Below are 59960 nucleotides of genomic sequence, written 5' to 3' on the forward strand. Positions count from 1 at the left end.
TTGGAAGGTAGACGTAGGCGGATCTCTATGAGTTCGTGGTCACAGCCTGATCTATACAGCAAGTTCTAGGCTTTCCAGAACTACACAGGGAGACTGTCTCAAACAGAACAAAAATCCCTAAGAGGACTCTACCAAATAAACTGGAGTCAGTCATATGAACTACAAGCAGAAGCTTCTCTCACTGGTTTTTCTTTTCCTTTTAGCAAGATTTCATATAGCCAAGCTGGCTCTGACATCAGTACCTCCTGAGTGCTGTGATTATGGGCATGTGCCACCAGCCCTGCTCACTCTTGTTATTTTGTGTACTACAGATAGGCACTGGGGGCTTTATCACATAGCTGTCTTCTCTTTCTCTGAAAACAGATGGTGGCTCACAACAGTGATTCTAGTTCTAGGGGGATCTGATCTGTAGGCTTTCTGTTTCTGCTGGCAACAGGCTTGAACATTAGGTACAAACACGAACTTAGAACGCTCACATATATACACATGCATTTTTGGTTTTCAATATTATTTTTATGTATGGGTGTTTTGCCTGCATGTATGTTTGTGTACCACCTGTGAGCAGTGGCTGAGATGTCCAGAAGAGGGAGTCACGATCCTATGGAATAGGAGTGACACAGTTGCTAGTTGATATGTGGATGCCAGGTCCCCTGGAAGAGCAGCCAGTGCCCTTAACTGCTGAGCCATCTCTCCAGCCCTTTCTCTTGAATGCTTTTTTTGGGTATTACAGACATTTAGTTTTTCTTCTATTTTGCAGGTCTAGAGATGGATTCAAGGAAGTTAGTTGTATGTGTCAGGCAGAACCTCTATCACTGATCTGTATTCTCAGCTCAGACATTTGCTCCCTAATCTGTCATGGTCTATTGACTTGTACCATCCAGCATATGAGTTTGTCTTGGTAGTCTCTGAATTCCTAGATAACCCAAATCTTCTAAATTTTCTTCTACATGTTTTCAGATTTTTTTCTACATCATTTATTTATTTATTTATTTATTTTGTTTTCCGAGACAGGGTTTCCCTGTAGTTTCTAGAGCCTGTCCTGGAGCTAGCTCTTGTAGACCAGGCTGGCCTCGAACTCAGAGATCCGCCTGCCTCTGCCTCCCGAGTGCTGGGATTAAAGGCGTGCGCCACCACTGCCCGGCCTACATCATTTATTTTTTAAATTATATTTGTCTTATGTGTATGGGTGCTTTGCCTGCATGTCAGTCTGTGAGGCCAGAAGAGAGCTTTGGGTTCCCTAGGACTGAAGATACAGACGGTTGCGAGTCACCATGTGGGTGCTGGGAACTGAGCCGCGGTCCCTGAAAGAGCAGCCAGTGGTCCTATCTGCTGAGCCACCTCTCCAGCCCTTCTCCATCATGTATTAAACATCTTTTTCTCTGCTGGGTTGAAGTAATTGGCTTTGTGAGAATGCTATTCCTGTTTATCTGGCATGAACCTTGTTTTGTTGCTCTTGTTTCCCCATGGGAAGGCATGTCTGGCCTCGGTGTCAGTTACCATTTCCCCACCATTTTCATGCTTCACAGTAACGTAATCAAATTCCCAGCACACTGAGATTTCAATGCAAGTGCACACTTGGAAACTCACTTTTGAATTGACTGTGTGTGGTTTTTTCATCCTAAGAATGCCTGTGAGCTCCTGATTTTCCTTTGCAAGAGTTGGGATTAGAGGCATGAGCCACTAAGCCTGGATTTTTTTTTTTCATTTTTGTTGGAGATAGATATACTGCACCTCAGTCCAGTATCAAACTCTTGGCAGCTCTCCTGTGTCAGCCGCTCAAATACTCAGATGACAGGCCATACTTTGGTTACCTTGTTTGTCTGTCTGTCTGTCTTTCTTTCTGCCTCCCTCCCTCACTCACTCCCTTCCTCCCTCCTTTCTTTCTTTCTTTTTTATAGTACTTGGACTTGTTTTATTGAGACAGGTTTTTTTTGTTTTGTTTTGGTTTTTCAAGGCAAGGTTTCTCTGTGAAGCTTTGGAGCCTGTCCTGGAACTCAATCTGTAGACCAGACAGACTGACCTCGAACTCACGGAGATCTGCCTGACTCTGCGGTGTCCTGAGTGCTGAGATTAAAGGCGTGCGCCACCATCGCCCGCCTTGTCTTTCATCTGATGTTATATGCTATTCCATCACTTCAAATCTTGATTTTTTTTTTTTTTTTTTTTTTTTTGAGACAGGGTTTCTCTATGCAGCCCTGGCTGTCCTGGAACTCACTCTGTAGACCAGGCTGATCTCGAACTCACAGAAATACGCCAGCCTCTGCCTCCCTAGTGCTAGGATTAAAAGTGTGCACCACTATGCCCGGCATAAAATAAAAATCTTAAAAAAAAACAAAAAACAAAAAACAAAAAAACCCATAGCCCTATTTAAAGCTATTCCGTAACACTTTAATTTTTTTTTTTTTTTTTTTTTTTTTTGAAGAAAACAGGAAGCGCTTCTCTACCAGCGCCGACGACGCCTCCGGTTCGTTCACTCGACCCGCCCCTTCCCCGCGGTTCCTGGGTTACCTCTGGCACAATGACCAACGTCACTTAGGAGCTTCCGCTCCGGCCCCTCCGGCGAACGGCTTGAGGCCGCTGGAACTCACTACGCATGCGCACCTCCTGCCCCCATCTTCGTTCGGGCTTCTCCTCCGGGCTTTTCCGATACCCGAGCAACTCGTTCCTAGGGGGAGGGGAGACGTTTCAACCAATCCGGTGGCTTTACGACGCCGAGGCGCTTGACTCCATCACCTTCAGCCAATGAGCGAGTCGTTCGCACTACGTCATAGACTTTGTCCCTTCTCAACCCCCGCCTCTCCGGCCTGGGAGCTCAGTCCGCGCAGTAACAAATGAAGTGCGCGCTGCGACACCTCCCAGCTCTCCCGGCCCCGCCGCCATTTCGTCGCCTGGCCTAACGGTTCGGCCAATCCCGACACGTATCGGAAAGGACTAGCGCTCCACCAATCGGAGGCCGCTGACTCCGAGCTCACCTCGGGCCGGCCCAATCCAGACTCCGGTCCCGCCGCCACTAGCCCGCCCCCGCCGCATCCTCTCTCCTCCCTCTTTGTGCGTCTGGCGCCGCCGCCGCCCGCCGCGTGAGAGGACTGGCTCCCCGCGCTCCTCGGCAGCGTAGTCGGGTCCCCTCCCCCCCGGAAGGTTCGCGAAGGAGAAGCCGCCGCCGAGGACGAGAAACCGCTGGTGCCGGTCCCCTGGGGCGCCATGGCGACCGGAGCGAACGCCACGCCGCTGGGTAAGCTGGGCCTGCCAGGCCTTTCCCCCGCTTCCTGGGCCCAAAGGCGGCTTCGAGCCGGGCCTGCTGGCGCTCGGGCGACCGCCGCCGGTGGATCGCTGAGGGGGGCCCTGATGGCGGCTTTCTCCTTGGCGGCGGCTCCTCCGCCCCCAGCCACGAACCCGCCACAGTACCCGCCTCCGCGCGGCCGCTTTTCCAGCGAGTGTCGCCTCCGCGCCAGGACCAGCAGCCGGGCCCGCGCGGCGGCGGCGGCGGAGTCGAGTCGGGCCGATAAAGCGCGAGAGGCGGCGCGCGAACCGGCCCGGCCCGGCCGGCGGAGGGGCACGCGATCGCGGTTTTAGGCGGCAAGGACGCGCGCGCGTGCACGGCAGGTTCTGGCGGACGCGCCCCGGGTACGCGCGGCCTGGTTTGAGAGACTTCGAGTGCGCACGCGCGCCGCGAGAGGAAGAAGGGCGGGAGGGAGCGTCCTTTGCGCAGACGCAGTGAGGCGTTCAGGCTTCGTGGCGCAATTGTGATAGCTTGACGAGGCCACCTGTTGCCCCCTGAGCTGGTGTGGACAGGAGAGTAGAAAGGTGCACGTAACGATGTGAGGTGGTTGGCCCCCTGTACGATTTTAGGAACCTGAAACGGGAACCAGTCCCGTGATAAGAGTATCTCCTTGTTTGCAATAAGGCCAGTTTGGAAGGCTTATAGTGATGTTTGGGTCCATTTCTTTTCAAGGCTGTTTATCTCCTTTTGTTTTCTAGAAGGTTCTCACAGTGACCAGCTTTCCCCGTGCTGTTTTAAAAAGCTTTTCCCCTGGCTTGTAACCCTGAGAAGTAGAAAACCTGTGGTAAACGTAGGGAAGAATTGGATACGTCAGTGCTCTGATGACAAATGTTCACTGATCAGGAAAACTGAATGTTGATCGTCCCACGTGTGAGAATAGTCCTTCAGATGGGACCTTTCCCTTAGTGATACGGAGCCAGAGCTTTGGTTGTGACCTCTTCCAGTTAGTCTCCTGCTGCTCCTTAGACAGGATTTTCCAGAATTGATGATGTGCATCTGTTTAGCTCTTGCAGTTTAGGATCCTACCAAAGTTGGAAGCAAGGATGAAGTGGCCCTTGCCTTTAATCCCAGCATGTGTAGACAGAAGGCAGGTGGGTTGAGGCCAGCCTGGTCTACATTGTTCCAAGAAGGCCAGGACTGTGTAGAGAGACTCTGTCTCAAACCAAACAGAAGAAAAAGAGAAAAAGAATGGGTGTGCTTCAGTCTAGCATTTGCAGTGACCTGGGTGTTGCCAACACCACAAGAGAAAGTTTGGTCCTCGTATTTACGTTCTCTAGCAAGTTTATCCAGGAAAAATGAATGTAGATGTGAAGTGTCCTTAACTTTCCTGACAGGACCAGATACCTTTTAACGGCTGTTAATTTTCTTCTCTGATCTCTGAAATTTTTCTCCTTTTAAATTTTAGGTGGATTTCAATTTCAGTCTTAATAATCCTGTATTCCCTGTTGGTAGTCACTCTCATGGTTCATATTTCTGCCTGATGGGCTCTTGTCTGTCTTCAGACTTCCCAAGTAAGAAGAGGAAGAGGAGCCGTTGGAACCAAGACACAATGGAACAGAAGACAGTGATTCCAGGAATGCCCACAGTTATCCCCCCTGGACTGACACGGGAACAAGAAAGAGCTTACATAGGTAAATACACGTTCTGCATCCAGGTGCATCTTCAGGTTGTTACTGCTTATTCTGAGTGACAAATCTGTTGAAAGTCTGAGATTTTAGTCTTGGGACAAGGTGGTGTGATCAGGTGTGCTTTTATAGCTTTGGCATAAACTGTGGTTTGCTTGACCAGTCCTGCATCTGTAGCTTCTTGTTTGGGCCTGCTCTCAGCAGCACATAGTCCTTACTAAGCAGCCCACTTCTCAGCTGCTCTTGCTCATTGATGAGGTGTATGCTGTCTACCTCTGGACAGGCCCCAGAGGAGAACACTGCAGGTATTGTAAATCAGGTGCCTGGTTTGTAGTATGGCCTTTCACCATAATGTCATGGTTCCCTTTCCCTAAAATGTGATTTTGCTTTTTATATATATATATAGGTTTACAAAACAGTTCAAACAAAAAGTGGCTCTGAAAGTATTTACAGTTCACCCATTTTTACCTTTTTTTGTTGAATTTAATCTTCCCTTCAGCATCTTTTCTTGTTTGATCTTTTAGAGAGCTTTCTTAAAAATGAAGGCTCTTGTAGTTTACCACTAAAGGACTCTGCTGGGAAGGGTTTACTGTTTGATTTGAAATGAGGTGGTGGCAGGATTTCAAAAAATTAAGTTACTATCCACAGTTGAGTTGAAATTGAACCTCAAAATTACTCAGAAACCAAGGTCACTAATACAAGTTGTGTGTTTCTGTCCAGTTGTCTCAAAGTGCACTTGATAAACATTTTCAACTAACCAAATAAACATCCTCTTTGGGCAGAAACCTAGTGGTCTTCACATGCACAGCTCCAAGGCCGATGTGGTCTAAATCTGGAGGTCTTCATTTCCTGGGTTTTAGATGGCTGAGAGTTTTGAGGCGTTGGAGTTGTCTGCTTCTCATAATACTAACACTACTTTCTCTCACTGTTGCTGGTTTACCCAACCTTTAGGTGTCATTAGACCAGTGTTGGACCTTCCAACCTTGTAGAATGCCCCCTAGTGGTGTCATAGCCCAAGAACACAAAATCTGAGAAACACTTAATACTTTACAATGCTCTTTCTCTTCCTCTGAGGGCCTAGTTAATGCACTAAGCCCTTAAAGACTGTTTATATCTTACATCAAAGTAGACAGAAGAGGCTAGTATAGGTTCTTTGCATTATGAGAGATAACAGCCTTTCTGGTTTATATAGTTCTGGATATTCAAGTTAGATCCCGCAATTAAGAGGCAGCCCTATGGTAGTTACTTTTATCTGAACTTCTTGAGTCTACTGTCTGACTGTAAAGCTAGAACTTGTTGGAGTGAAGGAGCTTGGATAGCAACTGTGTCCCGTGGCATACATTTTGTCCAGATGGCCTCAGTATCCTCTCACTGTTAAATTAGTCACTGTTTTTAGGGTGGAGATGTTGTGTATATAACCCTGTGAGACAATTATCAGCCAGGTGGTAGTGGCACACACCTTTAATCCCAGCACTCAGGATGCAGGGGCAGGTGAATCTGAAACCAGAGAGTTCCAAGATAGCCAAAACTACAAAGAGAAATCCTGTTTTGAAAAGCTGGGGGGTGGTGGTGTGCGCCTTTAATCCCATCTCTTGGGAGGAAGAGGCAGGCAGATCTCTGAGGTTGAGGCCAACCTGGTCTTCAAAGCGAGTTCCAGGGCAGGCTCCAGAGCTACACAGAAACCCTGTCTCTAGTCCCCCCCCCCCCCCCCGCCCTCCAAAAAATCTGTACTTAGGTGTGCATTAATTATTCATTGTAAGTAAGCCATGCCCTTCCTACCTGCTCAGAAACCTGGCGCATGATAAAGATCAGGAGGAGTAGTTTGCACCGTATTGAAGAAGCTGCTCTAGGTCTGCTATACCACTGCTGTGTTACATTTCCCCTGAGATACTGGAAGCTTTTAGTGAAATCCTCATCTCTTGTCATTTCAAACTTTAGGGCCACATGCATTCTTCTTTACCTTCACTTTCCATCTTTAACACCCCTGCCACATGAGTAGGTGGTCTGAAAATAAACTCATGGACAGGTGTGGTAGTGCATACCTTTTATCCAATCACTGGGGAGACGGGCAGATAATCTGAGTTCTAGACCAACCAACCTGGTCTACATAGTGAGTTCCAAGATATCCAGGGTTGTCTTTGAGACCTTGCTTCAAAAAAACAAGCCTGACAGTGGTGGTGCACACCTTTAATCCCAGCACTCTAGAGGCAGAGGCAGATGGGTCTCCTGAGTTGGAGGGTAGCCTGCCTGGTCTACAGATCAAGTTACAGGACAGCCAGGGTTACACAGAGATCCTGTCTCAAAAAAACAAAAAAACAAAACAAAAAGCCAAAAGCAAAAGAAAGCAAAGTAAAAAATAAAAAAAATAAGCTTACAGAACCTTACTTAGACCCACTGGTTTATAAAAAGAAAGGTATGTGGTTTGTTCAATATTTGAGTGAAAGTTACAGGTATTTGGGGACTCTTAGTACAGGTCTGGTTGTATAGAAAGTGTATGTACAAATTTGTAAGATGTTGAATTCATTATTAAATGTCTTACCTAAAAAGTTTTAAACCTGGTCTTAATGAAAATGGACTTTACTCAACTGCTATTTTTTATTATCCCATGTTAATTGAGTAATTTTGGGCTGTGTTTAAAATTCATTGAAGAAATAGAAACTTAAGTCTTGCCCTGAGTTTGGTGGGAACCAGGTTCTGGTGATCTTAAATGGTGTTGGTTCAGGGTGCCAATTGTAAGCAAGTGTTGGTGGGGAAGGGAAGAGGTTGACTACCTCCTGATAATTGACATTGTAAGCTGTAGTGAACAGTCTTAACTGCTAACCCCTCTTCCAACAAACTGTTTGCTTCCTAAGTGATAACCATTTTGAAGTGAAAATTAGCTGTAGATGTAAATGGACTCCTGCTGCTAGGTGGTTGGGGGTTTTTGCCTCAGTGTGTCACTGATCAGTCATCCCTTTCAAAGTCTCCGAGTTCTTCATGCTTGTTACTGAGATTTGAGATGTTTTTTGGTAACATTGTCTTTTTTCCATCCTTTTTTTTTCTTTCCTAACCTGGTTTCTTCCAGTGCAACTACAGATAGAAGACCTGACTCGTAAACTGCGCACAGGAGACCTGGGCATCCCCCCTAACCCTGAGGACAGGTTGGGAAACAGTTTTAACCAGCTGACAGTAACGCTTTTACCTTTTTCTCAATATGTTTTTACTGGTGGCAACATATTGTGTCAGTTCAATAAAATCCTAGTTAAGACGACTGGTATTCTGACCAGGGTTTATTTAGCAGAATGTGAATGTTCAGTCAACAGTTAGAAAAGTTGGAATGGAATTTAATGAGAGAATGAGTTAAAGGAAATGAATAACTGGTTTCTAATTGATAAGCATGTAGATTTTAACCTGAAAATTTACCCACCCCTAGGGACAGTGGGGGGTAGCCATTAACCTGCCTTTTACTGGCTGCTTTGGCTGAAAGCACAGGGGGGCAGTTTTTCTCATGGTAATTATGCAGGGATTTGAGAGTATTTTTAATCATCACTGAATTTGAGCAGGCCAAGCTTGTTAAAGTCTTACCTGCTTGTGGTTTTGGGATTGTTTTAAAATCAGGAGATTTCTAACCAACTTCCTTCATTGCCAATTAATTTTCAGGCTTGGCCATTGCCTGCGGGTTTTGGGAGGGAAAGGCAAACAACCAACCCCTAAATTACTTTTTCTTTTTTAAAGGGAACGTGGGCCTCAAACAGCTGTGGTCATATCATTTCAGTTTACAGTTTCTCTGTCTCTGAAAAGTTAAAAGTTCATGTGAGAGAGAGGAACTTTCTTTCTAAGTGGTATTTTATTGGCTGATCTTTGAACAGCTAAAGTCTGGTCATTTAATTGACAATAAGCGTCCATTGAAATCTTAGTGCATGTAGTATAGTTGAAAAGATTTGCTTGGAAAGTGTTTCTGGCTTTTGTTATTCTGGTAATGGCTTTAGAAGTTACACACAGTTCTGCTGCCCCTTGCCATGAAACAAATGAACTTAATGATTTCTCCATATTGACCTTGTTTTGTTTATCAAGTTTGTTATTTTTTTACATACAGATTTTGATTGGAAAGTTATGTTTTATATTTCTTTTTTAATTTGAAGATTTTTATTTTTAATTTTTTTTTAAGATTTACATTGTAGGTTATAGACCACAACTGTTTAGTGCCTTTTTGGCCTTTTCCCCTTTTAATGGTATGTCTACAGGTTACCAGGCAATTCCTCCAAAGGTTGAGTTTTTAACAAACCTTGTTTGCTTCCTGGAGAACTGGGATTAGAGTGCAGTTGATGTCTCTGATGCCTCTTCTAGGTGAAGAAGTCCGACCAGTCTAACCTCTAGATTGCTAGCTTTTGCTTTTTACTTCCACAGTTTGGGAAGAGGTTAAATGGGTATGGAGTTATGAAGCCTTTAAAAGGCCGATTTGGTTCTGGTACAATTTGGTATTTAGCCAGAAACATTCAATTATAGAGAGCAATGGGGTGGGCATGCTAGAAATGAGTAAAACCAGAGCAGGGTTTTTCCTCCTTGTATATGCTCAAATTTGAAAGAGGCAATAATGCCTGATTGCTTTTGCTTTTAAGCCCAGGTTGGAGGGAAATATATGAGTTTCTTACCTTACTAAGATGATTTCTTAAGAAGGTGTATTTCAAAATTAAGCCACTTTCTGCTATTTTGATGTTGCTTTACTTGGAAAATTAAAATGTTTTAAAGCCTGTTGTAGACTTAAATGTGTAAGATGACAGTCTAATGAGTTGGGGATGTTTGCTTGTGTTCACTATGATTGGATTGTGCTAACAGTTCATACAGATGCTAGAAACGGAGGTGTCATTTAGCCGTCATTAGCCACGAACAAACCTGACCTTTTATTCCATCGTGTGTGTAACCTGGTATGACATGGTTCCCTTTAGGCTGAAGACAGTGGGAGCAGCCGAGTTCAGTTCTTGCTCTCCAACTAGGCACAATTCTCTCAACTAAACCAAGGGTGTAGGAGTCGGGACTACTTTTCAGGATGTTTTTTAAAATAACCTGATCCACATGGTCTCTTCCCTTCTTGCAGCTACTACTAAATTTTCATATAGAGTATCAAGCTATGGTCCTTTTTGTAATCTTAACTCAGAATTCTAGGAGTATAACTTCTCTTTTTTTGTTACCGCAAAATCTAGCTGTGGTAAAGTGACCACTTTATCATTACTATATATATATATATATATATATATATATATATATATATATAATATATTATTTTTTGCTCGTAGCATCAGCATTTTACTCCTTAAAAATGAGAGAGAAATTTATGCTTTCTGGACTTCTAAACTCTGGCGGAGAATTATAGTTCCCCCTTGCTGTTGGCAGGTTCAGACCCTAGACAAGTGTTTGACTAAATCTGCATTTGCAGCCTCTTGCAGAAGCTGCGTTAGCACTTTAACGGTTTTCTCTACCCAGACTCCCCACCTCGAACAGCCAGCCAGGCCATTGAAGGAAAAGCAGAGACGAAGCCTTGCACCCATTTCTCTCCATTGTGGGGGCCAAGTAGTTACAGTAGCTTGAGTCCCAGCTGCTTTGGGTGAACAAGTTTGTGTTCACTGTGTGGCAGGGGTACAGGTGCTCTTCCTAATAGACACAGTTCACCTAAACTTGGGTTTCTGTGGTTCATCAAGTTGGGTTATTAAAAATTTTTTTAAATGAAAGCATCATTTGGCAAGAAGCCTCCAGAGGATGATACTGTTCTTGCCACTTGTGGTCCAAAGATTTCCCTTTACTGGACCCTTCCTCGGTCACTTTTAGAATTAAAGACTTTTTCCCTTTCTCACATATACCCCACATTGCTTGATGTTAAGTCAGATTTTATCTCCCCATTCCACACGATCTTGAATAGCACACGTTATGGTCGGTTCCTCCGAAGAGTATTGTTAGGATCTGAGAGGCAGAGGGGCTGGGGAGACTTGTAAATAGTCCATATGGGAGCAAGGGGAGTGGGGGGCCAAGCAGTAATGGGGCTCTGTCTCCCGCAGGTCCCCTTCCCCTGAGCCAATCTACAACAGTGAGGGGAAGCGGCTTAATACTCGAGAGTTCCGTACCCGCAAAAAGCTTGAAGAGGAGCGACACACACTTATCACAGAGATGGTTGCTCTCAACCCGGACTTTAAACCACCTGCAGATTACAAGTAAGCAAGCAGAGTCAGGTAGTTTGGGACAAGGGCACATTCAGAACATATGTGACCTGCTTGGACAATTCTGGTTTACTACTTACTTTTTGGCCCAAATTGTCCTTAATTCCCGTGTGGTATATACTTGATTGTAGAAGAGCTTTGGTTATGTGTTCTATCTCCCAGAAATAGAGATGCTGATGGTCTTTCCTTCCTTTAGGCCTCCAGCAACACGTGTGAGTGATAAAGTAATGATCCCCCAAGATGAGTATCCAGAAATCAATTTTGTGGGTCTCTTAATTGGGCCTAGGTGAGTAATTACTAGTCTATGGTACCCATTGACTTACCTTCAGAGTTTTAGATTTTGTGTTTGGGTCTTGGTATGGTGTTTTGAATCATGCCTTAAATTCGATAAACAGACCTCCATTTTTCTATGAAAATTAAAATTCTGAGATGCTGTTTCTGACCTTAATGTAGAATTCTCAGTATCAGTAGTCCTTGGTAGAGGGGTCTTGGTGCTATGCGTTTTGCAGTTTCTCACCAATGACTATTTAGCTCAGTGTTTTTACTCTGAAATAATAATTTGCATTGAATAAATATATATATATGCCCTGTCTTTTCTGCCTTTTGATAGAGGGAACACTCTGAAGAACATTGAGAAGGAATGCAATGCCAAGATCATGATACGGGGGAAAGGATCTGTGAAAGAGGGGAAAGTTGGGCGCAAAGATGGTCAAATGTTGCCAGGAGAGGATGAACCCCTTCATGCTTTAGTCACTGCCAATACAATGGAGAATGTAAAAAAGGCAGTAGAACAGGTGTGTGGTAAGCCCAGAAGGAGACTTCTTGCTGGAAACCTAGGGGATGGCCCTAGGCACTTTGGACAGCTAACTGTTGATGTGTCTTAATAGATCAGAAACATCCTGAAGCAGGGTATTGAGACCCCAGAGGACCAGAATGATCTACGGAAGATGCAGCTTCGGGAGTTGGCTCGTTTGAATGGCACTCTACGAGAAGATGATAACAGGTCAGTGGTAATGTTGAGAAGACTGCATAGGAACCTGAAGAACATTTTGAAGTGGAAAGGTGGTTTCTATAGGTCTTTAAATTGATTTCTCTTCCTCAACAGGATCTTAAGACCCTGGCAGAGCTCAGAGACACGCAGCATTACCAATACTACCGTGTGTACCAAGTGTGGAGGGGCTGGCCACATTGCCTCCGATTGCAAATTTCAGAGGTGAGGCCTGGCTGCTGTTGGAAGTTGGCTCCCTTGCAGCCCACTGGTCTTCAGGATCCTCCTTCCGCTACTGGCTTGTGGTTCATCTTGTGTACTGGAGCGGCATCCTTCCTGTGGGTGTGGTTGGGTGGTGTGTTTTAAACTTGAGGACTAGAAACGTGTAGAGCTTACTATTGTCTACACTGTGGCTATAAATGTTTCCATTGGGTGAATATTAATTCATGTTCACTGCTTAAGATTTGTTAAGACTAGGGGGTTTCAGCTGGACGTTAGTGGTGCATGAGTTTAATCCCAGCACTAGGGAGGCAGAAGCAGGTGGATCTCTGTGAGCCTGGTCTACAAAGCGAGTTCCAGGATAGGTTCTAAAGCTACACAGAAAAACCTGTTTTTGAAAAACATACAACTCCACCCCCCAAAAAAATACCTTAAGGGGTTTCATTTTCATATGATCCTTTTTAGGGGAGGTGTACATGTAATTTCTCTATATCTTGTATAAATTCCCTTCTCTTAAACAAGGAAGATGGAAGTAGAATTTTTTTGTCGTTTTTGATTTGAGTTTTTTCCTGCATGTATGTGTATACTGTGTGAGTGCCTTAGTGCCTGCGGAGATTAGAAGAGGGTTTTAGATCCCTAGATCTGAAGTGGTGGGCAGTTGAGAACTGTCATGTGGGTGCTGGGAATTGAACCCAGGTTCTTTGCAAGAACAATAAATGCTCTTAACTGCTCAACCATCTCTCCAGTGCCTTAGAAGTAGGATTTGATAAAGCGTGAGAGGTGAGGGTCTGGTATGGTGATGGGTCAGTTCTATCCCAGGGCCTCTACTGTGGCTGGCAGTGATAACAGAATGGATATTGGAGAACCATTTCCAATAAAGGGCTAGAAGGGGGGGGGGTAACTGAATTAGAGCTTTCTATTTTCTCCTTCCTTTGTGTTTCCAATCCTACTTAAGGCCTGGTGACCCTCAGTCGGCTCAGGATAAAGCACGGATGGATAAAGAATATTTGTCCCTTATGGCTGAGCTAGGGGAAGCTCCTGTCCCTGCATCTGTGGGCTCTACCTCTGGACCTGCCACCACTCCCTTGGCCAGTGCACCAAGACCTGCTGCTCCTGCCAGCAACCCACCACCACCGGTGAGCCCTGGGACAATTCTTTGGTCTAGCTCCCCCATTCTCTTCTGTAGAGAGACCAGGAGCTATGTATGGCTAAGATAAAACTTAGAGGTGGATATAGCTGGCAACATTGTTCTTCTGGAATGTCTGGCCATTGTGGAAGGAACCTGTCCTTGTGTTCTGGTCTTCTGACATAATCAGAAGAACAATGTTGCCACCAGGGGGAGCAGGCACGGACATTAGCAGGAAATGCTCTCATGTAGTCTCTCATGTCTACAACACAGAGTCGCCCACCCTGGATGAATTCTGGCCCTTCAGAGAATCGGCCCTATCATGGCATGCATGGAGGTGGTCCTGGTGGGCCTGGAGGTGGCCCCCACAGTTTCCCACACCCATTACCCAGTCTGACAGGTGGGCATGGTGGACATCCCATGCAGCACAACCCAAATGGACCACCACCACCTTGGATGCAGCCACCACCCCCACCGATGAACCAGGGCCCCCACCCACCTGGGCATCATGGCCCTCCTCCAATGGGTAAGTAAGTGTCAGACCAGAAACCTTGGGGTTTGTGGGGGTGGATAGGTTCATACCAAGTGATTCTGAGCTGTAAGCAGTACTAAATGGCTAGCCAGTGGTCTGAATCTTGCTGAGACCTAGACCGAGTACCTTCTGTGTGGAGAGGTCCATCTGCTGTTAGGGCTGAACTTTTGGGAGGTTAATGACTCAGACAGCTGTATGACTGAGAAAGCTATTGGAGATGTCTTGCCTGACCAGTTCAAATGTCCTGCTAAGTCCCTGCTCTTTCCTTCCATCAAGATCAGTACCTGGGAAGTACGCCTGTGGGCTCTGGGGTCTATCGCCTGCATCAAGGAAAAGGTAATGTACTCTCAGGATTTCTGTCTAGGGTCGTGAAAGCTAGTGGGAGCACTAGCCTGGGTCTCCCATTCTCAAAAGCCTAATTCTTTGTTTTCCTGCAGGTATGATGCCGCCACCGCCTATGGGCATGATGCCGCCGCCTCCGCCACCTCCCAGTGGGCAGCCCCCGCCTCCTCCCTCTGGTCCTCTTCCTCCATGGCAGCAGCAGCAGCAGCAGCCTCCGCCACCCCCTCCGCCCAGCAGCAGTATGGCTTCCAGCACCCCCTTGCCATGGCAGCAAAGTGAGTGGAATATTTTGGGCTTGTGGGGGTGGGTGGGATGTGGGCTGGGGCTGAGATGAAAGAGAACCTCATATCTCACATGGGCTGGAGAGACACCTTGGGTGAGGAGACTTTGGTCTCAGCAAGGGCAATGGGGTTGAAAGCCAGGCTGTCTGGCCCAAAGGAATGTCTTGGGGAGGAGAGCTGATGTTTGGTGTGGTTGTGTTTGGGAGAGACTTGGGAGGTCTGGAGGGGAGCCTGCCATTGTAGATAGAGCACCAGAAGTCCAGGCTAAGCTGCTGAATGAGCTGCTGGTTTGGCCGTGCCTTGTGCGCGGAATCAAGAGTGGGATGGTGCATGCATGTTCTGGAGGGGGTTGTGATTGGGCCTGAGAGACTGCAGAGATAAGGAAGGGAAGGGGTCAGTGGGGAGAGAGCAGCTGTGGGTTTGAGGCTGAATGTGCCGTTCGGTGGTGGCGGCGGCTGGGCGGAGGGACGTCAAAGCCGGTTCTTGTGTCTGGTACTTTCCCCTTAGCCCCTTCAGGGGCATTGGTGACAAAGGGCTTACTTTGTGAAGCCCAGAGACCATGAGGCTGACCCCAGGGTAGTCCTGCCCACCCCTCCACTCCCATCACCAGGACAGCCCTGCCCGCCCGCCCCCCACCACCGTACCGCATGCCAAGGAAGGAGCAGGCGCCCCTCGACCCCCATCCCAAGGCAGCAGCCGCAGAGAGCCGCGGTGTACCCCCAGCGCGTGTGACCTTGGGCTTCTTTACTACCCCAGATACGACGACTACCACCACGAGCGCTGGCACAGGGTCCATCCCGCCATGGCAACAGCAGCAGGCGGCTGCCGCAGCTTCTCCAGGAGCCCCTCAGATGCAAGGCAACCCCACTATGGTGCCCCTGCCCCCCGGGGTCCAGCCGCCTCTGCCGCCCGGGGCCCCTCCCCCTCCGCCGCCTCCGCCACCTGGTTCCGCCGGCATGATGTATGCCCCACCCCCTCCTCCTCCGCCTCCCATGGACCCTTCTAACTTTGTCACCATGATGGGCATGGGGGTGGCGGGCATGCCGCCCTTCGGGATGCCTCCAGCTCCCCCACCGCCTCCACCACAGAACTAGACTTGTTTTTTTTTTTAAGAAAATATATATTATATACATAGAGAGTTGGTCTCGTTTAAACACACGCCGAACCTCACCATATGGAGCCAGACATTGGGGTGCACGCATGTGATTGTGTGTGCACGCATGTGTGTGTGTGCACGCACTGGGCTGGGCCAAGTGACTGTGGACTCGCTTGGGAATGGGCAGGTGGTAGTAAGGGCGCCAGCTTGGGCTCTCCTGGCGCCCTGTAGCATCGAGTGTCTTCTTTGTCTTCTTCTCTCCTCACCCAACTCCCTTTGCCTCTCCCCAAACCGGGCCGCCAGGATCCCTCCCCGCGGCAGCGATGGCCCGAGCCATGAGAGTGAGGACTTTCCGCGCCCATTGGTGACCCTTCCAGGCAGACAGCCTCAGCAGCGCCCTTGGTGGACAGGATGGTTCGGCAAAGCAGCCTGAGTTATTTTTGTGGACGGAATCGGAACACGCTGGCTCCATATCGTGAAATTTTTATTAATTTTTATCTTTTTCCTTTGTTATTTCCTTATCTTTTCCTTTCTTCAGACTCCGTCCAAGGAGATGCTCTCCCCGGTCTTCTGCTGCAGATAGAATCCTTTCCCTTGTCTCCATTCCTCTCTCCCCAAGGAGAGAGGAGCAAATGGTTAGGCACAGACTTTGGCCATTAATGTCAAGCTTGGTTGTGAGGGTGGGTCCTGTGTGGTTTATCTTTGCCACCTTTTAAAGCATCTTGAGAATTTAGATGTTGCTAGATAGGGTTAATCCAGCCCTGGGATTCATAGCTTCCTGTACTCCTGCCAGCAGTAAGTGGGACAGCCCAAGCCACTATAGACCTGCCTGCCAGCCTGGAGTCTTCCATGCTCCTGATCACCTAAACTGCCTCAGATGCCATTTGCTTCTCTTCTTCCTGGAAAGCTTCCCTTTATGTTTTATTTTGACCCCAGATGTCCAGATGTTTTGCAGTATCTGGGGCTTGTGCCCCTTGTTCTTCGTTCAGCTTCTTTGCCCCCTTGCCTCTACATGGAGTGATTATGTTGACAATAATGTGTAATGCGCATTCTTTTCACTGGTTTATCTACAGAAATTTCTCTGGGTTTTTTTTTTTTGTTTTGTTTTTGTTTGTTTTGTTTTGGTGTTTGATTCAACACTGCACTAAAGGGGGGAATGTTCCATTGAATAAAAGAGCAGTGTGGTTTTCCGGGTCTGTTTCTTTTCTTTCTAAACTTCCATTTCCCTACCAACGGTACCAAAGTTTCCCTTACCTACCTGTTTTAACACCTGGCTTTAACCCCCTACCCTGTTTCTCCTTGATGTAACTGAGAACCATGCTCACTCCATATCTCAGTGATCTGTCATTTTGAAGGCCTTTTCTTGGGGCTCTAACCTCCATATTTGAGCTCTAGTTAAGATTTGTGTCTACTGGCTGCCACCTGACTTAAGGACCTGGGCCTGGGGAGTCATCAACACTAAAGGTCAGACCAACTAATCCTGCTTGTCAGGCACAGAGCGGCTAAAATTAAAACCGCCAAGTTGCCTTTTTCTTTCTCTGCTGGTGACACTCAGCCTGCCAATGCTGCAGGCTTGAGGGAGAGTGCTGGGGGTGAAATGCAATGCCCTTGTGCAAAGTGGGCACCTCTGTGTAGGGTCTTCTGCAGTCTGTTCTATTTTGGGTAGTAGATAATACTTAGATGGTACCCAAAAATTTCCCCCTTCCTGCCTTTGTGAGAGCCAGGTTTTTGGGCAACTCCTGCAGCTGTTACTGGGCAGAACTTTCTTGCTGGTCTGTCCAGTATCCCACCTCAGGTGTTACATCCTACCCTTAGAAGTTCCCTAACCAAGCCCTAACCTAAAGGTTTTTCCCTTTGTCCTTAACCTTACATAGTGGGGGCTGGGCCTGGCCACCCCTCTTCGACCTTGGCTTCACCTCATTGCTTCCCTCACAATCTTGGTTTCCCTGGTGGGCTCGTTGGGCGGTTAATTAGCTCTTTTGAAGCTCTGGAAGCAGCAAAGTGGCGCTATGTGGGTTTTAGAAATAAAATCAATAAATGACTTAACCACGGCTCAGCTATCCTCGTCTCCCCGCCCCTTTCCCCAGGGGAGGTTAGTATGCTCCTGTGGCTCCCCTCTCTCACCCTGCTGCCAGCCTTTGTTACAGTTTCAGAGAGCACTTATCCATGCTGACAGTATTTAGGAGGTGGGAAACACCCACTTGGTCTATGGCATCTTAGGAAAATCTCACTTGATGCCAGTTTCTAATGATGGCAGGCAGTACCCCCACCCTCTTAGTGTTGGACTAGGAATGAATGTAACAGGGTCAGCATGAAGTCTCTGTTTATTCCTGAGACTTAAGACAAGTGCTTTGCAGAAACATAACATTGGTTCAGAGAGGAGGGCCAGGTTTCTAGTTAGACTTAGTCTGGCGTAAACAACTTCAAGTTAGTCTGGGGTAGATGTGTTTTCAGGGTTCTGGGAAGTAAGCTACCCATGACCCTGAGTAAGGGTGAGAGAGAAAAGATAGACAAAAATTGTTTGAGATTGCAGGTCTTATGCTAGGAATATGGGATGTAGGATTAAAGGAGGAAGCCCTACTGTGGTGGTCCCAGAAAGACCCTGGAGGAAGTCTGGCAAGCATGCATGGCCTTTAGATTTGACAGGGCTGTCCAACCTTTTGGCCATGTAATATGATGTGGTCTGCAAGTGCATTGGACTGTGTTCGTTGCTGTGCTGTGGGTTGGATTAGAAAGGGAGTGTGAGGGTAGGGACTGGCTTGGTAGCAGAGGAAGAATCGGGCCTGAGGACCTGTACCAGTGAACAGCAGGTCAGATGGGCTATGCTTGATGGCTGAGGTGTTTTGCAACAAGACAATGAGACTTGGAGAAAACACAAAGGTTTCTATGGCCCCAGCATGTTGGCCACAATTGAGGTGTGAGTTGGTAGTATGGATAACAAGCTATGGCTTTTGAGGGTGACTCTGCCAAGGAAGCTAACTCTGGCCCATGTAACCTTCCAGGGGGTGGTGTAGTGAAAACGTAGGCTGGAAATCAAGAAATGGTGATGTTCCTTGCTCAAATGCTGCCAACTGTTAAGGGCCTGTTTGATTCTCAGAACCTATGTGAAGATGCCAAGTGGACCCTTTAATTCTAGCATTTTGAAGGCCGTCAGGAAAGTCTCTGAATTTGAGGCCATCTTCGAGTTTTAGGCCAGCCAGGGTTACATAATGAGACCTACCAAGTGTGTATGGGTTGTATAAATAGTCAGTGGTGCCTTAGACACCATGACTGGCAACTCTTACAAGGAAAATGTTTATTTGGGGGTGACTTAGAGTTGAGAGGTTCAGTCCATTATGGTGGGGAGCATGGCAGCAGTTGTGCTGAGAGTCTTACAGGAAGTGAACTGAGGCACTGGGCTTAGGAAACCTCAAAGCCCCATAATGACACTTCCTCCAATCAATAAGGCCACTCCCTGTGAGATTATGGGGCCAATTACATTTCAGACTACCATAGTAGGTTATTTTTTGGGGGGTGGAGGGTTAGGTTTTGGGTTTCTCTCCAGGACAGGCTCCAAACTTACAGAGAAACTCTGTCTCGAAAAACAACAAAATACAGGGTTTCTCGGTGTAACAGTCCTGACTGCCCTGGAACTTGCTTTGTAGACCAGGCACATTATGTTTTTATAAAAGAAAAGAGCCACAAAATTGGGTGAATGAACATGGATATAAGATGAAAACATGAGAATTTCAAGAACTGATAAATTGCTGGATAGTGGCACACGCCTTTAATCCCTGTCTGCAGAGACAGGCAGATATCTGAGTTTGAGGCCAGCCTGGCCTACAGATCGAGATCCAGGACAGGCTCTAAAACTACACAGAAACCCTGTCTCAAAAAAACAAAATCTTAATAAATCCAGGTGTGGTAACGGTGCTGGGCTGATGGGAGACAGGCGGATTCTTGCAGCTCGCTGGCCAGCTGCTCTAGGCTAAGGCCAGTGAGAGGATGCGTTTCAAAGAGGGTAGACTGTCTTCTGAGGTGGGTGCTGGGAGTTCTCCATTCTCCACACGCGCCCACACTAACAATAAACATCTATACACACCGAAAATAGCATGAAAGTGCCTTTTTGTTTTGCCCCAAATCCCCAGGGTCCTGTGTTTTAGCATCCCCATCTTAACTTACCCCTAGAAAAATGAAAGTGGTGTGGAAGACTTAAGCCTGGGTGTTATGGTAGCATGTGCCTGTAATTGTAGCACTTAGGAGAAAGGGGAAGGACAATGAGAAGTAATTGTTAGAGTTGAAGGCTACCCGAGGCTTCATAAGATCCTGTCTCAAACTAAAAATTGATGACCAAGTCTGGTGTGTGCTTTGATCCCAACGCTTGGGAGGTAGAGGCAAATCGATCCCTGAGCTCAAAGCCGACGTGGGGTGTATAGTTTGAGGTTAGTCAGAATTACGTAGTGAAATCTTGTCTAAAAACCACTGATGAACCAGAGCCACCACACAAAAATCAGGGACAAATTGACACACCTGCTGTTTGCTCGCCAGAACTAGATGGCAAGATGTGTCGATGGACCACGTGTTACAAGACAGATCAAAAGCTAGAAGTGGGTGTGGAGGCCATCCCTGTAGTGCTGGAAGGTACTATGCAGACTGACAGGACAGTATTGTCATCAGTTTTACCCAGCGGTGGACTCATGCAATAGGAACAAGTCTCTTGGAGGTAATTAACCACTTTGAAATTTGAGACCTCCACAGGAAGAAATTTACATGTGGTACTGTAAGCTGAAATGCTCATGGTTAGGGAGGCTATAGGCCTACTGGGGAAGCAACTGATATCATTTAGTGAACTGCTCTGGATGGTCTCATCAAACTTCCTTCGAAATAATTGTGGCCATAGGTTAGAGATCAACTTTAATTCACAGAGGTCTGTATGCCCTTGAGTCCTAACACCCACCATGCCCAGCCAATTTACTGTTGTCCATACAACAGGGATGGCAGAAGAGGGCATTGGATCCTCTGGAGCTGGAGTACAGGTGGTTAGCTGCGTGACAAGGGTTTTGAGTCCCCAGGAAGAGCTTCAAGTGCTCTTTAACTGCTGACCATCTCTAGCCCATAGCTTCATTTTTTCATGGGAAGGAGGGGGTACAGTGCTCACTGCAGATATTCCTGACTGGTCAAAATGCTGAGGATAAGTGGCATGAGTGCTCAGTCATAAATGTTATGTTCATATTACCCCAAGACTTGAAGATGGCAGAAGAGGGGATAGAGTGGTGCCATTTTCAGGGTATGACATGGCCGTGGCAGCCTTGAGCTCCCAGCAGCTGTGATTACCTGCACAAGACTGGTCTTGCCATCCTGTCACAGAAAGGGAAAAGATTCACAAGGCCCTATTCTCCCTGGTGATCTCTGGGTAGTTGAATGGTTGCTGGGTTGCTGGGGAAGGAAGAGACATTTTCTGTAGAGGCATAGCCACTAGTAAGCTCACAGCTGTTAACTCAAGGGTCCAAACACCCTCATACAGCCATATATATATATATATATATATATATATATATATATATATGTATATATACATATATACAAAATACCAATAAAGGAAGAAAGTAAAGTATGGGGAGTGAATTTGGTCAAAATACATTATACACATGCATGAAAATCATGCAAATACACATCTGAAAAGTGAGTGTCTGAAATGGGACTCACTGGGTAGAAGCACAAACCTGATGATCCGAGTTTGTTCCTGGAACCCGAGGTAGGAGAGAATCAACTTCCAAAATTGTCCTTTGCCCTCCTTATGTGCACCGTGTGAGCCCCACACTCAATGGTCAATACAATTAAAAAAAAAAAAAAAAAAAACTAAAAATGGCCAGGCGGTGATGCTCACGCCTTTGCCTTTAGTCCCAGCACTTGTGGGGCAGAGACCAGTGGGTCTCTGTGAGTTCAAGGCCAGCCTGGTCTACAGAGCGAGTTCCAGGACAGGCTCCAAAGCTACAGAAAAAAAAAATAATGAAAAAAACTAAAAATGAAAGTAGGGTGGGGGTGTAGCTTCATGGTAGAGCACTTGCCTGGCACTGAAAAAAGAAGAGTGTTGGCACTATGTCCCCACTTCATCTGTGTAAGCACCTGTGTTTTCTTGGTTTCTGTATTTGATAACCTGGCTCCAGGAAATAGAAGCAGGGTGTTGTGCCCATGGTAGGGGCAGAAACAGCTTAGCCTGAAGACTTGCAGGTTAGGCCACACACGGCGCTGTTTGGGCACTCCAGAACCCTGCCTGCTGGAGGTCAGAAATGGTGTGGCTATCCCAGAACCCGGTGCAGTAGTACCTGTACCTATTCAACTCTTCGCTCTCAAGAGTAGAACACCCAGTTCTTCCCTGTCAGTCAGCTTGCTACCCTGGAGGCACAACTAGCTTTTGAAATAGCCTGAGGGCCTAGGTTCTGTTCCTTCAAAGAAGCTGGACTTGAAAATGGCTGTCCTTACAGACCATCCTCACCTAAGTTAGGAGGTTACAGCTGATGAGGCAGGAATTTGTTCGGTTTGGTTTTTAAAACAGGATTTCTCTGTGTAGCTTTGGAGTCTATCCTAGAACTCACTCTGTAGGCCAGGCTGGATTTGAACTCAACAGATACACCTGCCTATGCCTCACAAGTGCTGGGATGAAGCAGGAATTTTATTCAAGACTGTGTATGCATTTGATAAAGGAGTCCAAGATTCACACAACAGCAAGATAGTACCTGAGCTGCAAATGCAACCGAAGTCTAGAAGGGAGAGCCTGAGGACTAGGCTCTACAGGTGAAGTGGAGAAAAGGGACAGAATAGGCTCTTGGAAGTCACATAGCTAGGATCTAGCACACACAATCCCTTTCCATTGTATAGCCTGGTGGGAACAGGAGGAAAAGCCTCCAGCCACCATCTTGTCTGCAGTGGGTCATGGGGGAGACCTCAGTGCTGTTGTTCAGGGATGGTTTGGTTTGTTGGGTTTTGTGGTGCTAGGAACTGAGTGCAGAGCCTAGGCAAGTACTCTGATCCTGAGCCAGATCTCAGCCCTCTGTATTAGTTTGAGATTGCATCTCAGTGAGTTGCCTAGGCTGGCCTGAACACTTATCTGTAGCCCAAGCAAGACTTGAACTCCTGATGCACACCTTTAACCCCAAGCATTCTGGAGGCAAAGGCAGCTGATCTCTGTGAGTTCGAGGCTAATATGGTTTACATAGCGAGTTACAGGATGGTCAGGGATAGAGAGTGAGACCCTACCTCAAAATAAATAATAGAGGGGGCTGGAGAGATGGCTCAGAGGTTAAGAGCACTGACTGCTCTTCCAGAGGTCCTGAGTTCAATTCCCAGCAACCACATGGTGGCTCACAACCATCTGTAATGAGATCTGGCGCCCTCTTCTGGCCTGCAGGCATACATAGAGTACATACTGTGTATGTAATCAATAAATGAATCTTAAAAAAAAAAAATAAATAAATAAATAAATAAATAATAGAAAAATAAAAACAGGAAGAGGTTTGAACTTACGGGTCCTACTGTGACTGGGACTCCAGCCCAATGACACTTGGGGGTGTCATGAACCAGTAGAGAATGCTGTCTCACTTTCACAGACCCAGGACTGTAGTTCCCAGCAGCCCCTGCTTCGGGCTGCATGCAAAGCTGTCCTGTAACCCGACTATCTCTCTGGAAAAGGTCACTTCAGAGCTTGAGAGACAGCAACAGGAGGAAGCTGAGAGCCACTCTGCCTTGGTGGGTGGGGGTGGGGTGGGAGCAGTGGCCCTCTACCGCAGGCATCCATCTTCCTTCAGGGCACTTCCTGCAGCCCAGGGTCTTGGCCTCCATTTTCTTTACCAAAAAGAATTATTTATTTAGTTTTGTTTATATAATTTTTTGAAACAGGGTTTCTCTGTGTAATGATCTTGGCTGTCCTGGAACTCTCTTTGTAGACCAGGCTGGCTTCAAACTCACAGAGATCAGCCTGACTCTCCCGAGTGCTGGGATTAAAGGCATGCGCCACCACTGTCTGGCTAAAATTTACTTATTTTTGTTTTATGTGCATTGGTGTTCTGACTGCACATATGCCTATGTGAGGGTGTCAGATCCTGGAGTTACAGACAGTTGTGAACTGCCATATGGGTGCTGGGAAGTGAGCCAGTGTCCTCTGACACTTGGTCTCCCATTTCACAGCTGCGAGCCTCTTTGAACTAGCAGCAACTCTCTGTTTAGGGCACACTCATTCCCAGCTCCTGGTTCCTCTAGTTAGTGTCCATGACTTCCCCATCTACGTGCAGCAATGGACTGTGTCCCAGCCAGGTGAGGAATGGCTATGACCAGCTTGACAGGCACTTCACCCGTAGAAGTGGCTGCACTCTAGACAAATGTCACAAGCAAGCCCTGCTGTTCTGAGGAAAAGAGGATGTGTCCTGCACTTGTGACAACCCCTTTGCCTCTTTAAGGAGGGTCCACAATCCAGTCCCACCTTTCATCTATAGCTCAGGAAAGCCTAGATTGGATAATGTCTTAGCCAAAGTCTCGACCAGAATGTTTTAGGTACGCTTCTGGCCTCCCAGAGGATCCCAGCTCTTTCTGAAGTATCCTGTCTCCAGTCTTCCAAAAGCCGGGGGCCAGAAGGCCTAGGAACCCTGGGAGAAGTGGGTCAGCTGTGAACATGCCCCTCCCTTGTCCCTCCCTCCCCTTTCTCCTCTCCACTTGCCCCCAAAATAGCTCCCTGAGCTCCAAGGCCAAGACCCTCCCACGTCCTGGAAGGCGTGTCATACTGCCCCGAGCCAGGCCTTAAATCCCCTCACAGCTGGGCAGCTCCACTCCCTGGCTGGAGGCAACCAGATTCTCAGTCTGTTCAGTTCAGCTTGCCTTTCTGCAGCCATGTCCAGGCCTCTTTCAGACCAGGATAAGAGAAAGCAAATCAGTGTTCGCGGCCTGGCCGGTGTGGAGAATGTGTCTGAGCTGAAAAAGAACTTCAACCGCCACCTGCATTTCACCCTGGTCAAGGACCGCAATGTGGCCACCCCAAGAGATTACTATTTTGCTCTGGCCCACACTGTGCGGGACCACCTCGTGGGACGTTGGATCCGCACACAGCAGCACTACTACGAAAAGGACCCCAAGGTGCTACAGGAGGGGACACCCTGGGTGGAAAATGAGCTGGGTGTGAGGCCTGCCAGGGAGCTGGCCCTTCCTGAGGCCCAAATTTTCTACAGCAAAATAAATTGCTGTTTTAGGAGCCTGGGGTTGGAGGATCTAGGGGTTCTGGACAGAAAAAATACTGAGGAGGGAGACCCAGGGGTGCTCAGGGTGGGCGGGCTGCTTACACATGTGCCAGACAAGGTTGGAGGGGGCTGCTGGTGGGCAGGAAATGTATCCCCCTGTGGCCCAGTTTGGATCTGGCATGGAAGGACATGTCATCAAATGTGTGCATGGCACAATCTGCTTGTGCCACAGGCAGGGCAAGGCTGGGGCAGCAGGTATCAAGTGTCTGGTAGGGTCATTGGTAAATGTCAGGAACCTAACTCCACAGCAGGGGTGGGGGAGGGGCAGGGAGGGACCCAGGAAATGGGCAGACTGGGTGCTCGAGGCATTCCCATGCTTCTGTTCATCTCCCGACTGAGGCTGAGGGGAACCGCAGTACAGGGCAGGTTCAGCCCTGAGTCACCGTGTGACCTTGAAAATGACTTTTTCCTCTGGGCCTTGGCAGTGCCTTCTGGGGGAGCACTCAGAGGTGCTTCTCAATGTCCTGACCTCCTGATGGGCTATATTAGGAGGGGTATGTATCTCAGAAGGTGTCCTCACTTCTCATAAACACCTTAATCCTGGAGATAGGCCTGGCCAGCCTCATTCTCTAGAAGGGGAAACTGAACGAAGCCAGATGGAAAGGCATTTTGAAGGAATGTAGGGACCAATGCCTTTCTTACCTATTGGACCCCAAAGTCTGAAGTGGCTCCTCTGAGCAGGGAGAAAAGAATTGGTGACTGAGATAGGACATGCTGGGGCCTGGCAAGTAAGACAGGAGGGCTAGAGGTTCAGATGCAGCTGTGCCTGGCTGGATGTCAGTGGGTGGCTCTGATCCCTCTTCTCCGTCTCTGGATAGAGGATCTACTACCTGTCTTTGGAATTCTACATGGGACGGACACTTCAGAATACCATGGTGAACCTGGCCTTGGAGAACGCCTGTGATGAGGCTACTTACCAGGTGGGGGAAGCATTTAAGGTTAGGGGGAGTTCCCATGCTGGCCCTTGGGCCTGACCACTCTACTTCCACCCCTTCTCTCAGTTGGGCTTAGACATGGAGGAGCTGGAGGAGATTGAGGAGGATGCAGGATTGGGTAATGGGGGCCTCGGCCGCCTGGCAGGTGAGTACATGGCTTGTGGGGTGGGGTGGAGGAGTCCCTAGTGTTGGATGCCTGATACCCACTTCCCTGGTACCCATAGCCTGCTTCTTGGACTCCATGGCTACACTGGGACTAGCTGCCTATGGCTACGGGATCCGCTATGAATTTGGGATTTTTAATCAGAAGATCTGTGGGGGCTGGCAGGTGAGCATTCCCGACCCCAATTCTGTGGTGCTCAGTCCCAATAGAGAGGTCCCTCATTTGGTCATCTGTCTCTGGGTAGGCTCTGAACCTATCCCAGCTCCCCAGACAAACATCCTTGCCCCTTGCCTCAAAGCCAGCTGGTGACCCTTGTGGAATGCTTAGAACATACTCTGTGCTGCTGGATGGCTCACCAACTCACAGAATGTGAGTCCCTGGACTCATGCCATCTATGTAATGTTCCCCTTCACCCTCCAGATGGAAGAGGCCGACGACTGGCTTCGCTACGGCAACCCCTGGGAGAAGGCGCGCCCTGAGTTCACACTGCCCGTGCATTTCTATGGCCGAGTGGAGCACAGCAGCCAGGGTGCCAAGTGGGTGGACACACAGGTGAAGATAAAGACGGGTGCAGGTTCTGGGGGGACTCGGTGAGCAGCAGAAGGGAGGGGAGCTCCTAGAGAAAATAGGGCACAGGAAACAAGTGGAAGTCCCTTGAGCCCACTGTCACCTTACAAAGGAGGGCACTGAGGTTCAGAGAGGCCCAGAGATTTACTGGAGGTCACACAGCCAGAGCTGGGAGGTGCTAGTCAGGGTTATCGGGAGGCCAGGCAAAGTGTCAACCCTGAAAGGAGGAGGGAATTGTCTCTGCTCCACCAGCACTCTGTCCTGGCCAGCTCCTCTCCCCAACACAAACCTTAGCCCAGCCATTGAAGACTGCACATTTGAGGCAGGAGAGAAAATGAGGCCTCTTGGATGGAACTGGCATGTTCAAAACCAGGTAGCAAGTTGAATGGATCCAAAAACCTGCTGGGTATCCCAATCCCTGTCCTGTGACTCCTCCCTCTAGACCTTCGGAAATGGTGTTTATTGCTCTTCTATCTAGGCCTGGGCCAGTCGGCTGCTGCTGCTGCACAGGCAGGTGTCCTGACAGCCTGGCCTGTTCAGCTCTGAATGGAAGTTTGTAGACCTGCCTTCCTTTGGTTTTCAACTTAGTGTCTGTGGGGTTGAGCAATGGGGCCTGGGCCTATATTCCATTCTACCCCATCAAGGGTGTCAGGGAGGGAAGGTGAAGCCCCAAAGCCCCATATAGGCAGTCCTTTGGTGCCCCTGGCATTGTGGTAGCAGGTAGTTCTTTGTGGTAAATTGGTGCTTATAGATTATGGGATGTTTGGCCTGGGCAGTGGTGGTGCACGCCTTTAATCCCAGCACTCTGGAGGAGGAGGCAGGCAGATCTCTGTGAATTCAAGGCCAGTCTGGTCTACAGAGTGAGTTTCAGGACAGGCTCAAAAACTACAGAGAAACCCTGTCTTGATAAAACAAAAGCAAACAAAAGATTTTGGGAGATAGGGCTGTCTGGCATTGGTTACTGCTAAGTAGTCCTGTGGTCAGCTAGATATAAGACCCCTGGTTAGAACTGACCCCTGTGTAGCGTTCATCTTGAACCCAGGTTCCCCTAACTCTCTTCTGAGTCCAGTGTGCTCTCACTGGGTGGGGCCAGGTTGTAGAGCAGCCCCAGCAGAGACCCACTTTGGCTTCAACTGTCTTCCTTCCCATAATCCTCATGGCAGTCTAGGGAGGCCGATGTTGGGCTGTGCAGTGGGGATGTTGGAGAGATCTTAGTTACTTATCTGCAGGGCTGCGGGATGTACAGTCCTTACACCCTGAGCTATATCCTTTTTTTTTTTTTTACTTGACACAGGGACTCACTAAGTTGCCTAGATTGTCCTTGAATTCACCCTGTAGCCTAGGCAGGCCTTGAACTTGTGATCCTCCAGCCTCAATCTCTCCAGTGGCTGGGATTCCAGGCCTGCTCTAGCAGACACATCTTCTCTTCCTCTCTTTTTCTCTCTTTTAATTTTTTATTTTTCAAGACAGGGTTTCTCTGTGTAGCTCTGGCTGTCCTGGAACTCACTTTGTAGACCAGGCTGGCCTCGAACTCACAAGAGATCAGCCTGCCTTTGCCTCCTGAGTGCTGGGCTTAAAGGCATGTGCTGCCAACACCTGACTCATATATCTTTATTTTATTTTTTCATGAGCATTGGTGTTTTGCCTGCATGTATGTCCTTGTGAGGGTGTTGGATTCCCTCAAACAGGTTACAGACAGCTGTGATCTGCCATGTGGGTGCTGGAAATTGATCCCAGGTCCTCTGGAAGAGCAGCCAGTACTCTCTTAAGCACTGAGCCATCTCTCCAGCCCTGACTTCTACTTCTCTTCTTTCTGTAGCTGAGGCTCAGAGGATCCATGCTTGCTCCCGGTAACCTGGCTAGTAAGCTCTGAGCTAGAACTACAGTCTGCCTTGGGCACTGGCAGAGTTCTTGACTTGAGCTTCAGCTCTTGGTCGGGAGGCCCCACAAACCAGGCTCAGGCACTGCTTAGGGCTGGACCCCGGCAGCCTGTCCAGTTTCTGACTCAGCTGCCCCCTGTAGGTAGTGTTGGCTATGCCCTACGACACACCTGTGCCTGGCTATCGAAACAACGTTGTCAACACCATGCGTCTCTGGTCGGCCAAGGCACCTAATGACTTCAACCTCAAGGACTGTAAGTCCCTCTGCTGGTAGCTGGCAGCCCTAGTTAGCCCTGCCTGGCCCATGCCCAGCCCCAGCCTCACCCAAATCCACTTTGTCCCTCAGTCAACGTTGGCGGCTACATCCAGGCTGTGCTGGACCGAAACCTGGCTGAGAACATCTCACGTGTCTTGTACCCCAATGATAACGTGCGTTGCCCTTCAGCTTGGAGGCTGGAAGCCCAAGTCCTTGGAGAGGGACAGAGGAGCTGGGGGCGGGGACCTTTGCCACTGTCCTAGTCTCACTGTATTGCTGTCCCTGTGTGTCCTATTAAGTCCTTTAAATCCTGAGGGAGGGGTTGGGGTGTGACAATTCCTGGGAGCTGTTTCCCTGGGGAGTCTCACAGGATTCATCTATGTCTTTCTAACACCATCTGCTACAGTTAGTTGCTGGGGCAAAGACTCCTGGGTTCAGAAGGTGGGGGCAGTTTAGGGCACTGGGACCTAGTGTGTGATAGGGGTCTCCTGGTCACACCCACAGCAGCTGTGGGCCCCACACCCTGCTACCCCCAACTGCACTCTGCCTTGTACCTCCCTTAGTTCTTCGAAGGGAAGGAGCTGCGGCTGAAGCAGGAGTACTTTGTGGTGGCTGCCACCCTCCAGGACATCATCCGGCGCTTCAAGTCCTCCAAGTTTGGCAGCCGTGATCCTGTGCGCACAAACTTTGATGCCTTCCCCGATAAGGTAGTGTGCTGGCCTGGAGACTCCTGACTCCCCATCTCAAGTCCCATGGCCTCCTCTGTCCAGCCTCACTCTACAGAGGAGCGGAGGCTGGAAGTGTATGCAGAACGACTCACCCCCCCACAGGTGGCCATCCAACTCAATGATACCCACCCCTCTTTGGCGATCCCTGAGCTGATGAGGATTCTGGTGGACCTGGAACGGCTGGACTGGGACAAGGTAAGTTTCAGTTGCTTTACCCTTACAGGAGTCACTTGGCCTCCAGGGTCTCCTTCCCAGTGTGAAGTTAAAGGACAGCAGGGGGTTGAGCAGGGGCTGAGTGTGAACCAGAGGGCTGGTTGAAACCCAGCTGGGCCCTGGCGGGGCCACCGGCTGCACAGCCACTTTTTGCCTTGTATGTCAGGCCTGGGATGTGACAGTGAAGACCTGTGCCTACACCAACCACACAGTGCTGCCGGAAGCCCTGGAGCGCTGGCCAGTGCACCTCATGGAGACACTGCTGCCCCGGCACCTGCAGATCATTTATGAGATCAACCAGCGCTTCCTTAATGTGAGCTGGGCGGTGTGGGAGTGGGCCAGCCTTGAAGTCAGGAGGCCTATGGGCGGAGTCTGTGGGCAGAGGGGATTGGAGACTAAGATCTCTGGGTCTGGAGCCTGGTCTTAGCTCTGGACTTTTTTTTGGGGGGGGGGGCTCAGCGGGTGGCAGCCGCATTCCCTGGGGACGTAGACAGGCTGCGGCGCATGTCACTCGTGGAGGAGGGCTCAGTGAAGCGCATCAACATGGCACACCTGTGCATTGCTGGCTCCCACGCAGTCAACGGTGTGGCTCGCATCCATTCGGAGATCCTCAAGAAAACCATGTGAGCCTCTCCACAAGCCCCGCCCATACCACTCTTCCTTTGCATGTGGATCCCGCCCCTTCTCATGGCATCAACCAGGGTCTTCTGGGCTGATCCCACCCCTGAGGGCATCAGTTCTGCCATCCACTCTGTCACTCATGGCAAGCGTAGCAGCAAGCACCCGTAATACTGAGCCGGCTCACCTAGCTCAAGGGTGACCCATCCCTAGAACACACTAGTCCCTTTCCAGTACAGTCCTGTTCTAGAGGACCCCTTCTTACACACAGTACTCCTACCTGCCGCAGGTCTGCACCTGCATCCAAGCCTTTTTAGGAAAAAAAAATTGAGTAGGGGACCAGGTGGGAGGGCTCTACAGAGGTGAATGGTGACCCTCACTCAACCCCAACCTGCAGCTTCAAGGACTTTTATGAACTGGAGCCTCACAAGTTCCAGAACAAGACCAATGGTATCACCCCTCGGCGCTGGCTGGTTCTGTGTAACCCTGGACTGGCAGAGGTCATTGCTGAGGTGAGAGGTCACTCTGGCCGATCGGAGAAATGCAGGTCACTATGAGACAGTAGTGGGTAGCTCCAGTACAAAGGCCCCAGCTGAGGGCCACAGTCCTGTACTGTGTTCCCAAGACTGGTGTCCCCTTGGAGGAAGTGGCACTGCTTTCTTACTTTGAACAAGCTTGCCCTATGGCTAATGGAGGCTGTGGCTATAGAGACGAACCTGCTGGAGTTCACAGTTTAATGCTGTCACATCTGAAGTGAGACTGTGAAGGGGCAGATGTCTGGTGGGTGGCTAGAGGTCATGCCCACAGGAAGAAAGGTCAGAGGTCAGGAGGCCAGCTGGGGTCAGATGGAGCAGTCACCAGAGGGCTCATCGTTGGTGTAGGAGGAAGACAGATGTATCCACAGTGCTCTGGCTATGGGAAGAGAAGTTCAAGGTGGAGGGGTCTAGCTAGCCTGGAGAAGCGAGGCCAGGATGGGGTGGTCTTAGCTAAAAGCTGTATTTCCACAGCGCATTGGTGAGGAGTACATCTCAGACCTGGACCAGCTGCGCAAACTGCTTTCCTATGTGGATGATGAATCCTTTATCCGTGATGTCGCTAAAGTGAAACAGGTGGGGAGGACAGCAGCCTGGGCCTCCTGCACTGGGGCTGGCATCTGGGGCCCATCTCTCCCAGCAGTGAGATTGAGAGAATGCTGGCATACATCAACAATGTCTGCCTTGGTGCAGGGGTTGAGGCAAGCAGTAATGGGCGAGCTTCCTGTCATCTGCTTTCCTGGGCCTAAGTACAAAACAATGGGACTCTAGGGTGTTTTTGGAAACTGAAGGTCATTCATTGGTGAGCCCTCTATCTCTTCAATCTCCAGGAAAATAAGTTGAAGTTCTCTGCATACCTCGAGAGAGAATACAAAGTCCACATCAACCCCAACTCCCTCTTCGATGTCCAGGTGAAAAGGATTCATGAATATAAGCGCCAACTTCTCAATTGCCTTCACGTCATTACCCTGTATAACCGTGAGTGGCTGGGACCCCACCAACTGAGTCCCCAACTCTGGGCATCTCCCCTTGTACCATCAGTGGCTAGATCAGTGTCTCCTGGGGTCTGGTGACTATCCTTAGGGTATGGTGTTATCCTCACATCTTAGGTTCCTGGATTCCCTGACAAGGGGCTGGAGAGATGACTCATCAGTTAAGAGCACTGGCTGGTTTTTGTTTGTTTCTTTTGTTTTTTGAGACAGGGTTTCTCTGTAGCTTTGGAGCCTGTCCTAGAACTTGCTCTGTAGACCAGGCTGGCCTCGAACTCACAGAGATCCACCTGCCTCTGCCTCCCAAGTGCTGGGATTAAAGGTGTGTGCCACCACCTCCCGGCTGCACTAGCTGTTCTTCCAAAGGATCCAGGCGCGTTCCTAGCACCCACATGGTAGTTCACAACGGTCTGTAACTACAGTTCCAGAGGGTCTGACACCCTCATACACACATACATGCAAGCAAAACCCCAATATACAATAAATAAATAAATCTTAAAAAAATAAAGATTACCCGACAAAAGCAATTAAGGGAAAAAGGGGTTATTTTACTCAATATTCGAGGTGACAGTCTGTCATTGTGGGGAAGTCAAGGTTTGAAAGAAGTAGTCACATTGCATCCACAGTCAGGAGTGGAGAGTGAGAACAATGGATTAATGTATGTCTGCCAGTCTCCTCTCTCTCTCTCTCTCTCTCTCTCTCTCTCTCTCTCTCTCTCTCTGAGACAGGGTCTCTCTATGTAGCCCCAGTTTACCTGCAGTTTCCTGTGTAGACCAGACTGTCTTTGAGCTAACAGAGATCTGACTGTCTTTGCCTTCTGAGTGCTAGTGCTGCAGGCATGCGCCATCATGCCAGAGCCTCCATTCTTCTATAAATTTTATTTTACAGCCGAGCGGTGGTGGCGCACGCCTTTAATCCCAGCACTTGGGAGGCAGAGGCAGGTGGATCTCTGTGAGTTCGAGGCCAGCCTGGTCTGCAGAGCTAGTTCCAGGACAGGCTCCAAAGCTACACGGAGAAACCCTGTCTCAAAAAGCCAAAAAATTATTTTATGTTTATTTATTTATTGTATATTATGTGTATGTGTGTACGCCATGATACAGCGTGTCTGTGGAGGACAATTTTCAGAAGTTAGTTCTCTCCTTTCGCTTTGTACATTGCAGGGATTGAACTCAGGTCATCAGACTTGGCAGCAAGTGCCTTTACCTGCTAACCCATCTTGCTGCTCTTATTCTCCACTCTCACACAGTATAGAATCCCCTACTTAGGAAAAAGTGCCGCCCACAATGGGCAGGATTTCCCACCTCCATTAATGTGATCCAGACAGTCCCTCACCAATGTGGCAAGAGGCCTGCTTCCCCCTCCCCCCAGGTGATTCTAAATTTTTCTCAAGTTGACATCATTAACCATCGCACCCCACATCACAGAACAAATTGAGGTTCAGAGACAGAGAGACCTGACAGACACAGCCAAGTGAACAGCCCGGGCCAGCACTGTCTGTCCATGCCCTGGCCCTGGCTGCCTGTACTAGTAAGTGCCCCGATGCCTCTCGTTTCCACAGGCATCAAGAGAGAGCCCAACAGGTTCATGGTGCCAAGGACTGTGATGATTGGAGGCAAGGTGAGAGACCTAGGGCAGACTGGCTGGGTCTTGAACACGTGCCTGGATAGTCACAAGATCAAGGTGTGGGAGGGCCGAAGTGCTGACCCAAGACTTCCCCACAGGCTGCACCTGGGTACCACATGGCCAAGATGATCATCAAGCTCATCACTGCCATTGGGGATGTGGTCAACCACGACCCTGCAGTGGGAGACCGCCTCCGAGTGATCTTCCTGGAGAACTACCGAGTTTCACTGGCAGAGAAAGGTGGGTGCCGGGATGGCTGCACGGGAGCTCTGACGAGCTCAGTCCCAAAGAGCCATTAGCCATCTTTTCCTGGTCACGGTAAAGAAATTGAACAGGCTGGAGAAATGGCTCAGTGGTTAAGAGCACTGGCTACTTTTCAAGATGATCTGAGTTTAATTCCCATCACCTATATGGTAGCTCACAACCTTTTGTAGTTCCAGTCCTAGGGGATCTGATACCCTCTTCTGGCCTCTACAGACACTGCATGCATGTGGTACAAATACATGCTGGCAAAATACCCATCCACATACAATAAAATAAGAATTATTTTAAAAATATCAATAGAGGGGGGCTGGAGAGATGGCTCAGAGGTTAAAAGCACTGACTGTTCTTCCAGAGGTCCTGAGTTCAATTCCCAGAAACCACATGGTGGCGCACAACCATCTGGTGCCCTCTTCTGACCTGCAAGTATACATGCAAGCAGAACACTGTATATGTAATAAATAAAGATTTATTTAAAAAATATCAATAGGGGGATGGAGAGATGGCTCAGAGGTTAAGAGCATTGCCTGCTCTTCCAAAGGTCCTGAGTTCAGTTCCCAGCAATCACACGGTGGCTCACAGCCATCTGTAATGAGATCTGGTGCCCTCTTCAGGCCTGCGGGCACACACACAGGCAGAATATTGTATACATAATAAATAAATAAATTAAAAAAATATCAGTAGAAAATGATTGAGGAAAACTCTAGGCATCCACCTCTGGCCTTACACACACACACACACACACACACACACACACACACACGAACATATACATGCACACATGCACCATACATGTACAAATAAACTAAAAACCCCAAAAAGTATAGCAGAGAAGGATCACACGGTGAGTTTAAGTCCAGCCTGTCCCACATTGCGGGTTCCAGGTTAGCCAGGGCTGTGTGGTGAAGCACTGTCAAACAGCCGCAGAACAGCGGAGGGGTAGGGGTCAGGCTGGAATCAGCAGAAGGCAGTGGGTTGGAGTAGAGACAGATTCAGCCTGGCAGGGCTGTCCCTGGGACTGACCTCGTGTTCCTCCCACAACTCTGCAGTGATTCCTGCTGCCGACCTCTCGGAGCAGATCTCCACCGCGGGCACGGAGGCCTCAGGCACTGGCAACATGAAGTTCATGCTTAACGGGGCTCTGACCATTGGCACCATGGACGGTGCCAACGTGGAGATGGCAGAGGAGGCCGGAGAGGATAACTTCTTCATCTTCGGCATGCGGGTGGAGGACGTGGAAAGGCTGGACCAGAGAGGGTATGGGGTCCGGAGTATCAGAGTGTGTGGCTTACAGTCAAGTCAAGAGGCATGCTGGGAGAGGCTGGCCAGCCTGTGTAACATCTTAGCTACAGATGCCTGCTGGGATTCTGGAAAACTAAAGAGGGAGTTTGTGGCCAACAAGGTTAAAAAAGGAAGTAGCAGGATGGGAGGAAAAGAAAGCAGAAATTATGTAGTTCTGAAATTAGAAGAAAATTACATCATTGGCTTTCTGTCTGGACACCATGGCAGAAAGAGACAAAGGCTTATATTGATCCTTCAAAGAAAACATTTTCTTGGTATTACATCTTTCAAGACAGGAGTTCTCTGTGTAACAACCCTGGCTGTTCTAGAACTCCAATTGTAGACCAGGCTGGCCTTGAACTCACAGAACTTACAGAGATCTGCCTCTGCCTCCCCAGTGCTTGCCATTGCATCATAAATGTTTTAATTAATTATTTATTGTTAAAATGGAGTCTCACTTTGAGGCTCAATCTGCTTTTAGAATTCCTGGGCTCAAAAAACCTTCCTGTCTCTGTCTTTTAAGTGCTTGATTGCTATAAGCGTGCCCCTAGCTAAGACAGACTTTTATCATTTATATGTATGTATATATGTATGTTTAATATGTTTTTTAAAACATTTATTTATTTTATTATGTAAAGAATATTTTGTATGTGTCTTCTGCAGGCCAGAAGAGGGCACCAGACCCCTTTACAGATGGTTGTGAGCCACCATGTGGTTGCTGGGAATTGAACTCAGGACCTTTGGAAGAGCAGGCAATGCTCTTAACCTCTGAGCCATCTCTCCAGCCCCCTATGTTTAATATTTTATTTTGTGCATATAGATGTTCTGCTTGCATGTATGTCTATGCATGGCATGTCTACTTGTACCTATAAAGTCCAGAAGAGGGCATTGGGTGCCTTAGAATTGGAGTTACAGATGGTTGTGAGCTGCCATGTGGATGCTGGGAATTGAACCCAGGTCCTCTGGAATAGCAACTTTTAAAGGCTGAGCCATCTCTCCAGCTCCCTAGCCAAGCTATATTATAACCAGTTCCAAATCCCAGGACATTAAAATTGACCTGTTGCTGTTGCTATAAATGTTACTGCAGTGAGCAGCCTTTTCCATCAGTACCCAGATGTTTGGTTATTCCCTCAAGAATTATTAGGAAAGCCAAATGTTGTGACTGTTGCATTAATTCTAACACTTGGGAGGCAGAGGCAAGAAGGTGTCTGTTGAGTTCAGGCCAGCCTGGTCTACACAAGTTCTGAAACATCCAGGACTGTATAGTGAGACCCTATCTCAAAAAAAATTTGTTAGGCTATAGCCACTGCCCAGTCCGCAAAACAAACTGTTCTTTATGAGGGAGGGGATTGATTTGGAGATACATATTAGAAGGTAAATACTCAGGATCAAAAACTGAGTTCTTGGGCTAGGCAGATAGCTCGGTAGGTAAAAGTGCTTGTGGTGTAGGTCTGGTGAGCCCATGTAAAAGGAGTGCACAAGCATATGTAATCCCAACAAGCTTGAAGGAAAAGGGAGGTGGAGACAGAAGACTTAGAAGCTGGTGAGCCAGGTAACTGTCCTACACAGTACCAAAGAGACCCTGTCTCAGAAGCAAGTGAAAAGGTGATGACCCTCATCTAAGGTTGCCCTCTGACCTCCACATGTGTGGTAAGGCATGCTCACCACCCCCGACATACAGAAACAACAACAAAAGAGCTGAGCAGTGGTGGCGCAGGCCTTTAATCCCAGCAATCAGCAGGCAGAGGCAGGCCTGGTCTGCAGAGTTCCAGGATAGCCAGAGTAATACAGAGAAGCCCTCTCTTGAAAAACCAAAAAAAGAAAGAAAAAATAAAAATAAAAAGTGAGAGTTCCTAAACCTCTGCCACAGATTTTCAAATCCTGGAAGGCTGGCACAGTTTACACTTCCAGCAGCAGCTCCAGAGCTGGCATTTGCTGCTGAAAGGGCGTTTTCCTAGAAATTTCTGACTTGGAGTGGGGTATGGCGGCACACACCTTTAATCCCCACACTCTGGAGGCAAAGGCAGGCGAATCTCCTTGAGTTTGAAGCTGTTGTGATCTACATAGCGAGTTCTAGGCCAGATAGGATTATATGATGACACCCTGTCAAAGAAAGAAAGAAGAAATTCCAGATCTTGTTTTCTTGGCCCTAAGATGCATTGAACGAGATCTGGGATGTTCAAGACCAGAAAAATTCTGCCCGCAGAGGACGGGGAAGAGTGGCAGTGTGTGGCAGTGTGGAGGCTGCGCACAGGCATGGAGAGCCACAACGAGGGCAATGCCAGGACCTGAGATCACTGTGGAACTCTGTTGTTCATAAGGGGAAAGTGAGCCAGGGACGGAGGGAAGGCCGTCTTCAGGGTGGATGAATGTTTCCTCGAAAGTGAGAGAAAGCTGTCACGAGCCTGCAGTGAGCTTGGCCTGATTGCATTTCACCCCTGACCGTAAGGTCACACCTATCAGAGGCGGACTGGGGATGGTGAAAGAAGATGTTCATGGAAGGTTTTATTTTGTTTTGTTTTTTGGTGGTGCTGGGAATGGAACCCAAGGCCTCTCACATGCCATGCAGTAAGCATTCTGCCACTGCATGTGAGAACTGTCCTTGCCTGGCTCCAAGACTACTCTCTCTTTCTTTTTTTCCTTTTCTAAAATTATAGGTGTGTGTTTATGTGTGCACAGGTGCACTGAGCCATTTCTCCAGCCCCAGATTTATCTTTTCTGACTCCTTTGGGCCTGAGTGTCTTCATCTACAGAGTGGGAGAAGAAAGCTGAGCGCAGTGTGGCAGCTGTGGAGGCCTGAGCCTCAGGCCTTCCCAGGTTTTCTCTGGGAAGCTGGGCACCCTTTGGCGGGAGCTGACCACAGGTGTGCTCTGGCAGGTACAATGCCCAGGAGTACTACGACCGAATTCCTGAGCTTCGGCAGATCATCGAACAGTTGAGCAGCGGCTTCTTCTCCCCTAAACAGCCCGACCTGTTCAAGGACATTGTCAACATGCTCATGCACCATGACCGGTGAGCTGGCTGGCCAGGCTGCATGGAGGCTTGGGTGGGTGGGGAGGCTGCCCAGGGTTGCAACTTCATTCACTCCAGTTGCTGCACCAAGGACTTGGCTCTTAACCTCACTGAGCTCTGGTCTCTCCATTCTCCTCCAGGTTTAAAGTCTTTGCAGATTATGAGGAATACATTAAATGCCAGGACAAAGTCAGTGAGTTGTACAAGGTGAGGGGCCGTGGGCCAGGGGCTGGTAGGGCTTTGTTTGATTCTGGCTTGAATGAAAGAGAATGGGGGCAGTCTGCCAGCAGAGCGAACCTAGAGCCTCCCTTCCTGTCTTCAGAACCCAAGAGAGTGGACACGGATGGTGATCAGGAACATAGCCACCTCCGGCAAGTTTTCCAGTGACCGCACCATTGCCCAGTATGCCCGGGAGATCTGGGGTGTAGAACCTTCTCACCAGCGCCTGCCAGCCCCGGATGAGAAGATCTGATCTTCCACGCCAGACCCCACATCTGCCCTTGAGTCTGTTTGCGATTCCTGGGATCAGGCCCACCTTTCATCCAGAGGGTGGGCCCTGGAATTACTACTCTGCCCTTCCCTTTTTGGAGCCCTTTCACCAGTCTCTAGGTCCCGATGCCCAGTGTGATTAAGGACACTGCCTTCTTTTTCCTCAACTCCCTACCCCTCCTATTTATGAATGGGGTCTGACCAAGTGCACCCACTCCCCAATAAATCGACTGTCCCTGAGCTTCCTTACTCTCTTCTCTGTTGCAATTATTTTTAGCTCTTGGAGAGCTTAACAGCTGCTGCGCAACCATCTTCCTATCCCCCCTTTATCCCCCCCCCACACACACCGAAGCAGGTGCACCGTCTTGGCGGGGGAGAGAGGGGTAGCCCATAGGCGGTGCCTGGGACACAGTCCCTTTTCCGGTGTTGCCCTCCCCGCCTCTCTTCCCAGCGCTGTGTCCATACTAGGTCAGCGGCCAGCTTAGTTGGTCGGGGGCGGGGCGTCTGCCTGGGTGGGGCCCACCGGGTCAGGGAGTCGGGATTTGGGCTGGAACCCCTGGGACTACGAGCATCCACGCTGTTAAGGGAGGGTCCTGAGGAGGTTTGGCACCTTCTTGGCTCCGCCCCTAGCTCCGCCCCACTGCGGCGTTTTAGGGTCTCTTAGCAGGTGGCTATGATAAATCCAAAATCAGGGGAGTGTTAGGGCTTAGGGCATTCGCAGTTTTCAGGCGAGGGCGGTGGCATATTCCCGGTTCTGAAGAAACAGGTCTATAAAGGCCCTGTTCTGAGCCTCACGTTGCGAGGACTGAAGTGTAAAAGAGGTCCTGCCTCTCTCGCCCAAGGCAGGGAGGGGCAATCCTCGGAAGGGGTTTTGGGGCCCCGGGTTTCACAGTGAGTCTAAACGGCCGGAAACTGTTACCTATCCCTTAGGCCAGCTTGTGAGGGACCCCAACTGCTTGTGGCTGCCCCTCCCAAGTTTCTCCTCTCCTGGGCCCATGCATCCAGGCCTCTAGTTCCGAAGCTGCAGAATACCTACCCAGTTTGCAAACGCCCCTTTCTCTCTGGCCCAGTGGGGTGCCCCTCGCCCCACCTCTGGACATGGAGCCTGGGTCCCTAGGAAACCGCATGTTCATTCATTCCTCGCCCCATGAGGCTCCACTCAACCAAAAAAACCTCGTATATTGTCCTAGCCCCTCCCCCAGGCCATCGCAAGGACCCGCAACCCCACGCCCGCGACCTCCACCAGGCCTGGGCCTCTGCCGCCCGCAGGAAGACGCCCGGGCCCGGGCAGGGTGAACCCCGTGGGAACGGTTTGTCTCGAAAACAGGAACCCGGGCCGGGGGGCTGGGCGGGGCGCCCCTTCCCCACCGCAGTCCGCTTCCTGCCCCTCCCGGCTTCCTCCGTGCAACACCCAGGCGGGGCGCAGAGCCTGGGGGTGTCGTGGTGGGGGAGGGCTGCCGCACGACACCCCACGCCACCAGTGGCGCAGCCCCCCGCCCGCAGCTACGCGCTCTGGGGTGGCAGGGGAGGGGTTAAGCTGCTGCAGGGCCCAACGCGCGCGGGCCGAGAGGGGGAGTCCCCAGTGGCGAAGGCGCGGCGCGGGGCGCAGGGGCGGGGAGGGGGCGGGGCGGCGGGGCGCTGGGCCGTGGCGCGGAGAGCGGGTTGGAGCCGCAGCCGCAGCGAGGCCGGCGGGCGGGAGCGCACCCAGGTGGCGCGGGCCGGGCAGGGTGCGGGCTCCGCGCTGCGGGTCCCAAGAGTGAGTGAGCGAGCACGCGCGCGCGGGCGAGGCGTGGGACACAGAGGGCGTGGTCCCTTGGGATCCCCTAGAGGCAGGCCGGCGGGGACTGCGGGTGGGTGGAGAATTTGCGGGCCGGGTCCTGGGTAGGACAGAGCTTACTGAGGGGCTAAAGCACTTAGAGCCACCCGCGGGAGGGGGAAGTCGGTGGTATACCGGTGCTAGCCTGACACGTCTCTACCAGGCCCTCCCGTGCAAGTCCCCATTTGACAGATGGGAAAATTGAGGTTTAAAGAGGCCAAATGATTCTCAAGGTCACCCGGCTAGGAAGCAATAGAGTCACGAGGGAATGGCTCTGAGAAGTCCTCGGAAGGACTGCCTAATGTGGGGGAGTTTGTGTGTGTAGGGCGAGGTCCCCTTTCCTTTGGGCAAGGCTCTGGCATGGTCCAAGAGTGTGAGGAACCCCAGCCGCTGGGGCTGCTTGTCCTGGAGCATGGTAGAAGGGGGAGGGGCGGCGGAATGGGTGTGTGCGCAACCACGGGGGTATGTGCATGTGTGTGGGAGTGTGCATGGGTGGAGATGCACAGTTTTTGCGTGTGTGCACACGTGTGCAGATGTCACAGCTACTGTGGCCTAGGGATCAGAGGCTGGGCTGGTTCAAGTGAACAGACGGTCTGGGAGAAGAACTGCGTGCGGTTTGGATTCTGGAGTAACGGACCTGGGTATGTGTGGTTGAGGCTTTTCATTGCAGGTGTGCATGGGGTGTGGGTGCCATTGTGTGTGACAGGACGGGAGTGTCTGTGACTGGTGTGTGTGAGATGGGCCCTCTTGCTCTTAATGTAGGTCATGTAAGTTACGGCCTCCGGTAGATAACTTGTCTAGAGAATGGGTGTTTGTCCCTGTATGGGTGCTTATAGTCCTCGCGGGTGACCAGGGTTACTTAATGGTGTCATGCAGGCCATGGCACCCCCATGGCGCTAGCGGCCCCTTCTGGGCACTCTACTTGGTGCTCTCACACACAATTTAACTATGCAGCAGGGTGGGTGGGAGGTCAGGAGCCCAGGCTGGGGAGATACATGGCAATTCTGGAGGGGCTGAGCCGGCACCCCTGGGACCTTCGTGCATGTGGCTTAGGAGCCCGCGGTTCCCAGGCTCTGGCTTCCCACTGACACCTCCCAGCCGCAGTGGGCTACCCTCACCCCCGCCCCAAGAATGTTCTTCTCCACTCCGGTCCTCCTCCCCAAGGGCAGGCCCCTGGGGGATGCTACCACCCCGCCTCCCACTCGCGGGGAGCCTAGGAGGGGGCGATGTGGGCAGGACGCCTGGGTTCTCTCCTCCCTCCTCCCATCCTAGGGTGAAATTCCTCCGAGGTCCCCTCAGGCACTGGGTTCCCAAAATAACCCTGCGGGGGAAGGGAGGCTGTTAAGGGAGGGGAAGCGGGAGGAGCACAGAACCAAGCTGCGGGGTGCTGCAGGTGCCTGTGGGGTGCTGCAGGTGCCTGTGTGGTGCAAGCACTAGGAGAGCAGGGCCCGCTAGGAGGCTTGAGGCAGCATCTAACCCCTGGGGTCCTAGCTCGTCCCTAATTCTAGTAGAGTCCTTCTACCTTCCCGCGACTCTGCGGGTGGGCCGGAAGCCTCTCGGCTAGTCCATTTCCCAACTAGCGGGTTGCACCATCCCAGGGCAGGACCGTTTAACCCCGGGAGTGGCAGCAGTAGACAACTCCGCCCCTGCCCAGCAGGGGGCGTGCCTGCTCCGCCCGTTCCTTTGCGCCCGGACGCTCCCCCGGTGCCTCCGCTAACTCCACTCTGTTTCTCCCAGGACAAGGGTAGGGTTCGAGCCTCGTGGGCAGCAATAGCCTTGGGTCCAGCCCTCCGGCACCGGCGGCCATGGCGAGCACTCTTGGACTTTGGACAAGGGTTGCACCGTAGAGAGCTGCTCCGAGGCTGCATCGAAGCCTTGGTGAGGTGCCTGCCAGCACGAAGGGGCACACCCTGAAAGCAGACCCCCTGGCCAGGACCTACCCAGGCTCCCTCCCATCGTGCAGTCCAACTTAACGAAAGCCCCTCTTCTTTGCAGAGGGGTACCCCAAATATACCTTTTATCCATACGGCAGGGAATTGGGGAGCTGGGGAGCTCCCAACTCTGACCTGGGAGGGGCATTATCTGTTTCCCTGGGGGATCCGGAGGAACTCTATCTCTAGCCTGGGAACTGTTTCGGTATGATGGGGGTTGGTTTATCTGGTGAAGGGGTGCCCCTTCCCCACAGCACTCAGGAAATGACCTCTGGATTCTTGACCCCGCCGGGAACCAAGGCTCCTTCCGCCCCAGCTGGTTCCCCTCCGGACTATGGGCTTGCTCCAAGCCTCCCCTCCTCCAGCTCCTGGATCCTTGTAGTACCCCTTGCCACACCCAAACTTCTTTCTCAACTTCGACCTCCAGGTTCTGGAGTGCTGGGAAAAGCAGTAGATGGGCGGGGGTCAGGAGTGCAGACCAGGGGACCTGACACCAGACTAGGCTTGCCAGCTGAGTCTCCCGACCAAGGGTCACTACCCTCTCTTTGACTTTTGGAGCAAGATGACTCCGGAAAGGTGCGAGATCCCGCAGCTAGTGCGCATGTTTCTCATGATGCACCCCTGGTACATACCTTCCTCTCAGCTGGCTGCGAAACTGCTCCACTTATATCCTTGGCGGGAATGGCTGAGGCCCGGGGTGTTGGTTCACGAGCCCATCCTGCTTAGCTTGCTCAGGGCCTTAGCGGAGGCTGTCTAGTCTCCTAGGGCTTTACCTTGTGCCTAGCTGAGGTCTTGGTCTCCTCTGTGACTAGGCCTTGCCCTCACTTTCCCCTAAGGTCTTGGATCTGCCCCTGCTCTGTCCAGTCCTCTTGCCCTTCTTTAAGGCTAAATCCTCCTCTCCACCTATGGTGGAGTCCAGCCCTCTACCTCCATCAATGGCTGCTCCCACAGTGTTCATCCCCTCTCCCTGAATCCTCTTGGAACCCAGGCTTTGCCTAGAGCCCCACACTCAGGGTACTCAGGTCCCGCTCTCTGCTCCGGTTCCTAGCCTTAGGTTCTGTGCTGTTGTCCTTAACTCCCCTTACCTATCAGCAATCCCGGACAGACAACTCTAATTCTCTACAGGTGAAAACGTGTCACCTAGTCAGGTGAGTCTGGGCCCTGGCCCCTCCTCTTACTGCCTTTCTCAAGCTTCAGATGGGCTGCAGGAGTGGACAGCATCCAGGGGACTGACCATGAGGGCTTGCTGGGGGACGCTGTCCAGCTGTGCTGCTGGCTTTGCTATCTTCTGCTGGTGTATGGAGTTGGTGATGAGAAGAAAAGCGTTGGAGGATGGGGGTGGGGTGGGCGGGTGTTTGAATAGAACATACTTTGAGACTCTTTACCTCGCTCTTTGGGGGTTGACACAGTCCTCATAGTTCCTTCCCTTACCCCCTTGGGGATGGCGAAGGGAGGGAGGGCCGCCCTAGGTGACTTGACTCTGCCTGCCCCTCCACCAGGTACTGGATCTCAGCATTCCCAGCAGAGTTTGACTTGAACCCAGAGCTGGCTGAGCAGATCAAAGAGCTGAAGGCTCTGTTAGACCAAGAAGGGAACCGAAGGCACAGCAGCCTCATCGACATCGAGAACGTGTGCGTGGGGTGGGGGAGCTCGGGGCACTAAGCAGCCTCCACCATATGTGCTTAATAAATGTCTGTTGAACTGAATGAGTGAGGGTCATGTCACTCTTGCTTTAAACCCCCCATGGCTCCCTGTCACCTTCAACACACCTCCAGCTATTAAGGCCCTTCGTGGCATCAGGCCAGCCTGACGTTCCTGTCCTGTCTCCCGTGGCGCTTCCCTGCATCCACACACTTCATACTGCGGCTCTTTGGGTCCCCTCGCCATTGTCTGTGTCCTGCATCCTTCCTCTCCACGGTACTCGCTCTTGTTGCCCTGTCTCCTCCATTCTCACCAGACTCAGCACGAGTGTGACGCCCCTGCCTGGTGAAGGCATAGACGCTACTCTTCCAGGGCAGAATTTGCCTTTCTTTCCTGTGTTTTCCCGAGATGCTTTGTGCAGACTCCTGCCCAGAGCCCTGGGAACATGTGTCCCACTGTTTGGTGATGGCATGTTTCTGTGTCTGTCTCCCCCGGTAGATTGTGAGCTCCTCGAGGGCAGGAACCGTGTCTTGCTCATCTCTGTACCCCAGCGCCTAGCACAGCGCCTGGCACAGAGTACGTTGTCCATCCGTGTGTTGAGTGCATGGTTAAGGGGATGTGTGAGGAGTTGCTGGGACTCGGGGATGGTAATGCTTAGGATGGTGGCCCCTGTTGTTTAGGTCCCAGCTCAGTTTGAGTGGCATGTCTGAGTATATGTGGGGTCATAGGAGGCAGGGGACACTTCCGGCACAGGGCTCACTACCCCTGCTCCCCCAGCCCCACCTACAAGTGGAAGCGGCAGGGGTGACTCAGCGGAACCCGTGGAACAGAAAAAAGACGCAAGATTGTCCCTGTTGTTTGATCACTTGGAGCCTATGGAGCTGGCAGAGCATCTCACCTACTTGGAGTATCGCTCCTTCTGCAAGATCCTGGTGTGGCCTGCAGGCTTGTGATTGGGTGCCGTGCGGGTTGAGAAGGGAGTTCCAGAAAGGGCCAAGACTTGGGAATAGGCTGGCTCTTGAGCATGGTCGGGTGGTTCCATCAATGACAGTGGGAGGGTGAGCCAGGCTTAGAGCCATGGGAGAGGTCAGCAGGGCACCTCAGTCCACCTGCCCACAGTTCCAGGACTATCACAGCTTTGTGGACCCACGGCTGCACCGTAGACAATCCCGTCCTGGAGCGATTCATCTCCCTCTTCAACAGTGTCTCACAGTGGGTCCAGCTCATGATCCTCAGCAAGCCCACAGCCACGCAGCGGGCGCTGGTCATCACACACTTCGTGCATGTGGCAGAGGTGCCCATTTTTCCGTGTACCCAGCCTCCCCGTGGTCATCAAGCCCTTCCCCTTCTCTCCAGTGACGCATTGCCTCCCCCTCCCTATTTGCCTCTCAGAAGCTGCTGCAGCTGCAGAACTTCAACACACTGATGGCTGTTGTTGGAGGCCTGAGCCACAGCTCCATCTCACGCCTCAAGGAGACCCACAGCCATGTCAGCCCTGAGACCATCAAGGTACCTGGTTCAGGAGGGGCCTGTACTTCCAGGGTTGCAGCCTGGGCACGACTGTTGTCTACAGTGGGGGAAACTGAGGCTTGGAGGAAGAAATGAGAGCTCTAAGCTGTACAACGCAAGCGACAGTGGCGGGCCCCAGGTCTGCTTGGTCCCAAAGCTAATTTCTTTTTTTAATGTGTGTATGTATGAGTATGTATAGTGTATGTGTGTGCACAAGTGCATGTGGGAGAACAAAGGTTGACATTTAGTCGCTTCCTCTGCCACTCTCTCCATTTTTAAAAAGAATTCTTATTCGTTTATTTTATTGATGGGTATGTGTGCATGCCATGTATGTTCATGTGCCCGTGGAGACCAGGTGGATTCTTTGGAGCTGGAGTCGCATGCAGGTGTGAGCTACCTGACCTGGGTACTGGAAACAGAACTCTGGCTTTCTGGAAGCTCAGCAACCTTAACCTCTGCGCCGCTTCTCCAGCCCCATTTTTTCTTGAGATAGGGTCTTTTTCTGGACCCAGAACTCACCAGCTGGCTAGACCAACTGGCCAGTGAGCTCCAATGGTCTGTTTTTCTCCATCACTGAGTGTTTTGGTTATAGCCTGACTTTTATGTGGGTGCCAGGGATCCACACTTGGGTCTTCATGCTTTCCTGAGGGGCCATCTCCCCAGTGACCACCTCATGAGACCCTGTCTCAGAAAAAACAATAATTATAAAAGAGCAAAAATCACTATGTAGTTTTAAAAGTACACTGGGGTCTGGAGAGATGGCTCAGTGGTTAAAAGTACTTGCTCTTGCAGAGGACCCAGGTTCAATACCTAGCACCCACAAGCTGGCCCAGGCATGCTGTGATGCAGAACAGCCCACATGCATAGAATAAAATAATTTTCTTTTGTTTTTCCAAGGCAGAGTTTCTCTGTATGGCCCTGGCTATACTGAAACTTACTCTGTAGACGAGGCTGGCCTTGAACTCAGAGATCCACCTGCCTCTGCCTCCCAAGTGCTGGGATTAAAGGCGTGCAGCACTATTGCCCAGCATTAAATCTTAAAAAAAATAAGGAAATGAAGACTGTTGACTGGAGTGTGCTGAGGGGTAGTGTGCACTGGACTCTGACCGAGCACTAAGTCTAAACAAACAAGAGCCCAGAAAACATGCTTCCCCTTAAAGGATGATACAGTGACCCCTGCCCAAGTATTGGGTCAGGGTCGGGGCCTCCATGATGAGGGCTTTCCTTTGCTTCCTAGCTTTAGTGTTTGCGCATCCCATTTTGTTGCTCTGAGTAGGAGGAGCACATGTGATTTTTTTCTGTCTGGAGAGGCCTTCCATCCTGTTGTGTGGGGCAATTGCTCATTTTCGTTGTCCCATGTTATTGTTAAGTCTGTCCTAATTTAGTATTTGTTGTATTGTTGTATTCTTTTTTATATATGAATTCATTTGGTGTATGTGTGCTCATATGTGGGTGTATGTGTGCTCATATGTGGGTGTATGTGTGCTCATATGTGGGTGTATGTGTGTTCATATGTGGGTGTATGTGTGCTCATATGTGGGTATATGTGTGCTCATATGTGGGTGTATGTGTGCTCATATGTGGGTGTGTACATGTGTCCACGCCACAGCTCTTGGGTGGAGCTCAGAGGGCAAGCGGCAGGGGTCTGTTCTCTCTCTTTACCACACAGACCTTGGAGATTAAGCCCAGGTCCTCGGTGGCAAGCCTTTACCCACTCAGCCATTTTGCCAGCCTCTTCTCTCTCTTTTCTTCTGTCTCTCTTTTCCTCCCTCTCTCTCTTTTTATTTCTTTTTTGATTCAAGGTTTCACTGTGTAGTTCTGGTAGTCCTAGAAATCCCTACGTAGACCAGGCTGGCCTCGAACCTGCAGAGATCTGCCTGCCTCTGTCTGTCTCCTGAGTGCACTTCCACGGGGTTTGTTTTTGAGATTGGGTCTCATATTCTAGGCTGTCCTTGAATTTGGGGTGTGGCCAAGGATGACCTTGCACTCTTGATCTCTTGCCTCTGCCTCTTGTCAGAGACAAATACCCCCACACCTGGTTTATGGGGGTTCTAGGAATCAAATCCAGAGCCTTATGCATAATAGACAAGCACTATACCAACAGAACTGCACCCATTTCTCAAGCTTTTTTTTTTTTGTGTGTGGGACCCCTACCACTGCTTTTTTTTCTAGAGGCAAGGTTTCTCTGTGCAGCCCGGGCTTGTCCTGGAAACTCGCTCTGTAGACCAGGCGGCCTCAAACTCACAGAGATCCCTCTGCCTCTGCTTCCCAAGTGCTGGAATTAAAGGTGTACATCACCATCGCCCTGCTGACCTCAACCACTTTTTGAGACAAGGTTTTGTATAATACTGGCTAGCTTAGAACTCACTGTGTAGATGGGGCTGGTTTTGAATATACAAATTCAAGCCCACAGTGATCCTCCTGCATCTGCCTTCCCACTGCTGCAATTCTGGGTTTATGTGACCATACTCAGTTTAAGGTTTTCCCACTATTTACCACCACCAGACACGCTGTGTAATAACATCCTTCTTGGTCAATAGATCTGTGCTTAAATGTTGATAACCCGTGCTCAGCCCTGGGTGCGTGTAAGGTAGCTGGTCGTAATTGTTTCCTTGGACTCCTAACTTAAGAGCTCTGACCCCTGAAGTTTGAGAGAGCAGTACTGGGTGGGAGTCAGTAAGGAAGGTGTGACATTTCTGCCTACCTTGACCTCATCCTCCTCCATTCCCACAGTTCTAGGGCTGAGGTAGGAGGACGGTTGAGTGGTATGTGTGAGTGACGCTCTGATCTCCCCTCCCCAGCTCTGGGAAGGCCTGACGGAATTAGTGACAGCCACCGGCAACTACAGCAACTACCGGCGTAGGCTGGCGGCCTGCGTGGGCTTCCGCTTCCCTATCCTGGGTGTGCACCTCAAGGATCTGGTGGCCTTGCAGCTGGCGCTGCCTGACTGGCTGGACCCGGGTAGGACCAGGCTCAATGGAGCCAAGATGAGGCAACTTTTTAGCATTCTGGAGGAGCTGGCCATGGTGACCAGCCTGCGACCACCAGTGCAAGCCAACCCTGACTTGCTGAGTCTACTCACGGTGAGGGAGTGGGCACAATGTCCTGTGTTTGCATTTGCTATGGTTGTGGGCTTGCTGGGTTCAGAAGGAGCTGAAGTTTAGCCTGGGCTCTGGGGTTTGCACTGAACTCTGAGGTTTGCACTGAACTCTGAGGTTTGCACTGAACTCTGAGGTGGTTCTAGGAGGTCTCTTTGCTTGAGCCTCCAAAGTGTTTGGATCACAGGGACATGCCTGCTTTAGGCAAAGGTTCTGACTCCAGTCTTGGGCTGATATTTGGCAGTGCATTATTTTTAAAGCCTTGCTCTGTGGGCCGGCTGGCATGGAGGTGTTTTGGGATATCTTCCTAAGCTGGCCTTTGTCCTGAGTTTAGCTTTCACATCAGGCAGACTGGCAGTCCTGGGGTCCTAGATTTGTAGCTTTTGTGTAAGAGGGGAGCAGGACCATGAGGGTATGACAAGTCCTATGTGTCTCAGGTGTCCCTGGATCAGTATCAGACGGAGGATGAGCTGTACCAGCTCTCCCTGCAGCGTGAGCCACGTTCCAAGTCTTCGGTAAGGGAGCCCCTCACCCTTCACTTTGCACTTGAGGATTCTAGGGTGCAAGGACAGAAAGAACATTCCCCATACGCTGCACCCACCTACTTGCTTGACAGGGCATCCTGGGGGTGGGGGTGGGGCTGGCTTTGGGCAGGCTCTTTCTTTCTGTTTATTGGAGCCTTAGGTTCATTCCCATTCTGGCCCTGGCTCAGACCTGACCGTTTCCACAGCCAACCAGCCCGACCAGCTGCACCCCGCCTCCCCGACCTCCTGTGCTAGAAGAGTGGACCTCAGTTGCCAAGCCTAAGCTGGACCAGGCCTTGGTGGCAGAGCACATTGAGAAGATGGTGGAGGTGAGCGGCCTGGAGGCCAAGGGAACCTGCTGGGAGCAGGGCTCTGTGAAGCAATGTTTCTCCAGCGCCTTGCCCCGGGAGCCACCGTTAGTGCCATATCTGATGGCCAGTGCTCTGGTTGTCCCCAGGAGGCACAGAGCACAGCACACTAGCTGCATTGTGGGCTGGGGAGGCAGGGCTGAAAAGGGACATGGGCTCAGATGCTCCTTTTAATTCGCCCTTCTCCTGGCCTCGTGTGCTCCTCTGCAGTCTGTGTTCCGGAACTTTGACGTTGACGGGGACGGGCACATCTCCCAGGAGGAGTTCCAGATCATCCGGGGCAACTTCCCTTATCTCAGCGCCTTTGGGGACCTGGACCAGAACCAGTGAGGAGGACTAGAGCCTGGGGGGGCAGGGTAGAGGGAAGGCATCAACCCACTTCCCCTTGGGTGTGCAGAGAGCAAGGCCTTGCCTGGGAAGCTGTGGCTGTGATGTTTTGGGGTGGGAGGAAGCTGCCAGCCATGGAGGGATAGTGTTACCTTGCTAGTTTGGACAGATGGGGAGCCCCACCTGAGCCTTGCAAAGAGAACACTATTTTATTTGTGGAGCTCACAGCTGCCAACAGTGTGGGGAAGTTGAGCCCCTGGGTAGCTGGCTTTAATGAACAGTAAGAAAGGCCGTAATTAGCAGCACCCACTTGCTTATCCACAATTCATATGCTGACAATTTGGAAAGAAAAATCTGGGTACTCTGAAGCAGGTTAAATGTGCCTCTCCAAACCATGTTTATGCCCACTTTTTGCTGAGATGACAACAACCCCAGTCAAAATTTACAGTCCATCCCAGGTTGATTTATTTTTAAATGTACCCTGTATTTAAAAATATGTGGGTTTGGGGGCTGGGAATGTGTCTCAGTTGGTAGAGTGTCTGCCTCAACATGCAAGAAGCCCTGGGTTTCATCTTTAGTATAACGGGGTGTAGAGACACTCTCCTAAAGTCCCTAGCATTTGGGAGGTGGAAAGCAAGGGCAGTCAAAAGCTCAAAATCATCTTCAACTACATAGCAATTTTGAAGCTAGCCTGGGCTACATGAGGCTATCTGTCTGAAAAAAAAAGTTTATTATTTTTGTTCCCACATTACAAAAATTGATGCTAAAAGCAGAATCCAGGTAGTAAAGTAAATTCCCAATGAATAAAATGTTTAAAGAAAAAAAAAAGCAAGGTCAGAGGCAGGAGGGTTTCTGTGAGTCTGTTCTACACAGAGAAACATTGTCTCAAAAAAAAAAAAAAAAAAACCTAAAGCTAAACTTCTTTTCCTCATTATGTAGCCCAGGCTAGCTTGAACTCATTATCTAGCTTAGGCTGGCCTCAAACTCAAAGTGATCCTTCCTTATTTTCTCTAGTGCTGTGATCACAAATGTGTGCCACCATGCCTGGCTGCTTTTGTCCTTTTTGGCACCCATGTAAAATGATTTTGGTATGCAATGTGTTTCATCGACAAACTAGTGGATCTGTCCCCACTGGTGGCCAGACTGCAGTAGAAGCTCCCAGTTCCATGTTTTCTCCCTGGGCTGGTGGGTGGGTTTGCTTTTGTTTTACTTCACAGAGTCTCAGCCCTAAGACTCAACCTTATATAAATTCAGCCACCCAACCTCATTATTGGGCTCCTAAAGACGGAGGAGGCTGTTTACCTGGGCTGTGTAGGTCAGCGGCAGCTCCTGGGCTTAGCGTACACAGGGCCCTGGGTCTCATCTCTAGCTCCCTCAGACTCAGAGGAGACCAGTCCCAGCTCACTGCTTCTTTTGAGTTTGTTATCCCTTCCACTTATGCTTGCTTGCTTGCTTTCTTTCTTTCTTTCTTTCTTTCTTTCTTTCTTTCTTTCTTTCTTTCTTTCTTTCTTTCTCCTCCTCCTCCTCCTCCTCCTCCTCCTCCTCCTCCTTTTTCCTCTTCTTTTTTTAAACAGTACCCAGCTGTCTCTTCTTTTTTTTTAAACAGTACGCAGCTGTCTCTCTTTTCTTTTTTCTTTTTAAGATTTTTATTTATCATGTATACAGCGTTCTTCTTGCATGTATCCTGCAGTACAGAAGAGGACACCAGATCTTATTATAGATGGTTGTGAGCCACCATGTGGTTGTGTGGTTGCTGGGAATTGAACTCAGGACCTCTAGAAGAGCAGCTAGTGCTCTTTACCTCTGAACCGTCTCTCCAACCTCTCCCCTCTCCTCCTCTTTGTCCTCTTCTGCTTTTTTGTTTTTTTTTTTTTTTTTTTTTTTTTGGTTTTTTCGAGACAGGGTTTCCCTGTAGTTTCTAGAGCCTGTCCTGGAACTAGCTCTTGTAGACCAGGCTGGCCTCGAACTCAAAGACCCGCTTGCCTCTGCCTTCCGAGTGCTGAGATTAAAGGCGTGCGCCACCACCGCCCGGCAGCTTTTTTTTTTTTAAGATTTATTTATTTATTATGTATACAACATTCCTTTCATGTATGCTTGCATGCCAGAAGAGGGCACCAGATCTCATCACAGATGGTTGTGAGCCACATGTGGTTGCTGGGAATTGAACTCAGGATCTCTGGAAGAACAGACAGTGCTCTTAACCACTGAGCCATCTCTCCAGCCCCCCCTCTTCTTTTTTTTTTAAAGTTGTTTAAGTCAAGGTTGCTCTGTGTACCAGGGCAGCCCCAGCTAACTTAACTATAGCTAGGTGTGGTGGGGAAGTCCCGATTCTCCTGCCTTGGGCTCCCCCGAAGGCCCCTGGTGGGAGGTCTGCACCAGGTGTGTGCTGCACCACGGCTTCTGAAGCTCTCTCTGTCTGGAACATGGAGATTCCTATCTCTTCAAAATCATCTGTGCATTTTAAAAGACTGTTGATTACTTTTGTTATTATTTTATTTATTTGCTTACTTTCTTTTTTGGAGACAGGGTCTTACTCTAACTTAATCTAGCTGGGAACATACTATGTAGCCCAAGCTGGCCTTACAGTCTTAGCCTCCGGAGTGCTGGGTTTCTAGGGATGACTCATCTTGGCCCACAGTTTAGTTTTTTCTGTGTTGAGTTTGAACCCAGGGCCTTATGCGTACCAGGCAAGCACTTCATCCCTGAGCCACATCCCTGGCCTGTTTGTGTGTTTGCCCTCTGCTGTGTCACACACACATCTTCCCATGTGGATTCATGTAGGAGTGCATAATTTATTTATTATTTATGTATTTAGCTATTTTGGGGTTCTGGGTACTGAACCTAGGGCTTACATATTCCAGGCAAGCATCTGCCACTGGGCTCTGGTGTCCACACTGCATCATCCTTTAGAGGATGCTCTGTGTGGCTGGCCATCCCTTCACCTGTGCCTCCTCCAACCGATGTACAGGGAGATGGTCCAGAGCTGCTCTGTGATTAATTATCTGTCCTGCTTCTGGGAAAGTATTTGTATCCACTCCTTCAGGCCAACGTTTCTGGAGGAGACATTCCTAGAAGTAGGATCAGTGGATCCAAATAAATGTACCTTCTAAGTTAGGAGAGAGAGAGAGACTGCCAACTGACCTCAGACAAGATTGAACCCTGTTGTACCCCTTCAGCCATGCCCAGGTGCCTGTGTCCCAGCCTCCTTGCCAAGAGCAGAGGCTATAATAAGCCCTAGGATTTTGCCAGTTGAGTTGGAAAATGGTGTCTTTGTTAATTTGTATTTCTCCAACCCGACTGCGGACTATCTATTCATATGTTTATTGGTCACTTATATTTCTTCTGTTAATTGTTTGTCATCCTGCTGGGTTTGTGCGTCTTCCCATTGATTTTTAGAATTTGTACTAATGGATATTAACCCCTTGATGCTGAGTATATTTGCAAATAATTTCTCAGGTCTGTCACTGATGTTGTCTTTTTCCATATAAAATTTTTTTAAAGCTTCGCGTGTTTGATATGTCAGCGTTTTCTTTGATGGCTTTTTGGATTTTTATGATATGTAGAAAAGCCCTCTGCTCAAGGTCACAAAACAATTCTCAACTCTTACTTTCATGATTTTATATATTCATCTGTGTGTCTCATTCCAGGAGAATGTGGTTTTCATGCAGCTTACATATGTCATACAAAGTCTGTCTGTCTATCATCTATCTATCTATCTATCTATCTATCTATCTATCTATCTATCTATCTATCTATCATTTTTCAAGACAGAGTTTCTCTGTGTAGCCCTGACTGTCCTGGAACTTGCGCTGTAGACCAGGCTGGCCTCAAATTTATAGAGATCCGCCTCCCAAGTGCTGGGATTAAAGGGCTGTGCCACCACTGCCTGGCTAAAGTCTATATTTCAATTTTTTAAAAAAACTTTTATTTAACTTTATTTTATGTGCATTGGTGTGAAGATATCAGATCCCTTAGAACTGAAGTAACAGACAGTTGTAAGTTGCCGTGTGGTTGCTGGGGATTGAACCTGGGTCTTTTTGGAAGAGCAGCCAGGGTTCTTAACCACTGAGTCATCTCTCCAGCCCCTCAAATTTTTTTTTTTAAATAAATCACCAGTAGTCCCATTGAGATGGAGGCTCTGCAACATCACAGCATTGAACATCAGGTTTCAAATAAAGGCCTGCTGTGGAAGTGACAGCCACCAAGAAGTAACCAAGGAGTGGGATGTGGTGGCACATGCCTGTAATTCCAGTTTCTGAGAGACTGAGGCATGAGGATGAGGAGTTCAAGGTCAGACTCCTATAGCCATTTGAGGTCAGCCTCACCTACAAGAGACTGTGTCTCAAAAAAAAGAAGCAAGCTACAATGGCTCTCTTTCTTAATCCCAGCACTTGGGAGACAGACCAGGCAGATCTCTGTGAGTTCCTGCCCAGCCTGGTCTACAGAATGAGTTCCAGGCCAGCTGGGGCTACATAATGAGAGCTTGTCTCTGAAAACAAACAAACAAAAAGCAGGGATGAGGGGGATATCTCAAATTAAAATGTAAAAAATAGAAAAATAAAGAGAAGTGGGCATTTGTATGCATGTCTTGTACCCTCAAGACCTGGGACATAAGAAGTAGGACTTTGCCCAAATGGGGATAAGGAAACTCAATCACAGTCAGATTAGTCAGCTCCAGGTCACAGGGCTGAGAAGTAGAGCTGAAGTTCGTTTTTATTGGGAGGGCAGTTTGAGACGGAGTTTCTTTACTGGAACTCACTAAGTAGACTTGGCTGGCCTTGAACTCGTTTCAAAGGCACTAACCACCGTGCTCAGCCAGAACTGGGATCTGAACTGAGAGATCTATTTCTAGAACACACTGGCACCTAAAATACATTTCCTGGATGAAAAGGGACCCTTGGGAAGCCGAGGTCTGGTGGAAACCCCAGATCACAGGCTCAGCTGCCCCGTTCTCTTCAGAGACCCCAGTCCTCAGGCGCCCTGCAGGTGTAGCCGTGTGGCGCCGAGCACACTGCGGGAACAGGTGGCGCCCAGCCTTTTTAGCGGACACCCAACTGCGAGTTCTCCCATTGTCCTGAGGAAGAAAAACTCTAGCAAATGACTTGGCCAAGCCCACACTAGTTAGTGGTAGATGCTAAGTGTCCTCTTGTTACCTGCACGAACCTTCCGGGACCTTTTTCTCCGCCCGTGGGGTTGGGGATGCCCGCTCTGGCCCCAGGGGAGGATCCAAGCTGAGGTGTCCCCACTCCCACTAGGGATGGCTGCATCAGCCGGGAGGAGATGATCTCCTACTTCCTGCGCTCCAGCTCGGTGCTGGGCGGCCGCATGGGCTTCGTACACAACTTCCAGGAGAGTAACTCGCTACGCCCGGTTGCTTGCCGCCACTGCAAAGCTCTGGTGAGCGCCCACTGCCCACACTGGCAGCGCTATCCATCCACCCCTCCAGCCCTACGTTGCGGCCCACGTCCCGCCCTTCTACTGGTCCCGCCTCCACCAGAGCGCTGCTAACCAACCCGCAAAACACCTTAGTTCCTAGACCCCAAGCCTTGTTCTCCGGACCTAGAAAACCTTAACCCCCTCCAACATGGTTTCCTCCTGTATTGCAGATTCTGGGCATCTACAAGCAGGGCCTCAAATGCAGAGGTAAGATAAAGTGGAACAAATGGCTTCGCTGCTGGACCGAGGTTTGGGGAAAGAGTTTGTGTTGGGCTAGGGATTTTTGTTTCGATGGCAGCAATTTCCAGCAAGCAAAGAACATTGTAATTAGAGAGGCATTCTGACTAACAGGAGGGGCTTGTTTTTTAAAAGGCTGTGGTGAGGCAAGCTGCCTAGAAAAGGGACTTTGGAGAGGTCATAGTCCAGTATTAAATTAACATAAAGAGAGCAACTTGGGAGGAGACTTGTAGTTTGATGGAGTGATTTCTCAGGAGCAAAGAACTCTGGGAGAAGTACAGGTCTGAAGGATGGTATGGAGAGTTTTCTGACCCATGGCCTTTGCTGGGCTCCCCCTTTTCTGCTCCCTCAGCTTGTGGTGTGAACTGTCACAAACAGTGCAAAGACCGCCTGTCAGTGGAGTGTCGCCGCAGGGCCCAGAGTGTGAGCCTGGAGGGCTCTGCGCCTTCACCCTCACCGACACATACCCACCATCGGGCCTTCAGCTTCTCCCTGCCTCGCCCAGGCAGGCGCAGCTCCCGGCCACCAGGTAAGAGGGCCCACAGAAAGTCAATGACATATAAACTTATCCTGGATGCTGGCTGGTTCAGACTTCATGATTCTTTTATTTTGGTGGGACGATAAAGAAGGGTTGGCTCCCGACTTTTTGAGGGTGACATGGAGAGAGGCCCTAATTTAATTTAATTAATTTATTTTTGAGACGGTCTTACTATATAGCTGTGGCCAGCTCTGCTTCCCAAGTACTGAGATTAAAGGTGTGCACCCCAGTTTTAAAGAAGCGTCAAGATTCCAGTTGTATGTTTCTTAGGGGATTGGAGTTCTATGAACTATTTGCATTTCTCTTTTTTTGCCTGCCATTATAAAAGTCCCTTCTCCCATAACCTCTGGGTGGTACTCTTGGGGTCTCTGTTGCTCAACGACGATTTGCCAAATAACTATTTTCCCCGAGAAGAGTCTGAACAATAAGCTAAACTGAGGTCTAAGCCAATTTGACCACAATCATTTGGGTTGCCGTAAGTCCTCAAAAATAGCAAAGAGAACACTGTTTGCAGTTGGCCTTCAGATGCGCTGGACTCTAAGACGTTTAAGCAAACTGCACAGATGTGGCTGCGGGAAGAGCCGCGGCAGAAAGAAACATAGAATAAGCCTCAAAATGGGGTCGTTTGGTCGTTCTGAGGATTGATTTTTGGAGGATGGGTCTGCTTCCAGGACGGGGAAGGGATGAGAGCCTCCTCTGATCAGAGATGGTTACTGAGGTCACAGGGACCAGGGGTGGGTTTGCAGACAACTCTCCTGTCCCTCTCCACAGAGATCCGAGAAGAGGAGGTGCAGGCAGTGGAGGACGGAGTGTTTGACATCCACTTATAAGATGGTGGGTCCCCCCTCCCTTTGCAGGCTGCCCCCAGAGTCCCCCACAGAGGGCTGGGGTAGCTTATGGAGAGGGCCTCGGAAAGGATACTTATCTCACTGGCCTGGGCAGGTGGGCTCATACTTTGACAAGGGGTCGTCTTCCTTACAATTTCTGTTTTTTTCTCTTCCCAGCTGCAACTATCAAGGACTCATTCCTGCTTTGGAGAAATGACTTGGAGCAGAGCAGGGAGCCTGGGGTTCTGGGGCAGGAGGCTGGGCTGAGGGTGGGGGTCGAGGGTGGCATGCACTGAGGTCAGGGCCAGGGCTGGCATCCCTAAGGTTGTACAGGATCTTGTGAATATTTGTATTTTCCAGATGGAATAAAAAGGCCCGAATAATTAATCTGGACACTCAGCCTACCATCCTCAGACGCTGTCCTGCTAGGGTACTACACTGTTGGGGTCCAGAATTCCATAGGCTGGACGGCTTACAATCCCATGTGCACCTGGAACCTGGGGGCAATGTGGCCTTAGGAACAGAAAAACCTCTGAACACAAAACTCTTGGGAAGGATCTAGAATGGGAGGGGGTCCTGAATCTTGGGGACTCTGAGCTTTGACACCTGTGAGTCTTTGCACCCTACAATTGCTGGGCCTGGTGCAGCTAGAGTTTTTAGCCTATAAGTAAACTCCCCTGCCTTCCACGTAACCTTTTAGGCCCTGGGTGAAGACTCCAGCGACAGAACTGGAGGGAGAGCCGAGAGCTAGGAGGGTGGGGACAGCCAGAGGCTTGGGCTGGTGTGCCTCAGGGTGGGGGCCGAGCTCCACGGTCCTGCAGCCTCTTGGCCTGGTGCTGCTGCCAGCCGGAAGGACAGCGACTTCCAGAGGAAATGCATATTGATCCTGCTTAGCTCCGGAGGTCTCTCCTAACCCAGCTTGCTCTTCCCTCCTGAGCTGGCGGCACGGAGAACTTGGGGGTGGGTGGGTGTCACCACTAACTGAGTAAGGCCAAGGCCATTTCTAAGGCTACTTTGGGACAGGAGGGTGGTCTGTGGGGGTCACCCAGAGGATCTAGAGCCTGACCAGGCTGCCCCTCTGGTCAGGAGGAACCAGAGAGCAATGCTAAGGATGGGAGTTACCTCTCCAGGTCTCCACACTGCAGCATTCCCTATGGCAGCCTTTGAACTGTTCCAAGGGCAGAGAAGGAACACCCCAACTCCCTACCTGCACGTCACCCCGTTCTGCAGAGCTGGCTGTGGCCTCAGGTTCCTTGGAGAATACACTGTCCCAGAGCCCCCGCTTCCTGCCCATCTCTAGCTTTTGACTTCACTTCACCTGGTCTCCTAGTCCTTATCTGGGCCAACCTCATTCTCCTGTCCTGTTACAAGGGTCAGCTTTAGTCTCCTGTCCCTCATGAGTCCTCTACGTTGCCTCTCCTTCTGTCCTCAGCCCCCCTCCTGCCCTCCCCCCCTCTTGAGGCTAGTCAATATCCGTTTCACGATTTGGGGGCTGAGTTGCTTATAAACCGACAGACGGCGATTGTGTTGTGAAGAGCCAGCTCGCCCTCCTGCTCTGCCAGCCCTGCCTCCCGCTGCCCTCCATCCCTGCAGCCTGGTCGGCTCCCCAGCACCCCAGCCCCTTCTGGCCTCTTCCCAGTGTGTGGTATGGCCTGGTGCTCAACTCTGCCTGTCAGGGATGATGACACCTACCTGATCTTTCCACTGTCATTCAGATGTGTCAGAGCTGGGTGTCTGGGCTTCACACAGTGTGTGTGACTGTTACTTGTGTGTGTGGGACCTGCACCTATATTTGCACGGTTTTCCCTCCCCTATGTGACCCTTATGGACTGTGTATGTGCCTAGAAGGGAGTTGCTTCCTGCTTCCCACCATGTCCACACTGGGTGGGAGACCGTATGTGAGGGTTGTATTCTGAAGTGGTAGGGCCTAGCTAGCCCTTCTTCGGGGATCTGAATAAGGAACCTCCCCCACTAGAGGAGGAGGGCAGCAAGGTTTTGTAGCAAGGACCCTCCAGTGATCCTTTCCTGCCCTTGATGAGAAAAGCTGAAGGTAGGGACAGGAGACCAGAGTCACCCTTGCTCCCTCCCACCCAGATTCAGATTCATTGTCACTGGGTCACTGCACCTGCCTTGGTCTGTTCCCTCTGCATTTTGGTGTGTGTTGGTGGTGTGTGTGGTGTGTGTGTAGCCTGCAGGAGGAGGAGCAGTGGAGGATGGGTGGGGCAGTGGGCTGTGTGGGTCCAGAGAGGCCCTGACTCAGCAGTTCCTGTTCTTCCTCCCTCAGTGGCCTTGGCTGGGGGGTGGGGTGGGGAGTGGGGGTAGGGAGGTGGGAGGGTGAGGGTGGTAACTTGAGGGTTTTTCCAAGGTCAGGGTAAGTCCCAACTCTGGGACTTGGTTCAAGAATCTCCCTTTCCAGCGCCTAGGAAACACCCTCTGCAGTAGGTCCCCTCCTATCCCCCTTACAGGCTGTCAAAAGAGGCCCTCTGGAGGGGTTGCCACACAGGGACTGACCGCTCTCTGCGAAGTACCGTTCACTGGTTAATGTGACTCCATGGGCAGGTTCCCCCTGTGAGCACCTTGGGTGTGTGTTTGCCTTTGATTGTGCAGGTTCCTGTGTGCACAAGTATGCAAGTTGTTGAGCTCAGTGTGTTTTTCCTCTGGGGACATCTCTGAAGTGCCCCTTTGTGTCTTCTGAAAATGCTGGGCACACACAAGACAGGTTTTGTGCCCATGGCTGTGTGCCCCATGTGTATCTGCATGTATTAGTGGTTGGATGTGTGTTCTTGCACATATTGCCTCTGGCTAAGGAAATGCCAACTGCCTACCAGCTGTGCAGATCACAGGCCCTGTAACAGCAATCAGGGGCCTGGAGAGAACTGGCAAAATGGTCTGCCACACACACCCACGGCCACACCCACGGCCTGCACGCTGCCTCATTGAGAAGCCCTGTGTCCAACTTAGCTAATGGTATACACACTAGGCGCTGGATTCTACCTTTTCTCGGTGGAATGAGTGAAGGTGGGTGTTCCCTTCTCGCACTCTGACACAAACACGATGATGCAGACATTCTTACTGCAGAAGACCTGCACCAAGGACCACATTCTGAAATCCACGCTAGGGGGTAGGAGCTTGAAGGGAGGATGCTATCAGCTCGCACTCAATAACCGGGTGTGAGTAACCTCAACCCAGCCGCTAACCTCCTCTCCCAGCCCAGCCTTCC

General features: G+C 50.1%; 3 protein-coding genes across 11 annotated transcripts; all 3 read left to right on the plus strand.

The window, feature by feature from the left end:
* The first annotated feature begins 2807 nt into the window (after nucleotides 1-2807).
* On the plus strand, nucleotides 2808-16867 carry Sf1 (splicing factor 1). 9 transcript variants are annotated; one of them, XM_038325580.1, is made up of 14 exons: nucleotides 2809-3232; nucleotides 4783-4911; nucleotides 7970-8045; nucleotides 10935-11087; nucleotides 11290-11379; nucleotides 11704-11887; nucleotides 11981-12096; nucleotides 12199-12306; nucleotides 13256-13436; nucleotides 13679-13952; nucleotides 14235-14294; nucleotides 14396-14575; nucleotides 15338-15542; nucleotides 15981-16867. In XM_038325580.1, exons 1-14 carry the CDS (start codon nucleotides 3202-3204, stop codon nucleotides 16108-16110), a joined length of 1917 nt encoding a protein of 638 aa, XP_038181508.1. In that variant the 5' UTR covers nucleotides 2809-3201; the 3' UTR covers nucleotides 16111-16867. The 9 variants fall into 9 exon arrangements, with proteins under 9 accessions (XP_038181456.1, XP_038181508.1, XP_038181476.1 ...); XM_038325528.1 differs by having other exon boundaries at nucleotides 2808-3232; nucleotides 13700-13952; nucleotides 15338-16083; XM_038325548.1 differs by lacking the exon at nucleotides 15338-15542 and having other exon boundaries at nucleotides 13679-13956.
* Nucleotides 16868-24395: 7528 nt separating this feature from the next.
* Pygm (glycogen phosphorylase, muscle associated) lies at nucleotides 24396-38702 on the plus strand. Its single transcript, XM_038330511.1, has 20 exons — nucleotides 24396-24779; nucleotides 25759-25860; nucleotides 25942-26020; nucleotides 26100-26203; nucleotides 26459-26590; nucleotides 28628-28739; nucleotides 28832-28914; nucleotides 29305-29448; nucleotides 29572-29664; nucleotides 29849-29995; nucleotides 30142-30305; nucleotides 30698-30812; nucleotides 31308-31409; nucleotides 31664-31811; nucleotides 33381-33439; nucleotides 33544-33685; nucleotides 34756-34963; nucleotides 37865-37999; nucleotides 38140-38206; nucleotides 38322-38702. The coding sequence occupies exons 1-20, from the start codon at nucleotides 24537-24539 to the stop codon at nucleotides 38469-38471; spliced, it is 2529 nt and encodes an 842-aa protein (XP_038186439.1). The 5' UTR covers nucleotides 24396-24536; the 3' UTR covers nucleotides 38472-38702.
* A 1451-nt stretch (nucleotides 38703-40153) lies between these two features.
* Rasgrp2 (RAS guanyl releasing protein 2) lies at nucleotides 40154-57108 on the plus strand. The gene is given in 25 exon segments (XM_042054422.1): nucleotides 40154-40903; nucleotides 40905-40949; nucleotides 41011-41071; nucleotides 42053-42124; nucleotides 42127-42148; nucleotides 42151-42182; nucleotides 42794-42820; nucleotides 42822-42901; nucleotides 43321-43383; nucleotides 43735-43866; nucleotides 44654-44678; nucleotides 44681-44713; nucleotides 44716-44808; nucleotides 44996-45019; nucleotides 45021-45170; nucleotides 45269-45385; nucleotides 48187-48468; nucleotides 48921-48998; nucleotides 49214-49336; nucleotides 49586-49701; nucleotides 54958-55099; nucleotides 55309-55345; nucleotides 55728-55904; nucleotides 56685-56747; nucleotides 56918-57108. Coding segments are annotated over 24 exon segments (2229 nt in total). The 5' UTR covers nucleotides 40154-40664; the 3' UTR covers nucleotides 56744-56747; nucleotides 56918-57108.
* Nucleotides 57109-59960: the final 2852 nt, after the last annotated feature.

This window comes from Arvicola amphibius, chromosome 1 (assembly GCF_903992535.2).
Source record: "Arvicola amphibius chromosome 1, mArvAmp1.2, whole genome shotgun sequence".
NCBI classification, from domain to species: domain Eukaryota; kingdom Metazoa; phylum Chordata; class Mammalia; order Rodentia; family Cricetidae; genus Arvicola; species Arvicola amphibius.

What these genes read in the sequence shown, in the direction of transcription:
- Sf1 (XM_038325521.2), top strand. Translation starts at nt 3,202, where the DNA reads ATGGCGACCGGAGCGAACGCCACGCCGCTGG. An exon ending in TCATGGCCCTCCTCCAATGG is followed by an intron (nt 13,953 to 14,234) that starts GTAAGTAAGTGT and finishes CCTTCCATCAAG; the next exon opens with ATCAGTACCTGGGAAGTACG. An exon ending in CCCCTTGCCATGGCAGCAAA is followed by an intron (nt 14,576 to 15,337) that starts GTGAGTGGAATA and finishes TTACTACCCCAG; the next exon opens with ATACGACGACTACCACCACG.
- Pygm (XM_038330511.1), top strand. Translation starts at nt 24,537, where the DNA reads ATGTCCAGGCCTCTTTCAGACCAGGATAAGAGAAAGCAAATCAGTGTT. An exon ending in ACTACGAAAAGGACCCCAAG is followed by an intron (nt 24,780 to 25,758) that starts GTGCTACAGGAG and finishes GTCTCTGGATAG; the next exon opens with AGGATCTACTACCTGTCTTT. An exon ending in CTGTGATGATTGGAGGCAAG is followed by an intron (nt 33,440 to 33,543) that starts GTGAGAGACCTA and finishes ACTTCCCCACAG; the next exon opens with GCTGCACCTGGGTACCACAT.